The sequence below is a fragment of the Myotis daubentonii genome, chromosome 5 (genome assembly GCF_963259705.1).
Source record: "Myotis daubentonii chromosome 5, mMyoDau2.1, whole genome shotgun sequence".
Taxonomy (NCBI): domain Eukaryota; kingdom Metazoa; phylum Chordata; class Mammalia; order Chiroptera; family Vespertilionidae; genus Myotis; species Myotis daubentonii.
Genome location: NC_081844.1, coordinates 46,230,893 through 46,302,981, shown reverse-complemented (window position 1 = coordinate 46,302,981; position 72,089 = coordinate 46,230,893). Strand labels below are relative to the sequence as shown.

Here is a 72,089-nt window from a genome sequence, read left to right as displayed (position 1 = left end):
TTAAAGCTAGTAATAAATATTGTATGTAAAATTTCAATTCCTGTTTTACTCAATCTTTGTTTCAATATAGGAAACAATAATTTTTATTTTAAACATGCTTTAAAATGTTTGAGGATTTTATATATGCTTACCCATTCTGCACAGTTTTAATTTGTGTTCTATGATGAAAAAGCTTTGCATAAAGGAATGTCATTGTGTGGGTCTGGGAATGATAATTTTGAAATAACTGGGAGAGAAAATTCTGGCTGATTTCATTATCAAAGTTGGATTATAAATGAGTGTGCAACAGTTCCTAGTGATGGAGTCTCACCAAAGTGACACCATCACTTCCCTTCCTATTGATCCTCTGGAACTGTGAGAATGTAGGCCATCTGAAAGGCTTGGATGCACCTCTGCATTACAAGAGAAGAGCCCATGCTAATGTCAGCAGAAGATACACAGTTAGCCAAAGCCGGTTTGGCTCAGTGGATAGAGCGTCGGCCTGTGGACTGAGGGGTCCCGGGTTCGATTCCGGTCAGGGGCATGTACCTGGGTTGCGGGCACATCCCCAGTGGGAGATGTGCAGGAGGCACCTGATCGATGTTTCTCTCTCATCGATGTTTCTAACTCTCTATCTCTCTCCCTTCCTCTCTGTAAAAAATCAATAAAATATATTAAAAAAAAAAAAAAAAGATACACAGTTAGCAGTTCCTACAGAAGGAACCCAGGTTCCCCAATTGAAACCCTATTGGCTAAGAAAGAGAACATTTTAAAAATAGAAGAGAAAGCATGAGAGTTTTAATCATTCAGGCTATAAATAGAAATGTTCATTCTGGAGAATTTTAGTGCTTTAATTAAGATAAAGAATAATCCTATATAATAAAAGGCTAATACACAATCAACCAAACAGTGGAACGACCAGTCGCTATGATGTGCACTGACCACCAGGGAGCAGATGCTCAACACAGGAGCTGTCCCCTGGTGGTCAGTGCACTCCCACAGGGGGAGTGCTGCTTAGCCAGAAGCCGGGCTCTCAGCTGGCAAGCGCAGTGGCAGTGGTGGGAGCCTCTCCCACCTCCACTGCAGGCAGGCCCTTAGGAGTGAGGGGTCCTGGACTGTGAGAGGATGCAGGCCAGGCTCAGGGCTCCCCAACCCCCCAGTGCACGAATGTTGTGCACTGGACCTCTAGTATCACTATAATTAGTTATTCAGATTGAGGTAATATTATTTTTTGTGCAACAAAAATTTAAATCACTGACTCAGTAAGATCAATTACATGAATCAAAACATATATATATATATATATATATATATATATATATATATATATATATATATATATATATATACATACATACACTCTAGAGGACTGGTGCACGAATTTGTGCACAGGTGGGGGGGTCTCTCAGGGTGGCCTGTGGGATTTGGGCCCCCACTCATGCCCCCAGCCTTGCAGCCCCAGGTCACACCCCAGCTTCGTAGCCCTGCAGCCCTTCCTGGCACCCTGCCTTGGCCTGGTGCTGCCCCCACACCTGCTCCACCATTCTGCCTGCAGGGTGATCAAGCAGGGCCAGGCCCCCCTGTCTGGCTCCCTCAGCCCCTCGAGCCAGGAGGCGGCCCCCACCCCCCCACTGCCACTGCTGGTTGCCATCTGCAGGGCGATTGGCAGGGTGATTGGGCCCTTGCTCGCACCTGCCTTGGTCTGGCCATGCCCGCTCACCTGCTCCACCATCCAGCAGCAGTCCTGCTCTCTTTGGGCCCATCAGGGCCAGCAGTGCCTCCACTGCTGCCCGCTGTCAGTGCTGTGTCACCATCGCCCACCATGTTCTGTTTCGCCCCCTGGTGATCTGCACACGTCATAGCAAGTGGACGAACTCCCAGTGGAATGACTGCCCAAGGGGACAATTTGCATATTAGGCTTTTATTACATAGGATACTAGTATATAACTAAAATTGTCTATTTTGGTTTTTAGGGGTTTTGATTATATGAATTTTAATTAATTTTATCCCAAAAGATAGCAATCCTATACCAGAAATATTTATTGGAAAATATTTATTTATTTCACTTCATTAATTCAACAAACTATTAAGGATTACTATATTCTAAATAATGTACTTAATACAGTGAATAAAATGATGGACATAATGGAAGCTTTCCTCAGGAAGTTCACAGATTTCATTCAAGTAAACAAATGATTAAGACAATGTGAGAAAGCGATCAGATTTAAAACAGTCACATGAATAAGATAATAGGATGAGGCAAAGAAAAATCTATTATGCACAATATATCTTGGAGCTCAGGAAGGGACAGTCACCAGAGGATAATATCTGAAATTAGTCAAGTAGAGGTTACCTTGGTGAAGAGTTGGTATGTAGCTAGTGAGAAGGCTTCATTTTTTAAATTCTATTTTTCAGTTTTATTGAAGTATAATTGATAAGTAAAACAGTAAGCTATTGAAACTGTACAATGTGTTATTTACTATGTGCATACATTGTGCAAGGATTACCTCCTTCCATTTAACTAACACACCCACCACCTCACATATTTACCCTATTTTCTTTGCTTGTGAGAACATTTAATTTCCACCGTTAGCAAATTTTAATTACACAGCAGTGTTATCAACTATAGTCACCATGTTTTATACAGCAGATACTCAGACTTTATTCATCTTATAACTGAAAGTTTGTACCCCTGTGCCAACCTCCCTATTTCTCCCATTTTCCAGCCCCTGGCAACCACTTTCCCATTCTATTTCTATGAGTTTGATTTCTTCTTTTTCAAGATTCCACAGGTAAGTGATACTACGCAGCATTTGTCTTTCTCTGTCTGGCTTATTTCACTTAGCATAATGCCCTCCAGATTCATCCATATTGAGGCTGAATAATATTGAGGCTGAATAATATGTGGCATGTACATACTATATTTTTGTGATACATTCATGCATTGACAGACACTTAGGTTGTTTATATACAAACTAGCTTATAACAAATAGGTTCACTATTATGAATAATGCTGCAATGAAGATGAGAGTACAGACATCTCTTTGAGATCATGGTTTGATTTCCTTTGGACATATAGCCAGAGGCAGGATTGCTGGGTCATATGGTAATTCTATTTTTAATTTCTTGAGAAACCTCCATACTGTTCTTCATAGTGTCTGTACCAGTTTACATCCCTATGAACAATATACAATGGTTCCTTTTTTCCATATCCTCTCTAGCATTTGTAATCTCTTGCATTTTTTAATACTAGTCATTCTAAAAATTGAGAGGTGATATCTCATTATGGTTTTGATTTGCATTGCCCTGATAATTAGTGATATTGAGCACCTATTCATGTAGCAGCTGGAAAAATATCTTAAGGTTATTTGCCCATTCATTAGATTGATTATTTATTTATTTTTACTATTAAGATAAATGAATTTCTTTTATCTTTTGGATATTGACCCCTTATCAAATATAGTATTTGCAAATATTTTCTCCTATCCATAGGTTACCTTTTGATTTTGTTCATAGTTTTGAAAGGAGTTTTTAGGGGTAAAATAGGCAGGTTTAGGAAATTTTAGGGATTAGGGGGTCCTTGGGAAAACCACAGGGCTGCAAAGCTGGGAGCAGCAGAAGGTACACATTTCCATAGAATAAGGGGGCTGGGAGTAGCAGAAGGTATACATTCCCATAGAATAAGGGAGCTGGGAGCAGCAGAATGTATACATTTCCATAGAATAAGGGAGCTGGGAGCAGCAGAAGGTACACATTTCCATAGAATAAGGGGGCTGGGAGTAGCAGAAGGTATACATTTCCATAGAATAAGGGAGCTGGGAGCTGCAGAAGGTATACATTTCCATAGAATAAGGGAGCTGGGAGCTGCAGAATGTATACATTTCCATAGAATAAGGGAGCTGGGAGCAGCAGAAGGTATACATTTCCATAGAATAAGGGAGCTGGGAGCTGCAGAAGGCATACATTTACAGAATAAAGGGAAGGAAGCCCTTCATTCAGAGAGGGAAGAGGAAGACCAAAAGAAATATAAAAACAATAAGGGAGAAGAAGAGGGGTACCTCAGTGTGGGGTTTGAGCTCTGAAGCTGCTATAGTGACTAATCAGAGGGAATATCAAGACTCAAAGAACTGCAGCCTTTACAATCCTTAGAAAAAAGGACTTAGTGGGACTCTCTCCCCTTCCCACATGGGAGTCTGTGCTTGTTTCTCAATAAATTTCCCTCTTTTCCTATACCACCTTTAGTCCGTGATCTCATTCTTCGACTCCACCTGGACAAGGACCCGGGAATCATCCTGCCAGAAGGAACACCATGTGTTCCAATTCAATTCTCACATTTTAGTTTCCTTTGTGGTACAAAAGCGTTTTAATTTGATAGAGGCTTACTTGTTTGTTTTTTTCTTTTAGTGTCAAATCCAAAAAAAAAAAAAATTATTCTCAAGACCAATGTCAAGTAGCTTACCCTTTATGTTTTCTTCTAGGAATTTTATGGTTTCATGTCTTATACTCAAGTTTTTAATCTATTTTGAGTTGATTTCTGTGTAAGTTTGGGGTCATTTCATTCTTTTTGCATATGGTGATCCAGTTTTCTCAAAACCATTGTATATTCTAATATCATTTATTAAAAAATAATTAACTATATGTATATTAGTTTTTTTCTGGGCTTTTTATTCTGTTCTATAGACCTATGTGCTGGTTTTAATGCCAATACTATACTGTTTTGATTACTATAGCTTTGTAGTATATTTTATCTTCTTATGGCACCATCTTGATTGACCCCAGAACACTTCATTTAAAAGCAGGTATTTCAGGAAAGGCTCATGTGTAGTTCGGGGATTATAAGCAGCATATAAACTGAAATGGTTTTTCCATTTCAGTCTTTCTAGAATGATAAATGTGAGTTAAGGAGTAAAAGCAATAAGCCACATCATGGAAATAAATGTGTAGTTCATCCTATAGGAAAAGGGAACCATTTTGAGAGTTTTAAGTAAGTGGTGAGATCTTAAGATTTCCATTTTAGAGGGAGACCAGCTGTAGGATATATGTATGGGGACCCATACTGAATGTGGGGAGATCAGGCAAGAGGCTATATTTCCGGTGGGGTGATGAGAATCTGGATTAAGGAAATAATAGTACAGTAGGAAGAAAAGGTTGGTTTCAGGAAATATTTAGGGTGAAAATTTTGCAGAACTTGTTTTTGAACTTACACATGATGGCGATAAATGATATGAAGAAACAAAGCCTGCTCCCAGGGTACAAGGCAGAGTGTTCGGGACAAGGTTGCCTCCTCAGGATGAGATGTAGAGAGTAAGGAAAGCAGGTCTTAGGCAAGGTTACATCTTCACTTTGGGGCATGTTGAGTTCACAGGGTCTGTGGGCCACATACACTCCAGCTGTTGTGTTGGCCTTTGACACTGATTCTGATACTCAGAGAAGTAGCTTCATCTGAATGTTAATTTTGAGAATCAACAGCCTGTGGGGTTTTATAATAGTTACTATTTCTTGAAAAAGTCAGTTAAAGCAAAAAATGAAAAGAGAGAAGACACTTAAACATACTGATTTCACTTAGTACTGATAAAGATACAATCATTATCCACTCATTTGAAGTGAGCTGTTCCCTTGAGCATGTTTCTACTAAATGGTTTTTCCATTTCAACCTCTTTAGAGTAGAACAAGAACTTAAGAATATTTGGGGGAAAATCTAAACAATAAGTTTTTTTGAATTTTAAGATTTTTCTAGTACTTTATAGAAAAGCTCTTTGCTGAAACAGAACAAAACAAAGTTACCTACTTTTGTCTGATCCTTTCCAGAAACATTCAACATAGTTTTCAACAATACTCTTTTCACATGTTATCAATTTACAAAATATTTTAACTAAATTATATAGGAACAATATCAAATTCAATTGTCATAAAATGTTTTCTTCTTTGAAAATACACTTGACTCTCACTCAATGGGTGACAGCAGAAGTTAGAAGGGCAAGCTGTTAGTCAAAAGTATTCCTCCACTGTTGTTTTTCATATAAGAAAGGAAAAAAGGGAGAAAAAAGAAACAAATAGATAGCATAAAACATAGCTACACAGTTTCCAAATCTATAGATGATTAAAAGACTCAAATAGGTTATCATAGCCACTTTCTTCAAATACTCCTTCCATATCGACATTATTTTTGTCAGCACTTTAGTGAGAATTCTTTATTTGGTATATGTGACCCAAACCCTCATTCCTGCAAGATCTAAGTCCTGACCTTCTTGTCTTCTGAGTTTTTAGTTTCTTTTTGACTGGACAATAGACTACTAAGAGACACTGTAGTGAACAGTGAAACTCCTCACTCCTCTATTGTATTTCACCTTTCCCCTCCTCCCGGTCAGGATATCATTTCTATTTTATAATAGGTGCTGCTTTGCATGTACAATTTTATGTTTCAATGGATCAAATAATGGCATTTCTTTAGGATGGGAAGAGCAGGTTGTGGAATCCTGTGGTATCCTCTGGACAGAAGCGTAGTATATACCAGGTCCCCATGGCAAGTCAGAAGCTACTTCTGAATGGAAAACAGTTGCCAGAGAGAAGAGTGTGGCCTTACTTCAAACTCTTGGCATCTGGTCTGTGACTCCCTTACTGGAACCTGCCACAGTCTCCATATCAGCATCGCTGTCTTCCCAGGCACTTCTGATATCACTGCGTCGGCTGGGTCTCAAGACTCAAGTGTCAGTTTGCAATCCGGCCTGAACATGCCATTGTCAATTATTTCTATGGGTCAAACTGGCTGCCTTATAGGTTAATATTAGTAAAAGTGTCAGAACAGTATGCCCAAATGTGGTACACATATGGAGCTTGGAGCAAAATCCAAGCTCTACCAGGCATTGCTTTTTTTCTTTGCTTTAAAAGTGAAATAAATCTACTGATTCATAGGACTATAATTCCAGGCTTTTAGTAGGGTCTGGATGTTCCAATAGCTTTAATTTTCTTTTTATCAAGTTTAACCTAAGATTAAGATTATTTCTTATTATGTTTGCAGAAACTGGTGTTTTGTCCAGTTGGAAAGAAAGCACTTAGATTGCAGCATTCCAACAAGTTGTTCTAAAGTTTATCCTAATTGGCTTACCTAGGTCACATGGCCAGCTTTAATCCATGTGTATGTCCAGGGGAAAAGGAATGCAGTGGTTGGATTTGGGACCTACCATGAAAGCCAGGAGTTAATGGAATGTGTGGGTGCTTTTAACAGTGGGGAGGACGAAGGAAGTAATGCTGAGCAGAGAGACAAGCCTGTGCACTAGAGGAGCTGTGCATACAAATAAGGCTAATTGCAATAAAGAAAAAAATATGACTTTATGCAGAAACATGCCTACTCTAATCTAGAAACCTTTAAATTAATTTGATCTCTTAGATACAATTTGCTATGACTACAGCATTCTACTCATTTCAAAAGCTATTTTCTGAGCATTGTATAAATCCTGGTAACACTGTAAACTCTCCTGGAATAACATCATTTGCCTCTACATATACAACTTGAGAGAATTTCAAGGCCATGAAAGTAGTTTGAGGCCAAATAAAACCTGAACTGCGCTGAATACACCCTCTGTTTTCACCAGCTTTATAACATCATAAATATTTTTGTGTCTGATGCTGCTAATGAGTTCCATAAAAGAATCTTTAGCCCACAAACATCCTTGTTCAGCACTCTCCTTTTGGTAACAGTAATTAGGTATTTTTATGTGACTGTGCAAAAATATGTCACAACTGGATAGTATAAAAAAATTAAAAAAAAACCAAAATTTTATTACACCATAACAAAAAAGACAGATTTTTGTTGTTGTCGTTCAGTTGGTTTTTGTCTGTTGGCTTGCTTCCTTTCACCCCAACATTGAAACAGCAGCAGTGTCTAACTGATATACAATCAGTGACAGATTTTGGATGGATGAATGCATTAAAGTTGCAACCCAAAATCTGTTTCAGATGGTGACATTAAAGCAAAAATTCTCGTTAGGGTACATTTTATTCCGGTGCATTCACCGAAGGATCAAAGTTACTTACAGAAATAAATTTTTTAAAAAGCCTCAAATAAATCTTACCAACCACCTGAAGTTTTGAAAGTTAATTATAAATTTGCACAATCTTAGAATTCATTATTAATTTTAGAAAAATACTTCTGTCAGATTATACACGAAAGCCTAATTCAGATGGGCCATTAACATTCTTTTCCATTGAAATGCATTATAGAGCGTATCTTAATGTCAAGCAGTCCCAGTACCATTAGCAGCAAGATAATTTATAGAGATAAATAATTGATGCTTTGTTCCCTCTGTTATAAAATAATCTTAAAGAATGAGAACTATTTTCTTTCTTGTGCCAACCCCTTTTAACATGTTTTGTGGGGCTTTGAGTCCTGGCGGCAAAAGGATGCCCTTGCTCTAGGGTCAGATATAATGGGCTTCGGATTAAATTGTCACAGATTGAAGGGTGTGTTTCTGAAGTTAGAAAATTTAAGTCTGAAGGGCCTAATCTCCTAGACATCTTCTTTAAGGTAAAGGATAGAGATGGGTGTTTTGTTTAATTTTGATTATTTCTTATGAAAGTTGCAGAGAAGGGACTTCTTCACAAAACCTGGAAAAAATATGAAAGGATTTAAGAGCTGATAGAAGAAAAAATGGGTGGTATGTAGAGTCAGGGAGATAGAGAATCCTAAGAACCATGGCCTTGGTGTTTGGGCAAAGGATTCTGTGCCCACGCTCACGTATAAAAATCACAAGCCTCAGAAAATCACTGCATGCACTGGAGACTGTCTATAGCTCTTTCTCCCATTTTCCAGGCATCAGTAAGTTCTCCAGTTTGCCATGGGACCTAAGGAAAGGGCAGGGTTCCTCCAGAAAAGACAAAATTGAATTTCTCACCACCCTGGGGAAGTGAGGGCATAGAGTCAGATTTCATTGAATTTAGGAAAATAAGGGTACCGTGGCCTTCTTTACACCTTCCTTACACTCATGAATGGAAATCATATCCTCTACTTGTTATTATACCTTTGGTCAGTGCTGCTATCATCAGAATTCGTTTTAGTTGTCACATTTCCAAATACTAAAATAATCTCCATCCTCAGTTCTAATGAAGGGACAGGAAAAGCATGACTTAGCTAAAATGCTTGTGGAAATAGCAATCCCACCCCTCTATAATGTGGAAACAAAATAAGATGAAAACAGGATTTATTGTATTCAGATAAACACAATCACAGACTCAGGTAAGGGGTACCTTTAGCACACCTGGCTTCCTAGCAGCTTTTAGAGGGAATGAGGGAGCAAATAGATAGGAACAAAGTAGCCAGAGCACAGACACACCTGACCTTTCTCAAATATCGTTTTCTGCAAATGCAGACATACTAGTATACAAACACCAGTTCAACTACTTGCTTTCCAGTTATGGTGAAGACAGGCTAAGGTTAACTAGAATAAAATTCATACAGCTCAAGTTTCTCCACCGATTAGAGGAGAATTTAGCTCTAAATGAGTCACACACACCCATGCCAATCTCTAAATGGTGTTTGCATTTCCCATTTGGTATTTTTGGTGTCCAAGGAGCTTCGATGCTCACAAAATTGTTTATCTGAATAATAAAATCTTGTTTCTAAAACGAGATGTAAAAGACTGGAGATCACCCAGCCCATAATGCCACAAGATGATTTCAAGACTAATAATCAAGATTTGTTATTCCTGTTCCTCTGGCAACTTACAAAATAATGTAAAAACATTGCTGGATTTTAAAAGCTAATTGTATAATTGTATTATATATAGGAGTAATACTAATTTACTCTATCCTTCTAATATATTAAACAGAAAACATATGCTGAAAGTTCTGAAATAGCTGTTTTTGTTGAGTACTTACTATGTGCCAGGTACTGGATATTTAAATATTTTACCTCATTTTATCTTCATTGTAACCCTATGAGACATAATGTTAAAAAGGAACAAACTGGGCCATGACATTTAAGTAACCCTAAACTAGTAAGTAATAGACCAAGGACGTAAATGTAGCATCGAATCAAACCCCTAAAAGCCTGTGCGATCCACTGTTCTATCATGTAAATAAAACAGTAGTTGTAAGGAATAGGATGGGATTCTCAATTTCTGAATTACGTTTGCAATCTACCACCAGAGGAGCCCTCACACATGCTTCTCCCTACTCTTTCCTTTATCATGAACTTGGTCACCAATTATCTGTTGAGTTTCTTCTTCTGGGTCAGGCAGTGGACTTTTGGAAATACAATGGTAAACAGCTCAGCAGTGGTCCTGTTCTTATGATATTTCTATTTAATATTTTCTAATAATTAGGAAGGCAAGCAATAGCAAGTTAATACACCTGCTTACAAAAATGTTACAGATTGGTATAAGTAACAAGGAAAATAAACAAAGGCACTGTGATAAAGAGAGAACTGTCTTTTAAAGAATGGTCATCAAAGAAGCTGTTTTGAAGCTATTTTCTGAAGAAGTAGAAGGAAGAACCACATCTTTCAGCACACTTCCTTCCATATTAAATTTAAGTGCTCATGTAATTAAAAAAGGATAATTGTTCCAAGATATACCAATGATCAGCCATACAGCAGAATAACATGCTCTTTTTTTCTCTGACCACATACCTGAAGAACCCCTTGAACAATCCTTGATGGGAATAGAAAAGGAAATATCAGTGTACACTTACTTATAAGTAGACTGTGCAGCAGAGACTATAGCATGGATTGTATCTGATTTGCATAAAAAATTCTCTAGTTAATGCGGGTGGGGATTGAGTGTTTAAAAGGACAGGTCTGCTATTATTTATTGTTGTTGTATTATATTGAGGTTAAAACCTATACGGAATACCTGCAGCTTTCTGAACTGTGTTACAGAGAATTCTAAAGTCACGTCTGAGCAGCAGGAATGGTGCCATAATACCTGCAATGAAGGTAATAAGTGACAGCAATGAAAGTCAGAGGAGAGCCTGGTGACAAAATGCAAACCATCTCTCTTATAAGCCATAAAAGTTACCCAGAAGGATGACAAGAATTAGATATTATCTGTTAAGTGTCTTAAGTCAGATTTCCTAGAAACAGAACCGGAACCAAGGATTCAAATGCAAGTGATTTATGAAGTGATCCCAAGAGAAAGTAATAAGGGAGTGAGGGAAGCCAGATAGGGAAAGGGAACAGATCAAGAAGGTGTGACTTCCCGTGACATCCCAGATTCAATCTGATGCCTTGGACATATATTTTATCTGAGTGAGGGATCTGCCTTCTGTCCACTCGCTCAGTCAGTCACAGGCCTCAGCCGCCCTGCATTAGGAGGAGATGGAGCCTTCATTAATGGGATTAGTGCTCTTACAAGAAGAGGCCAGAGAACCAGCTACAGCGGGGCCTTGACTTACGAGTGTCCCGACTAACGAGTTTTTTGAGATACCAGCTGTCTCTGGGCAGATTTTTTACATTGAGTTGACAGGGTAATTTGAGTTAACGAGCTCCTTGAGTTAACTGAGCTCGGTCTCAGAATGAATTAAACTCGTAAGTCAAGGCCCCACTGTCGTTCTCTTTTCAGCATGTGAGGACACCACAAGAAGATGGCCCTCTGTAAACCAGGAAGAGGGCCCGTGTCAATAATCCTGGTCATACTGGCACCTGGTCTCAGACTAGCAGCCTGCAGAACTGTGAGAAATAAAGGTTCGTTGCTTAAGTCACCCAGTCTTTGATAGCTTGTTATAGCAGCTCAAACTGACCAATGTAGAGAAATAATCTTGGAGCATTATTAGGGAGCAAGAAAAATGCTAATTGCAGTCCCATACCTCATATATGGAGAAGAAAAATAAACATGGGCAACTTGAAATAGATACAGTTCATATCTATTTCACAGTTTGATCTCTGACTAAAAGAGTTCTCTGACAAGTTCTGATTGAGTACAGGTATGGCAGGCGAAGGAACGAAGTACATAAAGCTTAAGGGTGCAAAGTTTCATTTGTAAGGACAAGGGAATTTCAGAGGGCACCGAGGAAACAAATGGAAAGGAGGGAGCCAGGGGAGGGTTGCATCATGGGATTGGAAAAATGAAAAGACAAGAAGAGTTGGGATTTGGCTGTGATCAAGGATGATGGCTCATGGATAGACACTAAGATAGTATATTGTGCAGTTGCCAACACCCCCCGGAGGACAAGAGTGGCTTGGCCTATGTGGAAGGAGTTAGATTTAGTCTGTATTATGTGTAAATCCAAAAAGAACTAGATTAAATGAGTAAGAAGGTGACTGGGTGTGTTTTCTTTCAGAACCATTTGTTATGCAGAAAACAAGAGTTGTTCTTGATGTATAGACTGGTGGGGAGAGTCAGGGTGTAGTTCATTTTATGAGGTGGGGTCAGAATAAACATGGGTTATGTATAAGAATGAGGGTGTTTCTTAATGAATAGCATACAAATAAATAAATGGAACAATCTGTTGAGACTAAGTTTTTCTCTGGGGGCCATCTGGTTCATATCAATTAGCACACACATTTTATTTGATCTTTAAATAGGCATTTTCTCAAAGATCTCCTAATATAACCTTAATGTGAAACTGTTCCTTATATACATAAAATAGGTACCCTACAGGACTTCCAAAGTGCAAAAATATAGTGTGTCTTAATTGCAAATAAAGCACCGATTAATTTTATTACACTATATGCATGTGTATATATACGTACATATGAAAATACATACATATATATGTATATATGTATATATATTTTCACCTATTCACACACATATTGTATTTCATATATACACATTATTATTTATACAGAATCAGGTTATTTGGGTATTTTGATTCATTGAGAATAACCATTCTGTGCAGTAGCTGGATTATCTATCTTCACAGAATTAGAATATAACAAAATGCGTTAGCACTACAATTCTACTGAACATAATTTAACATTTCTTCATTTTCAGAAAGAATTTCAGAATCATGCAGCTTCTCAGGGTAATCATTATTAGCATTAATTATCTTTTATTAGTACTATGCATGCATGAGTTATAAGAGATTGAGCTCAATTTATACAGCATGTTTTACACATCTAGGAAATTGTTCTCCTTATTCTTTTTTTAAAATTTGAAATATTTTCATTTATTCATTTTTCTTTTTATAGAATAAATGTAAAATATGACCCTTAAATATGTGGATTCTGAATTGGGGCCTTAATATATTACATTACCCGCAACCAAATTTTTTAATTATGTAGCTCCCAGTAAATATTCCAAAGACTCCTTTATTCACTTGAAGAGTAGAAAATATGCAATTTATACTTCATGTTAATGCTCTTATCTTTAAATTACTTTATATTCTAAATCAATGTTAATGATGATGAATGCTGAGATACCTAAATGCAGCTGTTGTCAAAATGTCAGTGTGTTTTTTAGCCTAACACTGAAAATTAATTTTTTTTGAAAAACTTAAACATCATTAAAAGTAGTTTTAGTGCTAGAAATAGTGTAGTAGTGGTAGTAATAAGAGGTAAAATTAGATAATGATTATAATTTATTCTACACTTACTATGTGCTAGAAACTTTGCTAAGAACTTTACATTTAATAATACATTAAATCCTCACAGTAATGTTATGAGGTTGTCATTATTATTCATGTAATAATGAGGAATTTGAGATGTAAAATAATTTTTCAAGATTTACACTTGTAAGTGGACTCCAGCCTAGACTATCTTTCCAAGGCCTTGCTTGTAACCACTGTGAAAGACAGACTTACACATTGTAATGGTAATTCTTGTAGTATTTTTATTCCCTCTTTAAAAATATGGCAACAGAGCAAAGGATTGTTTCAGAAAGTTTGCAAGTTGTAAACAGCAAACCCAGAACCATAACCCAAGTACTACTATTCTGATCCAAGGATCTTTCTACTACCCTCCCCTGCCTTCCTATGTGTTTATATACAATATTGTCTTTTGCTTTATTTTAGAGCCTTAGATTATTTTAATTTAATATGTATACCACACATATTACTGAGGAATTTTCACATTTATATTTGGACATTTAAATTAATTCATCTAGAAATTTGAAAGCTTCTAAAATGCCAGTGGAATGATTGGAAACTAGTGGTTTTTGAATGAAAGAGCTTTTGACTATACAAATGAATGAACCAGAAAAGTGCAGCTGTGTTTAGAAAGAGGCTTTCTAATAGTCCAAGGCAGAATTTATTAGGTATTCCCTCGTAATGAGTTCCATATAATATTCTCTCAGCTAGTAAGTTAAAGATCATCTTTGTAGCCGACAAGCCTATAGATTCTGACTTATATATATTTTTTAAAGCTTACATTTGTTAGTAAAGCAAGCAGATAAGATGCTGCCATTGTGTGCCTAATTGGTGTCCTAAGGAAGAGATTTCTAAAATCTAGATGACGTGAGATTGAAGAGACGATGTTTACTATTGGTCAATGCCATTTTCTTCCTGCTACATTTCCAACTCTAATAAACATTTAAAAAAACATCCATGAGAATATACAATAAGCTGAGCTGAGCTTTTCAAAAGCTAAAATTATTTGCCTCTTTATCTTGTTTAGCATTTCACAGAATGCTGTTTCTGTTATGTGCCAACAATGGCATAGGGTGAGGCAATGCTAACTGAGTAATAAAATACCTGTTTGATGAGGTAATTGAGAAAGGACCTGTAGTTGGACTGCAATTCTTGCTACACCATGGAGAGCTCTGCCTCCTTTCTCTGCCTTGCTATGAATGATATTAGTTGAACTCCAATTGCCTCAGGCTGCAATTTGGGATTTACTAAAAATTGTTGTAAGTTATAGGATTACGATCAGATGGGAGTTTTTAGTTAAGAAACAAACATTAGGTAAAGGGCATTACATCATCAGCTAAGGAAAATTTGCTTTACTGCTCATTATTTCCATTAACTAGGGAAAAAATTCATATAGTGCTTTAACATTTTCTATTATAATATTTCTGCTCTTTACAATTCATTTTTTCATTTAATTAGCATCTAGATTCAAAATTGTATGACCTATAGTAAAATGACCTTTATTTACCTTTATTGAAGTATTTCTTATTCATTTTTCTTTAAGACGGGTGTTTTTCTTTTAGACAAATAATTTAGTTTGTTCTTTCTTATGCTTTTAAATATGAATTATATTCTTATTTATATTGTAGTGATTTGCATATTTAACATAAATATGCAAAATACTATATTGATTGTTATTTAAGAACGAGACATATATTTTATTCCTCTTTATAATTTTGGGTAACACAAAGCCTTTAACATATTAAATACCTAATAAGGATTTACTGATTTACAATTTTTTGTTTAGTAATAAACTCTGAGAAGGCTTAGAAACGACTGTCTTGGGTGTGATATGTGAAATTTGAGAAAGTTAAAAATACTTATGGCAATAAGAATGCATTTATTAGTTGGAGTATAGAAATTTCAACTGAAATGGGATTCATTAATTTTCTCATTGTTCTTACTGGTTAAGGGAAAAGTAAAATAACATGTATGCATATGTATAATTACACATGTGTATGTAGAGAGAATGCACAATGTATAAAAACATAAAATATCAAGTTTTTATGTACTTATACACACTAAGAGTATAACAAACCTTGAATATTACATCCATATTGTCCATTAATATTAGTAACAAGTAAGTCTGTAAAATATTTTTACTCCTTCTATCACCATTAATCCCAGCTTTACCCTCTTCTAACTCTGTCACCCCTATTTTGCCCTGGTAATCACCCTACTGTTGTCTGTGTCTGAGTTTTTTTCTTTGCTTAATCCCTTGACATTCTTCACCAAACTCCCGACCTGCTTTATCCTCTGAGACAGCTGTCAATCTGTTCTCTATATCCATGAGTCTGTTTCTATTTTGTTTGGTTGGTTATTTTGTTCATTCGGTTCTACATATTGAAATCATATGGTACTTGTCCTTCTCTGACTGGTGTATTTCACTTAGCATAATACTTTCCAGGCCCATCCAAGCTGTCACCAAAGATTAAGATTTCCTTCTTTGCCATGGCTGAGTAGTATCTCATTGTGTAAATATATCACAGCTTTTTTATCTACTCATCTACTGATGGGCACTTGGGCTGCTATCAAATCTTGGCTTTTGCAAGGCTATCTTATAAAATAGGAGAAATTAAGAGCTTCTAAGACAGGGAAAAACTAAAGGAGGTTTTTGGTGTTAGGTGTTTTTTTTTGTTTTGTTTTTTGTTTTTTGTTTGTTTTTTTTTGTTTTTTTTTGTTTTTTTTTTTTTACCATCAACCAGTAATGTTAAAGAAAAAACTAAAGGAGATTGTTACTACCAAAACAAAAAAGTTAAATGTTCTCCTTTAAGAAAAAGAAGAAAAAACAAACAAACAAGGAACATAGTTAAATGAGTAAAATGGCATTATTACATACCTAGCAATAATCACTTTAAATGTAAATGGCTTAAATGCTTCAATCAAAAGGCCTAGGGAGCTGAGTGGGTAAGAAAACACATATGCTGTCTACAAGAGACCCACCTCAGAATGAGAGCTACACACAGCCTAAAAGTAAATGGATGGAAAAAGGTATTTCATGCAAAAAGGAATAAAACAAAAGCTGGAATAGCAATACTTATATCTGACAAATAGACTTTAAAACAAAGACTATAGTAAGAGACAGAGAAGAACACTATGTAATGATAAAGGGAACAATCCAATAAGACGATATGACTCTTGAGAACATTTAAGCACCCAATATAAGAGCACATAAATATGTAAAGCAAACCTTGGTAGACATAAAGGGAGGGACCAACAGTTCCATAGACATAGTAGGGGATTTTACCACTCCATTGACTGACATCAATGGATAGATCTTCCAGACAGAAAAGCAACAAAGAAACAGCAGCTTTAAATGACACACTAAATCACATGGATTTAATTGATATTTTTCAGAGCATCTCACCCCAAAACACTATGATAGACATTCTTTTCAAGTGCACATGGAACATTTTCTAGGATAGACTACATGTAAGGCCACAAAAAAAGTTTCAATACATTTAAGAAGAGTGAAGTCAGATCAAGCATCTTTTCTGACCACAATTGTATGAAACTAGAAATCAATCACAGGGGAAAACAACTGAAAAAAAGACACAGAGGATAAATAACATGTTACTAAGGGAGAAATCAAAAGTTACCTTGAAAGAAATGAAAATGAGAACACAACAACCCCAAATGTATGGGACATAGTGAAAGTAGCCTAACAGGGAAATTCATAGCACCACAGGCCTATCTCAAGAAACAAGAAAAATCTCAACCAATCAAACTTTACACTAAAAGGAACTAGAAAAAGAACAACAAACAAAGCCCAAAGTGAGTAGAAGAAAGGAAATAATAAAGTTCAGAGAAGAAATACATGAAATAGACTCTAAAAAAATACAAATGATCAATGAAACCAAGAGCTGGTTTTAGGAAAAGATGTTGAACAAAACTTTGAAGCAGACTCATTAAGAAAAAAAGAGAGAGGACCCAAATAAATGCAATCAGAAATGAAAGAGAAGTAACAACTGACACCAAAGAAATACACAGGTTTGTAAGAAAAACATTACAAACAACTATTAAAGTCTTCAATAGAATAGCATTAAATTATATATCACAATTTATATAAACAATACTTAAACACATTTTATTATAGAATTGATGATACAAACAAAACTCTCCAAATAAATATATTTATTTGGTCGTATATTTATGTTATGTGAATTACTGATAGTTCTAATTTCAGCTTTAGAGACATTAAAATGTACTGTGATGTTACTAGGAAATGGGAGTCTTAGAAACTACAAAGTGCCTATTTTCAGGTTGGAACAAGATGAACTTTCAGTAAAAAAGGACATACAAAGAAGTCAGGCCTAACATAAACAAAGATATTTACCTAATCTTTAATTTTTTTGTGACAAATTTAAAAATCATATTTAAATAAATGCGAAAAAATAAATGAATTAAGAAAAAATTTAAATTTTACTTAAAAATATGTAAGCATTTTAATAAAATAAAAGTCTTAAATGATTATGGGCTCCCCTTATCCCAGCCACCTCAACTCAAGTTACTTCTAGTAATAGGGTATTTTCCTCTTGGTTTCTTAAATATGATGTAAAATCACATATCCTTTGCTATATTCCAATTTAAAATAGATGTCACTCTTTGTAAGGCACAATTATTGTGTATACTCTGTATCAGCAAAATGAAGTCCATGAAAATATATTTAGGTTTTAATGTGGGTTAAATACCATTTCTTTTATCAGAAATACTTAGTCAATGTATCTAGCCTTTATTTTTATCTTATCAGAAGCCAGAATTCAGTATATTTACATAAATCCAGATATCCCTTCAATTACTTCAAAAATGATTAATGTGTTTTATTATCTGGCCTTTTGACAACACAGACACACTTTAAAATGAGCTGGTTTTACAAATTAGTAAATTTCTAAACTTTATTTCTCCACAGAGCCCACATAATTATAGCTGATATACCTCTACTTACAAAGTTTAAATAATATGTAATATAACTTTGCTTAATCTGTGATAAAACCATCAAAAATTATACAAGAATAAGATGGCTTTCTCTGAGAGTACAAGGAAGGAAATTTGAAATTCTACATATCTTAGAATGGTGATCATAACAGGATTCAGCGTGCATGTCATTTTATCAGAATTATCTGAAGTATTTGCAATTTACACTAACTGCAGAGAATGATTTGAATTTTATTTTATGTAGTATGCTTACCCTTCATTTATTCCTAAAGCAGTATGTTTGCTAAACATATATACATCATTTTTAGGGCACAGATGTAACAAGACCATGCTGCCATTCAAAATTAAGGTGCCACATTTTTTTTTTTACAATCAAATGGCATCCAAAATGCAATATATCTTCACAGATTGGCATTGATGAGTGAGGTTGGTCACAATGAAATGGGACTTTTTTAATAGAAATGGGAAACAATGTATCATAAATATACAGACCAATATATAACATTGAAGAACAAGAAGCAGAAAGGAAACAGTGCTCTTGCATAAAGGTCGATTCTCTTTGCTGCTGTTGGAATGACGGGTTTGGCGGGGGGAGGCTTCTTGTTGCTCTTTGCCTGCGATTTCCCAAGTCCATTGTTGACTTCGATAGGTTTCCCGTAGCAGTCATAATTGGATAATTCAAAATCTCTTGGCAAGCTCCCCACAATGCTGAAGTCATTAGATCTCAGGTCAGACTTGGAAGTACAAACTTTTTTGCATCTGTTCTCACCAACCTGAAAATCAAAAATTAAACACAGAGTGTATTTAGAATTTTCTGTTTATAAAACACATCTCTTCAAAAGAATATTTTAAAAATCAGATGTAAAAGACAACTGGTTAAACCGTCAGATTGCCTGAACATTTAACTCTAAAATGTGGCCTCTTTCAAGGTTTAGGTCATGGAATGAACTTTGATGGGTTATTTTAATGTTAAGGGATCAAAATGCAAATAAACATTTATCTTGGGTGCTCCCAGGCTTGTGAGTTCTCAACTGAAAGACCAATGAATAAAAATCCAATATTTAATCACAACACAGACCATATTACTACAATATATGGATTACAGAAATCTTCCGGTACTTATAAGCTTTGACTTGTGGACACTATTTCCAAATAAGGTGGTTTATAAATGATAAAGGTATTTACCACCCCAATGAGACAGATTGTTGTCTCTAAACCACACTCACAAATAAGAACTAAAAGATGGTCACAACCATCATGAATCAAAGCTTTGCTAGTGAAAGGAATTCCTAACTTGTTGGCTAAAGTTGAATTAGCAAACCACACTCAGAGAACCTGAAGAAATGGTGCATATTTTAGCCAGAGTGCATGCTACAGAGATTATTCTGTTCCGGACAGAAGACTGCATTTAAAGTTCTAGGTTTCCAGGGCTGCCTGAGGAATGCGTAGGTCTCAGCATGTATCAGTGAGTTTTTGTAAAGAGTACATAATTACCTTGATTGGAAGACAAATTGAGAACAGACTCTACATACCAAATGTTTGCATTATCCTTAAACCATCAAAGCAGTTTTCAAAATCTGACACACGGTGGATATCCCACACTTTCCCCCTTTAGAATTTTCCACTCTAAAAGCTTTAGATGCACTCACTTTACTTTAGATCCATTCATCAAAACAAAGAACTCTAGCTTTAGACTTAGAAAGTATGACTTCTTATCAGTTATTTTTATTTTTCTCAAAAAAGCCACATGTATTTACTATAGAAATGCATTTACTGTAAATGATATTTTATATGTGGCTTTTGTATCTGTAAATAACTAAACAAGAAGCCAAATTTATGTGATGTTAGGACTTGTCACACAAAAATACTTCCAATTGTTTTTATTTACATAAATTTTAATTCTTTTTATTTACATAAAAATATTTACATAAGCATATTTTTATATTCTAGCAATGTTAATGATGTTAGAATTTTATCTATATAGTTTATTCAAATGTAGGTATAGAATATTTATTCATAAATATTATTTAAATATAGTAAACATGTCAGTAAGGGAAGAATGATTTCTTCGAAGTTAACATATAGCATAGAAAAGCACTCCAAAAAGTTTCAATTTGGTTATACTAAATATTTAACTATTTATTTTGTTAAAACCTTTTCCAGAGATGTATTTGAAATCAGTGTGTGTGTGTGTGTGTGTGTGTGTGTGTGTGTGTGTTGATGGAAAGAACCTCTATCTATTACAGAAGTAATTTTTAATGATAGACACAACTCAATAAGGTAAGTAGCTCATGATTCATTAACAAATTGGCTGATCTCATCTTGTCCCTTTCATCAGAAATTTTAAACAGACAACTTCGTTTTTTTAATTACTCTCTACACATATGTATCATTTATATGTACATAAAAGTATAAAATAGTTTATAATATAAACACTATTTTAAACAATTATCACATGAAGAGGGACTCAATAAAGTGCTTATAAAAGAAATAGTAACCCTAGTTATTAACACATTCTCAAAAGTGATCTTGATTATATTAATCTCCAATTTATAATTTCTCATTATTATCTCATATGGGTCTCACTTTCATATAAACTTGTCACTTCTCAAAATTACTGGTAGCAAAAATGAGGTACTATAATAATGAAACTGTAAAAAATAATGCAGATTTAAAACCACCTAATGCTTCAAATTTTAACCTCTGAGGTTTTCCTTCTGATTCTTTTCAGTCTGTGTCTATACACATTTAATAACAAATCACCTTTTATGATGTTTCTTGAGCAGAAGACTTAGGCATGATTTCAATGTGTTAATGGTATTTCCACAGAAGATAAAAATATTCTCAAAATGAATAAACTCTATATGTTACACAAAATTTAAATCAACATTTAACTTTAAAAACACATTATTCCTATAAAGAAACAACTATTTTATTCATGCATGAACAACAACTTTTATATATGAATTTATCCAAATCCATAGACATGAATACTATTTTGTCTTTTTTTTCAAAATACCTTTGTTGTAAATAGCACATACTAGGTATTAAGAACAGGATGATATTGACAACAGTAGGTCCTTAACTGTACTTATTAAATAAAAAAGAAATACATGAGTGAACAAATTAGTAACCAAATTTGGTAACAGCTGAGGAAGTGCAAAATTTAAGGAGGGAAAACTTAGACAATTATAAATGAATAATGGTATATTTCTGTATGTAGTCAAAATTATGAAGTTATGAAAACTTCTTACTAAAAGCTAGGTTAAATTATCATTGATCTTTCTTAATTTTTTTTATCATTATGTGTCATAAGTGTTTCCCTCCACGCCCCGCGTGGTTCAGGGTTCGGGTCTGGAAGAGGAGCCGCACACAAATGAGAGAGAAAAGACACGAGATAATTTGGGAATATTGGGGGGCCAGGCAGCAAGTCCAACTCAAGAGGAAGGACTTCCACTGTGCTCAGGCCTCACCAAGCTTTTATAGTCAGAGGTAAACAAGGTAGTGGTTACCATAGTTACACAGTTCTTGTGAGTTTCACTTGTTTACACCATGGTTATACTTCCTGCACTTCCTCAGCCCATTAGATTCCCAGATAAGATCTAGGGAGTGTTATAAGGTCAAGCCTAATTATGCTAAGAGGACTGTGCCCTCTAAGCTAGGACTTGCTTGTGACTTTGCCAGCAGGTCAGTCTGAGGCTTAACCCTATATCAGTTTCCCACAATTATGTTTCTTAGCAAGAACATTATTAAAAAATCAGCATTAGCCCAGCTGGTGTGCCACAGTGGTGGAGCATCAAACTATGAACCAGAAGGTCACAGTTCGATTCCTGCTCAGAGCACATGCCCAGGTTGCAGGCTTGGTCTCCAGTGGGGCGTGTGCAGGAGGCAGCCCATCATTGATTCTCTCTCATCATTGATGTTTCTATCTCTCTCTCCCTCTCCCTTCCTTTCTGAGATCAATTTTTAAAAATCATCCTTAAATGTTTTCTATAACCCAAATTTTATTATGCTCCCATTAATATTGTTATTCTGTCGAAAAATAAATGACATATCTGGTTGAAATTACTCAGCAAAAGCAAAATGTTCTGAAAGCAAAATACACTAGAGCAAATACATTTTGAAACCAAAAGCACTAAATTAAAAAGGCAAAAATTGTTTAATTTCTTTTTTTATACTTTTTTTCATGTGTCAATGTGTAACAATCTTACAAATTTCTCACACACATTTACTGTAAGTTTGATGCTTACATCAAAGCTAAATTATTTTTGGACACATTCTCTCATTTTGAAGCCTGTCTGATGATACAAACATTACATAGTTACAATATTAATTTTGGAAATTGCATTTTGGCCTGTAAGAAATAAGAATAATTTACATTTACATCTGGATATTAGAATTTCTGGTCAATGTTTAAACTCTCTAAGCATCACTCTGCCACTTTTGTAGTAGTAAAATGTCATAGCAATTTCAGAATCCAGACAGGTCTGTGTCTATTAGCAACTGAAAACATAGAGGATTAAAATACAGAAGTTATTATATTCTGAACTTTTATTCATTAGGTAACTATTTCAATGCTTAAAAGCTGAATTTAAAATAATATAACTCAGTCTAATACTCTGGATCCTATTTATTCTTCATATTTATGTTCATAAATAATCTTGATATGTTCTACAGTGCTCTGAAAATCTGGTTCTCATGTGTCTCCTTCCCTCAATACCCCACTTCATGGAATGCATTAAGATTCCAAGCTCATCTGCACATTGGTGTCCTGTGTGACTAGAGAATTTCTGCAGTTACAGAGGCCCCACCACACACTAGAGAATGGAGCTGATTGTGGGACTCCTGAAATCAAGCACCTGCTCTACAGAACATCTTTGCTTCCTATCTCCAGATCTCTTCACCGGGATCCAAGTTAGAGGGTGGGCAGATTAGCTGGTTGGAAATATGAGGAAGTAGTAAGATTGGAAGCTGTAAGTGGGCAGGTAAGACATGTCAAAGACGTGACTTCTTTTTTAAAAATATGTTTTTATTGATTTTAAAGAGAGAGGAAGGGGGAGGGGTAGAGAGATAGAAACATCGATGAGAGAGATATATCAGTCTGTTGCCACGTGTCCACAACCTGGGCATGTGCCCTGAACGGGAATCGAACCCGTAACCTCTGGGTTCATGAATTGACACTCAACCACTGAGCCACACTAGCTGGGCAAAGACATTACTTCTTTAAGGCCATGATAGCTCTCCATTAATGAAAATGTTATTCCTTATGAAAATGATTAAGGTACTAAAGAGTTATAAGGTCTGAAGAAATGTCCTGCAAAGTAGCAACTAATAATTTGCAGAAGTCTTAGTTGTAGTCTCAGAAAGTGAGTTCAATTACTTAGCAAAAAAGGAAAAATCTACAGACAGCATCACATAAGAATTGTTTGCTTGCTTTTGTACATAACAATACGTATGTAGCATACTTATCTCATTTAGGGGAGTGGTCAACAAACTGAGTCGCATGGGGCCAGAAAATAGACAGAGCAAGCAAAAGTTTCAAGGTTCTAGAATGCAATATACCAATAGTCTCTTGAGGAATTTTCCATGCTAAGCTCAGTGGAAATCATCTATTGGTTTATTAGTCTTCCCAACCAGAGGACATCAATTAGAGACACTTTGGGGACACTATCCTAATCCATGAAGTAGCCTGTTGCCTCAGGATTTATCAAACATCAACCACTATTCCTAGACCTATGATCAAGGACAAGACAACGTGAAAGAGTGAAACCTGTCCAATTCTCCAGGTACTCACCCCTAAGCTGGGCAGATCTCAAACTATGTGTTAATTTCCCTGTTAGCCAGGCACCCGATAAGTAAGTAGCCTGCCTGTCCTGTTCTGGGTGAAACTCTCTAAATTGATGGGAAACATGTAGGGGGATTTAATCCGGAGCATAGCTCCCCTAAGTCTTCACTGTAAGTAGAAGGTTGGTGCTTCTTCAACAGTCCTCTGGCCTTTCACTAAAGCTTACAAATGAGAAACATTTGTAAGGTGGTCTGTAGTTCTGGCAAGACCTCCACATGGGATGGTGACCATCAACGCAGAGATACATCATTAAACTCAGTGGAAAGTCCACCAAAAACGTGATAGGGTCTTGGACATTTTTCTTAATGAGTATGTGACCTACATGGTTTCTGTTTGTTTTCCGAAAAGTATGTAGTGCTTAGTTTCTTTTCATCAATGAGAAAAAATGAGTGAATGCCAATTCGATCAAACATTTACGCCCACAGAACAGTATCTCTCTCCTGGCACTAGAGAGCCATGATGCAGGAAATCATTTGGTTGGATCATTTCATTCTTACCTGCAAAGTGCTAATGTGAACCGGAGTCCCTGTACCATTCACAGTATTCTTTTTAGCCGCATTTCCACCTTTTCCATCTGCTTGCTCAGCCTTAGCAATTCTGGCTTTTTCTGCTTCAACTCGTTTGGGGTTATTTAGCATCACCTGGACAACAGCATACTCCACAAGGGAGGCAAACCCGAAGAGAAGACAAGCAATGAGCCATACATCGAGAGCCTTCACGTAGGAGACTTTGGGAAGTTCAGCAGCAAGGGTTGTGCACTCAGAGGCCAAGCTGAGTACTGAAAAGATACCTACAGGAACAGAAGTGGGAATTAAAGTTGCTATTTAGCCCTGTGAAAAAACGTCCTGCAACCATTACTCTTTAAGTAACTCCCTCTCCAATACGCTCCAGAGACCCATGAACAATTCATCAGGTCCCTTGAAAGCACAAAGAGTAGAAGAAATAATACACACAGACTTTCTATGTCAGCATTATTAAATGTGGTTGGGGATGTTTGTAAATACTCAGTAAACTAAGAAATAGAAATTTAAACTGAGACATAAAAACACCTTTTGGAGCGGGCTTAAATATTAAAGCTCTCTAAAACTCTTCTCTAGTATCTCTGAGGCAGCTACAAAGCTTATTTCGTTTCTTTAGCATTCTTTCAGACAGTTATAGAGTTGAATTTGATCCCACGAACAACTGAATCTGAACAAAAATAGAACATATAAAGCAATTTACTGATAAGGGTCACAATTTTTTTAAATGTAATAGGAAAGACAAAGTAGAGAACATTCCTGGTTATTTTAGAGAAAGCAAATGATTCCGGTTTTAAAGGAAAGAAGGAAATTCTGCTATATGTAATATTAACGGTACATGGAGAGCTAACTCCAAAGTACCCCTGGGAGCCAGACATTTCTTTATATTTTATTTTTTCATTAATTTTATTGGGGTGAGACTGGGAAACAAGATCACATATGTTTCAAGTGTATATTTCTAGGATACATCATCTGTAGGTTGCTTTGTGTGCTCACCACCCAAAGTCAAATCATCTTCTGCCATCATATATTTGGTTCTCTTTACCCTTTACTTCCCCTCCCAGGCCCTTCCCTCTGGTAACCACCATACTGTTGTCTGTGCCTGTAAGTTTCAGTTTTATATCCCACATGAGAGTGAAATCATAGGGTTCTAGCTTTTTCTGACTGACTTATTTTGTTGCCACAAATGGCAGTATTTCATCTTCTCTTATGGCTGAGTAGTATTCCATAGTATATATGTACTGACATTTCAATTTATACAGAGCAGGGCAAAAGTAAGTTGTTCACATGGAAAAAGACATGCAAGTTATGATTGTTACAGGAGCTTTGTTAACTCAAAAGAATGCCACAATGGCACACACACAAAAAACCTACTTTTGCTCACCCCTGTGTTACTACATGAGAGTAAAATATTTCTAGTAAACCAAATAATATTGACTATTTGCGGGGGGTGGGGGGGGATGCATAATGTTTTTGACAAGTCTAGTAATTTAAGCCTAGTTTTGGGTGTTTTATTGCCAGAAAATTATACTGCATAGTTAATTCTTATCCTCTACAATAATTAATGTATCAACTGTCATTGTCTTCAATACTGATACGTGACCCTTAGAATAAAATTTCCTACACGTTTGGTTGTTAAGACATAGATTTGGTCTCTGTGGTTTTTATTAGATGTAAACCTCCAAGTTTCTTATTCAGACAATGTCGTCATTTTCATTGCTTCTTTCCTGGTTTCCTTCTCTTCAAAATCTATAATTCATTTAATTATCCCTCTAAGTTGGAACAGGGAGATTTGCACCAGGCTTTTCTGATGGAAGAAAAAAATGAAATTCTGCAACCAGTCAGTCACTGAGAAGTCAGATATATCACATTTTTACCTATGTGAGTTCTAGGTGATATTCAGAACATACACACATGCATGCACATACACATACACACAGTCATGAAAAGACTTAAAACACTCCTAACAAACACTCCAAACAATATGTCCTTACTTTGAAATTCATTCACTTTACCCATTAGTAAGGCTCTTGATGATCTCCCTGAGCACAGACCTTTTAGTCCCTGTACCGACATGATTTTCAACTCTGGCTAATGGTGCCTCCATGTCACAGAACATTAAAAAAAACGATTGGAGAGTATGGATAACCAGCCCTTACTCTTTCTAGCCACTGCTGATGATATAGCACAGTGATGGCGAACCTTTTGAGCTCTGCGTGTCAGCATTTTGAAAAACCCTAACTTAACTCTGGTGCCGTGTCACATATAGAAATTTTTTGATCTTTGCAACCATAGTAAAACAAAGACTTATATTTTTGATATTTATTTTACATATTTAAATGCCATTTAACAAAGAAAAATCAATCAAAAAAGAGTTCGCGTGTCACCTCTGACACGCGTGTCATAGGTTCGCCATCACTGATATAACACATAATAACTGATGTTTAGGAAAGTGATGCTTAGTCATTTTTTAAAAAAGAAGTAGGATTTTATATCCCTGACAGAGAGTATAAGATAGTATAAATTATTTATTGGAAAGATTTTCATAAAAGTTATTAAGTTTGTCACTATTTGGGAATTTAGACTTTAGTTATCAGTGAATATCACGTATTAATAATTATTTTATGAAAGTCAAAGTAGGATAGATTTACTGTTGAAAATGCCCCAAGGACACACACACACACACACACACACACACAGAGAAAAAAAAAACTTAGCTTAATTAGAGTGCCTAAATATTGAGAAAATCTAACTTAATGGCACGTTTTAAGGAGGTTAAAAAAAAGGAAGAAAAAGCTTGCCATCAACTCCCAATATTTGACTGTATAGTTAGTTCACTAAAGACATCACACATTCCTAACACAAGAGGGAAGTATGGAGCACTTTACCCAGAGGCACTCTGGCAGCACTGGCGTCTGGGTTGATCCAGAAGGAAAGCCAGGAGAGAACCACGATCAGCAGGGTCGGGGCGTAGACGCCCATCATGTAAAACCCAACCTGTCTCCGCAGGGTGAAGATGACTTCCACACAGGTGTAGTACCCTTCCGAAACAAACGTATTAAAGCATGAGGTTCTCACCCACATCCAACTTCAGAAATGAATAAGGTACCTATAAGTTATGTTACTTCTATTTGAGACAGTTTCACAAAGTCAACTAGAGTGTGTGTGTGTGTGTGTGTGTGTGTGTGTGTGTGTGTGTGTGTGTGAATGGTGTGGTCTATAAGGATGACACTATAGGGCCAGTTTCAACTGACCTTTCACAACTTCACTATGACATTGAGAAACAGATACCAATGTGTGGCTCCACTTTCATCCCTGCCTTGGCTAGAAGCCTTTGTTCAGAGAATTTGCAATGGACTTAAACTTCTCATTTACTCTCTGAGCAAATTATCTCAAGGAATCATACAGGGAGCAATAAACCAAATCCGGACAAGTCCAGAAAGAAACACCCCTGAACTACATGTGGTCAGTATAATTTTTCACCCGCGTGTATCACTTCTTATCTATAAAGCAGGGCAGTCTCCTACACTTATATGCATATTGAAGCCTTAAAAACTAAGAATGTATTGGAAGTAAACATTAGCGAGAATAAGTGTTCTCATTTTATTTAGATAGAATATTATAAAGTACAAGCATCTGAGATTCCTCTCAATTCTCCCTTCCTCCACTCCAGGCCCTCAAACATTCTCTGACTGAGGGAAAGGACTTCATTTTCATAACCTGAGACAAATGCAGACATTTCTTTACAACATAATTTTGGAGCTGCCATGACATCAACTAGTTCCCCCAAATTAATCACAAATTATGAGCAGCCTCATAATAACTATTGATGACTTGAGACAGAAAATAAGTGACGTAAATAGTCTCCTAACACTGGAATATTTCCAGATGTTTGTATTTAATTTTTAAATGCTTTAGTACTTTCAGTCAGCAATTTAAGTGTGATATTTAATGCCTAAAGCACTAAATTTAAATTAAAATGTCATTTACCATTCAACCAAAGTAAGGTTATGTACAAATACCAAGAAGTTAAAATATCTTCAGTTGTGTTCAGCCTAAACTGTACATTGTTATTTATAAATGTTGAAATAAATAAATTAACAATGAATAAATAAAATAATTATAGGAAAAGGACAATATTACTTTTTACAATTTTACACTTAAAAAGTAATATTTATCTATTTTTCCCGGTTATAAAGAATGTATACACTTCTGACACTAGAACAATCTTCATATTTATTCATTAATGGTGCTTATAACAAAATTTGCCATCATTAGAGCTAACATGTAAGAACAATAAATAGCTGATTTGGGCTGAAGCAAATTCTAATTATGCCACATGCTTCCATATTATCAAAAAACAATAAATGCAGAATATTTATTCTTTTTCTTTTAAAATTTTAATTTCATGAAAACTAGACACAGGTTTTAAAAGATACAAAAGGCAATAAACTAAAACAAAAATGTCCCTCCCTTTTCTGTTTCCAGCCACTCATCTTAACTTCCTGCCCAGACAAACAAGAACACATGTTTCTAACTAACAATCACGTGCAAATTTTCCAAAATATAATCTTTCATAAATCCAATATGCTACGGTTAAGAAGCTCACAGTATTTCCCACAAGTGGTTCTGAAGTACCTGGCTTTGTAATGTATCACTTAAGTTAATTTTATATTCATCTAGTATGTGAGAAATAGGGAATGACACAATGTGCTTATGTATTTTTAGGTAGCCCAAGTAGTCAGAAATATGACAATTTACTATAGAGTTGTTCGCTTTCAGACAAATTTTTGCATTCTATCCAACCATGTTTAAATGACAGCCTAAATAACACAAGTCCTGTATTCTAAAGCAAGTTTCCACCACGCTCCCTGAGGAAGGCACCTCTGGGGGAGCTTCCCAAGATCTGGACGCATTTGGCAGTAAAATACAGGCTTGGATATTATCGCGATTTGCTCCATAAACTTTTATGAGAAACATTTCTTGACCTTTTTTGATCTCTTCCTGGTACTGTTACATTTATGAGAGGCAGGTGGGCAGCTAATTGATATAAATGTTCATTGGCAAATTCAATTTATTTTCTATTTCCTGTGGGATTTCATTTCATTATTATTCACTCAGGCTTCCAATTTAAGTATTTTTGTATACTTGCTTTCCCACATATTTCTCCACCTTTGCAATTTCTACAATTATTAAAACAATTTTTAATCAAGTTAAAGCCAATTCATTATTTCTGATATTTCTGTACACATTAAGGAATATGTAGGCCATTATTTTATATATGTTGTTCTCTATATCTTTTTCACTACTTGATTAAGCATTCCATATGTTTTGAATGTTCTATTTTTCTAAATACATTTCTCAATGTTATGCAAAGATGAATTTATGATTTACTTATATTCATATGATTCATGTAAATGCTGATAAAGCATGTTTACTGAAACACAATGCCAAATATTTTTATATTAACCTTAAGTTTTTTGATATCATTTTTTCTGTAACTAATGAGATAGCAGGGACTTATTTATGATAACAAAAAATTCTACAAAGGCTTTACTTTTCATAAATCTTGAGTAATTCTTCAAGTACTCTCTACCACAGCACACCTTTTCATTTTTTTCTCAGAACTAAAATTAACTATATCTGTTTATTTGTTTACCATATTAGAGTATGAATCTATAAAAGGACATCGTTCTCTCTTTTATTCACTGTTGAATCCATTTGGGGACTTTTAAATGAAGGAATTAAAGGTGTAAAAAAAAATTAAAAGCCCCATAATTTTCAATGCTGGTCCTTAATTTTATGCTATTACTTAAAATTAGAAATAAGATTACTAGTTTTATTTTCATCTCTAGATGAATTTTAAAACTTCAATAAACGTATTACATTTTTTTTTAAAACAATAGACTGTTAATGTTAAGCATATAATCTGAATGTGGGTATTGTTAAAGTCCAATAGGACTGACTCTACAGGTTGTGTAGTGATGTCAGACTCACTATCCTAAGACATCATTTAGTAACAGTAGACTTTGGGCAGTTTCTTTGCTTCATTATCCTAATGTGTAAACAGGGAGAATACGGTAAAAGTAATGAACTCAGAACATTGTTGTGAGGACTAAGTCATAGAATTCCTACAAAGCAGTTGAAACAAAGCCTAAAATAGAGCCAGAACTCAAAAAGCCATCTGCTAAATATGTGTTTTCACAACCATCTCAAATGATTTTTATGACTTTCAAGTTTTTTTTTTATTATAATTACTAAGTGAATTGTAAAAATCCCTAAAACTGTAGTCAGTCTCCTTAATTTGAATGGGGAGTATAGAGAGAAGGAATACTATACTATATGCCTAGGCTATGGCTGGCCCTGATTTGCCTGGTGACATTCAGTCACCCTGCATCTCAGTTATTTTATTTCAGTATCAATCTGGTCCCTTCTATATTTAAAATTCTATGTGTCTATGATTTGTTCATTGAGTACTTACATGACCACTTTTTTAGTTTTGCCTTTCAAAAAACTTTTAGTTTTTTTTTCAGTTTTGCCTTTCAAAAAACTTGGTAATTATTTTTTATTATCAAAGTATAGTTGAGAGTCAATATTGTATTAGTTTCAGGTGTACAACATAATGATTCCACATTTATAAACTTTACGAAGTGATCACCATGATAAGTCTAGTAACCATCTGTCACAGCACAAAGTTATTATAATCTTATTGAATTACATTCACTACCAGTGGTCAGCAAACTCATTAGTCAAGAGAGCCAAATATCAACAGTACAACGATTGAAATTTCTTTTGAGAGCCAAATTTTTTAAACTTAAACCATATAGTTAGGTACATTGTTATTAACTTAATTAGGCTACTCCTAAGGCTTAGGAAGAGTCACACTCAAGTGGCCAAAGAGCCGCATGTGGCTCGAGAGCCACAGTTTGCCGACTACGGCCCTAGGCTATACATTACATCCCCCTGACCTGCTGACTTTAAAGTTATAATAAGAAGTTTGCACCTCTTATTCCCCTTTACCTTTTCACCCCCCCATCACTCCCCTCCCCTCTGGCAGTGTTTAAATGCAACACTAACCAATTTGTAGACAAAGTTAGTTTAAGCATCTGTTGTTATTGACCTTTAAATAAAGTAACAGGCTATATAACATTTCTATGTAAATAAATAATGTAAAATATATGTAAATAGCCCCCCAGACTATTTAATAATCTGTTATTAAATTAACAAATTATATAACATTTATATAAAAATTAACTATATACCATTTATATGTAAGTAGTTCCTAAGGACTATTCATTTATTTGAAGATCAACAACAACAGATGTTTAAACTAACTTTATCTCTGAGTTGCCTAGTGTTGCATTTATTATAACACTCAATATGCAAATGTCACTCCACCTTTTATTTTAATATCAACAGAAATATTTTAAATTATATTTTGTTCTTGATGATGTCATGATGGCAACACTTTAGCTCAAAAATTTGATATTGCTGAATTCTATATATTACACTATACATTGTTATTTTTGAACAGTCAACATAGATGTTGCCATAAATGTAAACTTTATATCTATCCCTGAATATCTTTGTCTTGATTTACTTCCTGAAATGTAATTAGAATTGTATGGTATTTACAAGTCAAACTGATTATTAGTATTAATGTAATAATCAAAAATCAATCACTTTTTATTTATATTGCTAATCAAAATAACACTATATTTAATATGTAAAATCACTCAGTAACATATAACTATCAGTAAAGACTCAAAGGTTAAGACTAATCATATTATAAAAGTATTGAGTAGTGATTACTGTATTTTTATTTCTGTAAAAGCTTGAGGTAATTAATGAATGAGGTTAATTTGTTGTGCTTTTCATATTTGGCTGTTCCATAACCTAGGCCAATAATATTAAACGTACAAAAATATTGACTTATGTCCAATTACTTCACACACTCATTGCTTCTTGCACAGCATGAAGATTAATGCTTTTTACAACTAATAATATTGGTCAACCACTACCTAAAAATTGCTCACAGACAACAGATGAGTATAAATGAATTATGTCGCTCATATCCACAGTATTTGGTCCCAAATTGAATCTTGCCGAAAGTAGAATTTCTTCATAACATCTGGAAAACCACTACCTGGCTAAGTTCATATTACTAAAATAAAAAATTGAAAACCTCTTTCTACCCAGAACTACATTAAAAAAGGCAAAATTCTCCAGTAATAAAAATGTTCTTAAAAACTTTAGTGAATGCAATTTTATGAGAAATTTAAATATAATATTGTAAAGATATACTAATAAATATTGAACTTATTTTTAACTAGTTTTCTTCTATTTTGCCCTTAGCATATATTAATATTAAAACAGATCTTTGAAATAGGATTTAGTTTTGTTTAACTTAAAGATCATTACTTACCAGTGCCTTTATAGTATTTTGTACAGTTACCATATTCAATATCCTCCTTTTTAATATCAAATTGAGGCAAGGCAATTTTTTCTAACTGAACAGGATCCCCTGACTGCCAGATAAATCGTAAATCATCAGTTGTGTAACCAACTATAAACAAAAATAAATAGAAATATTAGTTTGAAATGCAATTATTAATGTTTTCTTAGCATTTTAATAATTCAAATATTCAACACCAAAATGATAAGAAAAGAGACATGAAATTGTTATTAAAATTAGGTAATATCTATAGCCACTGATGAAAATATTAACACAAAAGTTAAAGATAGTTGTCTTAAAGAAAGAACATGTTAAAATAATCAGCATATTATATATAAAATCCTAGGGTCATATACATTATGTGAGAATTCTGCAATGTCATCAATAAGAAAAAGTAATAAGTGATACTAGCTTTCAAATCATGCAATATACTACCTGGAAAATTTAAAATAAATATAAGCACCAAACCATTTTTAAGAAGTAACTATAAACTTCCCTAAAGGGGTTGCATTGCCACAGGAGAGCAATAAAACAATCCCATCCTCCCCCGACCCCTCTCCCGCGCCAGTGGCCATCATTATGGCATACTGAAGCACAGATTCTGGCTTAAGTGATGTGGCCACGACTCGGGTCATATGGGCTTTTACAGCATATAGTAACCTACCGTTCAACTCTAAAGTGCATATATTTTTAAAGCAATATTTTAGTTCTTCTGATAATAGAATGGATTATAATACATAGTTGAGTTTTTAAATGAAAATACACAAGCACACATATGTGTGATACATACACCAACATGGACATATATACACTAACATCTGCAAAATCTTATTTTATAGTTAGAAAGCCATAAATATTCAAATTTAAGATCCAGATTTAGTAACTTAAATAAAAAACAGCTAATAATCATTAATTTTAAAACATATCATCCAACAAGCATATGCTTGCCTACAAGGTTATTATTGTTTATTCTCCACATAAATAGGTTATGGTAAACAACTAATCAGGTTAAAGATTCCTTATATTAGTGTTAATATTTTTTTTAAATGCATGGGTGAGTTCTTTTTTTAAAATATATATTTCATTGATTTTTTTACAGAGAGGAAGGGAGAGGGATAGTCAGAAACATTGATGAGAGAGAAACATTGATCAGCTGCCTCCTGCACACAACCCACTGGGTATGTGCCCACAACCAAGGTGCATGCCCTTGACCAGAATCGAATCTGGGACCTTTCAGTCCACAGGCCAACGCTCTATCCACTGAGCCAAACCGGCTAGGGCTTAGTGTTAATATTTTGAATTTTATTTTTAAAAGTCAAGTATTTTAGCAAATTAATATTTTTAGAGGTACCCATTTCAATTAGTGCACCTATTTCATGTTTTATGATATGAAATATATCTGATCATAGAAACATAGAGAATCCAATTTTGTAAAAAATAATAATAATAATAATGTTTATACACAGATATAAAAATGAATGCTTGGGAGGACTTAAATAATATTTTTGCATGTTTTTCAAATTTTCTGCTCTAAAAATGTGGTTTTAATATCAGAAAATTATTAGGAAAGCATTTTCTCCTTTATCTTGCCGACATTACTATTTCAAATGAAGATGGCAATTGGAATAAGTTAGAAGTGAACACCTACATCAATTTAACTGTAATACAAAATTAGTATAGTACCAAGAGGATTTGTTTTATTACAAATTAATATAGTAAAAGACTAACGATAATTTCCTTAAATAAATTATTCTAATGACTATTTGTAATCAAAAGCCTTCGTTTTTACCATTGCTATCTAAGATATTAGTAGAATGCACTGCCTAGAAATTTTAAATATTTTTATTCCTATAGTCATTTAGAGTTTTGTTTTACATACAGCTCTCAAGTTGCATTTTGCAGCGTTGTGTATCCATGGGAAACAAGGTCAAGTCCAATGGGCATGAAAGAGTAATAGATAACCTGAAAGTAGAAATAGAGGTCGTAGAAGTCATTTAACATACTTCCCCCGACATGCTGATTTTAAAAGGAAAATACAGATGTACGAATATTAAAGATCAAAGCACCTCATGCTGACAAGGACGTCTCCATCCCGAAAAATAAAGAGGAGGATATTCTCCTGGGTTACATCATGAAAATTGGCGCTTTTTTCATTTGCAAAAAACAAATCAGGTTTCCACAGACACTTGTACATTGTGGGGTCCACTGTCAGGGCATCTGAGCCCCGAAAATCGCTGGGGAGCTTCAGCCTGGGATCGTTCCATTTTTGTCTCAGGAAGATATTAACTCTGTAGTCCTAGGGAAAGAAAAGAAATGTGTGCAGGAGTGTGTTTATTGCCAATTTTAAGAACATATTCAGTGGCGGATTTAAAAAGGCTTCAATGATTAGCAGCAGAAATATTCTTTCTCTTCTAACATTAACCAGGATCAAAACAGCTCAGTCACTAAGCACAAAGAGCTCCATCCGCAGTACAAAAAGACCCTTGTGTCTATTTAATTACGCTCTACAGACATTTCCGCAGCACTTGCTAGCTCAAACATCAGAATATAACTTTACCAATAATTGCTTTACCTTTATATAAATACAAATTACTAGTTGGTTAGGAATTGTTATCATAAAAGCATGGGAACTGCTAAACATTATTATTATGCTTCCCAAAAACCATAATAAACTTTAGTTAATAATAGACAAGAAGCCAAAGGAAAATATTTCTACTTGTCTTTTACTAAGTAGCAAACTATAAAAATAATATATGTATATAACTATGTATATTATATAACACATTATATAATATGTTCCTCAGAAGGAAAAAGAAAAACTATCAGACATGTAAATGATTACACAGAGAAAATGAGATAATCAAATAAAATCTGGATTATGCAAAACAGATAAAAGCACATACAAAATATTATGTTATATTCAACTATGGTACAAAAATGTTTTCAAACCTACTAAGCAATAGCTAATTATATTTCAGGGGCGGGGGGAGGTTTGGCCCATCTCCAAATGTTTTAATTTTAAAACTTTGTAAAAATTGAATTCTATAAAAAATTTTGAATTATATCAAGAGACATAGATTTTAAGAATATGTAAACTTAGGAACGTATTTAATAACTTAATACATTATATATTTGTTATTGAAATAAGGTTTTGGCACAAATTGGGTTGTTAGTATATACAGTCAAACTCAGCATTGAGGCATCAAGGTCAGGTCTTTTGATTTTAATTTTTATAAATTTTTTAAAAATAAATTTTATTTTATTTTAGAGGGAGAAAGAAACTTGGATGTGAGAGAGAAACATTGACTGGTTGCCTCATGCACACACCCCGACCAGGGAACAACCAGGAAACCTGGTTATGTGCTCTGACCAGGAATCCATTCGGCAACCCTTCAGTGCATGGGACAACACTCAACCCACTGAGCCACACCGGCCAGGGCATGATTTTAATTTTAGATAGTGAACTCAGATATGTACAAAAATGTACTAGGTATAGATTGTATTGGGCTTCAGCTTCCTTATTTTAAATCATTCAAAATACATAAAATACTATTCTATCTATATATAGCCTTTAGCATAATCAAAATGAATTAGGTCATAAACTTCAAATCCAAATCCGAATAATTAAATAAAAAGAGATGATAGTTCATCTTATATTAAATAAGACCTAATATATTTCCATATATGGAAAGGTAGACACACACTTTATAAATGTATAACATAAAATTAAGCATAAGCAATAAGCAATGACTCTAGAGAAGCTTGGGGAATTTACTTTCTCTTTCATATGATCTTCAGACAATGTATAGTAATTAGAGAAAATAAGGCACTTAATAACAGCAAACATTTACCAAATTATAGACAGTGAAGTAAAATTTAATTTACCTACCTTTAACAGCTACTCTAAACTTGATGTTTATAAAAACTTCAACATATGCATTGATTCTTAAAAATCATAAGCAGATGGTTTTCGAATGCCAGAGTCAAATACATTAAGGATTATATAAGCTAACACTGAACATATCTGCACCATTGGAAAAAAAAGGTAATATTTTCCCAATCAAGTGAACATGGAATCAAAGAGAGAGTAAAAAAAATCCCTAAAACTCTAGAAAATGGAGACCTCCCATGCACAGTTACATGACATTTTTTTTTCAAAATATACACATATCTTAATATTCATAATGGAACTTAAGTGATTACTTCATATCTGAATTTGATTGTGACAACTTACAGAAATTAACTCAAATATGTCCAAGACAAAGGCTTATCTCCCCCACATGGTGAGCCTTCCAGTAGATACGATGGTGCTTCCTGATAAATGTTTCTATCCATGTCGTGTAAACATGCATGGCCCTCCACTTACGAAGACTCATTAGGTTCAATCACCTATACCAGTGGTCGGCAAACTCATTAGTCAAAAGAGCCAAATATCAACAGTACAACGATTGAAATTTCTCTTGAAAGCCAAGTTTTTTAAACTTAAACTATATAGGTAGGTACATTGTTATTAACTTCATTAGGGTCCTCCTAAGCTGGCCTTTGCTAAAAAAAGTCCTCAATCTGATTGAGGCACATTCACTGAGGTCCACCCCTTCCAACTCTCCCATCCACACACTCGTCTTGTATACTTGTTTTGTCTATCTCCTTTCCGAAAACCGACTTCTGCGCACAGGCCACAAAGTTTCAATCGCACTGTACGCGCACGCCCGCACATGGTATTTTGTGGAAGAGCCACACATGTGGCTTGCAAGCCATGGTTTGCCGACCACTGATCTATACTAATAAAAGTCTAGGTGGTCCTCACGCCCTCACGCACAATGTTGTCACAAGATGGCTGCCATAAGATGGCCGCTTGCACAGAAGAGGCAGAACACAGCGGCCACTCCGCGCAGTGAGGCCTGGGGTCATGCGACTCCGCGCAGTGCGGAGGAGGCCAGTCCCGGTGCAGAGGAGGCGGGTCATGATGAAGGAGGCAGGTCACGGCAGGGGAGGGCAGTTGGGGGCAATGGGGCCAGCAGGGGAGGACAGTTGGGGGTGATCAGGCTGGCAGGGGAGTGGTTAGGCGTCAATCAGGCCAGCAGGGGAGGACAGTTGGGGGTGATCAGGCTGGCAGGGGAGTGGTTAGGCGTCAATCAGGCCAGCAGGGGAGGGCAGTTGGGGGTGATCAGGCTGGCAGGGGAGTGGTTAGGCGTCAATCAGGCCAGCAGGGGAGGGCAGTTGGGAGTGATCAGGCTGGCAGGCAGAAGCAGTTAGGGACAGTCAGGTGGGCAGGCAGGCAAGCGGTTAGGAGCGAGCAGTCCTGGATTTTGATGTGGGGGAGACTGTGCATGGTTAGTAGCAGGGTATATATGAGAATTCCATGCTTTCTGCTCAATTTTTTCTGCTGTATACCTAAAACTCCTCTAAAAATTAGGTCTACTGTTAAAAAGTGAATGTAAAATATGCTATAAACAAAGTGAAAGGAAACACAAAGTTAAGAAAAAATTATTTAAAAATTGTAGATAAGGTCAGAAGATCACTGTTTGCCCTTCCAGTGTCCTACTAAAATATTTCCCAACAAGCCCACCTAAGAGTTAAATGGTTTTCCAGGAAAATGTAACATTCTTTGAATTGTCATTTTTTTTTTTATTAGGGCCCCTAGACTCTGTAAAGTTATATAACTTATAGAAGATTGATAAATCAAAAAATTATGCAAATGATTTCTGTCAGGTCTAAGGATAATCCCCAAAAATTATGCCTTTATTGCCTAGTGGAACAGTAAGTCTGCATCAAATTTAGGAATCTAATTCCAGCACTCTTTCTTTCAAAGCAGTCTCCTGAATCTTCCATTAAATCAACTTTAGTGTTCTGCCGGTTCCCTCATTAATGAGTTATATAAATCAATGACATGCCCTACTATATTTGTTTTTAACTTTTAAAAGAATTATATTTTACCCTCAAAAAGTTGAACATAAAATAACCATATGATCCAGCATTTCCACTCCTAGGTATATACCCAAATGAATTGAAAGCAGAGACTCCACATGTAAATCCTATATAATAAAGAGGTAATATGCAAATTTACCATCACACCCTCACACAAGATGGCCACCCCCATGTGGGCACAAGATGGCCACCACAAGATGGCTGGCAGGGGAGGGCAGTTGTGGGTAACCAGGCCAGCAGGGGTGGGCAGTTGGGAGTGACCAGGCCAGTAGGGGAGGGCAGTTGGGGCGACCAGGCTGGCAGGGGAGGGCAGTTGGGGGTGATTGGGCCGGCAGGGGAGCAGTTAGGCGTCGATCAGGCTGGCAGGGGTGTGGTTAGGGGGTGATAAGGCTGGCAGGCAGAAGCAGTTAGGGGCAATCAGGCAGGCAGGCAGGTGAGCGGTTGGGAGCTGGTAGTCCCAGATTGTGAGAGGGATGTCCGATTGCTGGTTTAGGCCCAACCCCTGTGGGGTCCCAGATTGGAGAGGGTAGAGGCTGGGCTGAGGGACACCCCCCACCCCCAGTGCACAAATTTTGTGCACTGGGCCTCTAGTTTATATTCATAGCCATAATATTGTAAAATAGGTGGAAACAACCTAAGTCTCCATCAACAGATAAGTGAATAAACAAGACACAGTATATACATACAATGAAGTATTATCTATATCCTAAAGGCCCAGTGCACTAAATTCGTGCAGGGGTAAGGTCCCTATGGGCTGCCAGCTGCCGGCCTGGGCCTTCCTTCATTCCACGCTGCCCCCTGATGGTCAGCACACATCATAGGAAGCAATCAAATTCCTAGTCAGTCAAACTCCCGAGGGGACACTTTGCATATTATGTTTATATATATATATATAAAGCCAAATATGCAAATAGACAGAACGGCGGAACAACCGAACAACCAAACAACTGAACAACCGGTTGCTATGATGTGCGCTGACCACCAGGGGACACACACAGAACATGGTGAATGTCAGCAGCAGGAGGCAGAGTGTGGAAGATGGCAGGCATTGGCTGCGGTGGAATGGTGGAGCAGGTGAGCAGGGGCGCCATACTAAGTTGGGCAACAGTTGCTGTCATTGGGGCGAGCCTCTGGTGGTTACTGAAAGTTCTTTGTTCCCGCACGTCGCAGTCCTGCTGAGTGCTTACACCTGTTGCCGGCGCTGGCCCCACTCATACCTACTGTTGGCACTAAAGCTGCACCTCCTACATGCTGCCGGTGCTGACCCCACTTGCATCTGCTGCTGGCGCCAGCCCCAATTGCTCTGTGCTATCAGCACGTGCGAGTGGAGCTGGCACTGTCAGCACGTGGGAGAGGTGGTGGCAGGAGCGGGGCTGCCGGCAGACAGGGGACTGGAGGCCGCAGTGGGAGGGGCTGGATGGAGGCATGGTGGATGGGCCAAGACCCAACCCAGTGCCCACTGCAGCCTCGCAGCCCACAGTTCCTTTCACAGTGCATGAATTCATGTACTGGACCCCTAGTCCTATCTAACAATAGCCAAACATGGTAATTGACCGTACCTTCACTACGCCTCCCATTGGCTAATCAGCAAGATATGCAAATTAACCACCAACAAAGATGATGGATAATTTGCATACTGCAGGCAGGGCGGGACAGCGCGAGCCGCCAGTGTGAGCCCCCATCGAGGCCCCCGTGGGCAATGCCAGAAGCTGCTTGCCTGCTGCCCGGGACTGGATCCGGTCCCGGACTGCAGGCACATCAGCCCCACAAGCCCCAGGAGCAGCCTGCCTGCCTGCCTGCTGCCCATACACAATCCATTCCGGGCTGCAGGCATGCTGGCCCCGCAAGCCCCAGGAGCCACCTGCCCACTGCCCAGGACCTGAAGTGAATTTAACACATTGTATGCGGGAAACATATTTATACGTTTTACGTTGACTGGTAGTAGAGCACGGGACACGTATTTTATAGACGCGGGATACGTTTTTTATAGACTAGCGGTAGAATGCGGGTAACGTATAAATACATAAACTAAAGTTATCGTAATTTTACTGAACGTTGCCATTTGTGCAAAAAATTAGCAAAAATGGCCCGCGCCACCTGTTAGTGCGCGATAAAAACTACCTGCAAACAATGTGTTAAAGAAGGGATTAGCCAAAGAAAATATACGCACAACCCCTGGACACAGACAACAGTATGGTGATAGCCAGAGAGAAGTGGGGGGCAAGAGCTGGGTAGAGGGGAAAAAGGAGGGGAATAGGGACATCCTATATAATAATAATAAAAGGCTAATATGCAAATTGACTGAACGGCAGAATGACCAGTTGCAATGATGCACACTGGCCACCAGGGGGCAGATACTCGATGCAGGAGCTGCCCCCTGGTGGTCAGTGCACTTCCATATGGGGAGTGCCACTCAGCCAGAAGCTGGCTTATGGCTGGCCAGTGCAAAGGTGGTGGCAGGAGCCTCTCGGACCTCCATGGCAGCACTAAGAATGTCCAACTAATGGTTTAGGCCCGATCCCCTGGGGGCCTAAGTCTTTAGTTGGACATCCCCCAAGGGATCCCTGGCTGCCAGAAGGATGTCTGACTGCAAGCTTAGGCCTGATCCTCCAGGGAGTGGGCCTAAGTCAAAAGGTGGACATCCCCCAAGGGGTCCTGGACTGCAAATGGGCACAGGCCGGGCTGAGGGACCCTCCCCCCCCCCCCCCCCCCGCGAGTGCACAAATTTTTGTGCACTGGGCCTTTAGTCCTATTCAATAATAGACAAAGATTGAAATTGACCATACATTCGCTACACCTCCCATTGGATAATCAGCGAGATATGCAAATTAACCACCAACAAAGATGGTGGTTAATTTGCATACATAGGCGCAAAGTGGCAGAGTGAAGACTGAAGGCGCCTCTGGCCGCTGGAGCAGCGAGAGGCTTGAAGGCGCTTCCAGCCGGAGCAAAGGCCTGGGTCGTAGGTGCTGGAGGAAAACCGGTGCGGCAGCTAGGGGAAGGGAAGGCCTGTTGCACGAATCTTTTCGTGCAATAGGCCTCTAGTCCTATCTAATAAAAGAGAAACATGGTAATTAGCCGTACATCCGCTACCCTTCCCATTGGCTAATCAGGGTGATATGCCAATTTTTCGGAGATGCTCACATAAGCTCTGAGTCTTATATTTCAGTGAGCATCTCTGAAAAATTGGTAATTGCTTACTTTTCTGTGTCATTCTTGATCATTGTGTCTCACTGTCTATGTATATATATAAAAAGCCAGCATCCAGAATGCCATAATGACCGGAAAGACCAGTTGCTATGACATCCACTGTGGCCAGCGAACTGGCCAGATCTGGGGCGGGGCCGGCCTTCCAACCTCCTGCAGTCCTTCCCTCCAGCCGGCCCATTGCCCATAGCCCCTCCCCATGGCCATCCCCACCCCTGATCAGCCCCTCACACCAAATTGGGGGTGGGGCCCACCGGCCAATTACCCTCAGCCCTTCCCACAGCCAGCCTGGCCCTGATCAGGCCCCAATCAGGGCAGGCCAGCCGGACCCCACCTGTGCACAAATTCGTGCACTGGGCCTCTAGTTGCATTATAAAAGTGCCTCAAAGATGCTTTTCTATTAGGTATGTAGGTATAGATATGTAGGTATATACTATTATGATTCAATACAAGTTGCAGCATGCTTATATATCTTTTAACAATGTTTTAAAATTTTACAATTAATTTAAAGTAATAGTTTGAGTTAAACACTCATTAAAATACAAAAGCTCATTAGTTAGCATGCTTTGGTTAATGTTTTATGAGCATTTCTAAATGACTGGTAGTTATTTGCATTTCAAATGGCTCTATATTAAGATAACTATCTTTGAAACCTATTTATTTTCATTTTCAATTACTCAATCACAATAATTATAGCTCTATCATTTATTTTGCAATGAACAAACTCCCATCAGAAAGAGACTTCTTTTATCAATGCGAAATTGTTTTCAGAGAACTTGGTGACAAATACTCCTCATTGTTGACTCCAAACTACACCCTATTAGTCATTATCTGAAAAATGGATGGTCTCCAAGACGTTCAGTATCAATTAACAGCCAAATTAAGCTATTTCTTCAAGGCAATAAAACATTTCACAACAAGACATTAAAACTGATTTAGTTTCATTAATACTTTAACATTAAAAACAGCTTATCTGTATTTTATATTGTTGTTAGGATAGTTCTTCTGCCTACTTGTAATTTTTACCTAACTCTCACATAGGCAGCCTTTAACTCATTTGTTTCCTTTACATTCTGATTAAAAAAAAAATCATTCAACGAAATAAAGGAGATCAATTCTCCCAGCATCTGGCAGCATTATAATTATAGTTCTGTCAACAGAATTGTAATAAGCCTGGTTTCAAAAGGATATAAATGTAGTTGTTAGTGAGGTTAGAAGTTTCACATAAGAACTGCATAATAACAAATTATCAGTAAAAATTCCTAGGTTATATTTTTAGCAATTTTCTTAATATGTCATTTTAACATTTGTAGTCAAATATTATTTAATAACACCTTATGAATATTTAAATGTTATAGACCTCTGCCAATAGTCCAGTTTTGTTAGGAGTGCCTGCTAGGGGATGAAACATTAAACTATACACTGCATGAGAGTAGCAGTCTGCTTAATTGTCTATATAGAAAGTGTCCAACATACTTCTATTAAATGCAGGAATAAAGAGATGACTTTTGTGGTATTTTGACGGTTAGGATATTTCTCTAGTATCAGTTACACCATCAATTTAATTTTTCCTATATCAACTGGTAATAGTGACAAATTACTGGAAGGAGAAAATAAAACTTGGACATTTCTCATCTTTCCTTATTGCCTAATACAATACTCTTATGATATTTAATTACCAAATAATAAAGCTTGGAGAAAAAAATTGGTTAGAAAGGAAGGTATGAATAACAAATTATGTTATTCTTTGTTTTAAGGCAGACACACTAAAAAAGTAACTTTGACAAAGAACAGAGACAGACATATAGTATATTTTTAACTATTAAAAACACAGATTCTCTCAAATTGTCCTTACTATGATTTACTTTAAAGAGTGAGACTTTTCAGTAATCACTGAATAAAAAAAAAAAAGCCACTGGTTATGTTGTCATTTCCATATATTGAAAAAGTTATATATATATTTTCAGATAACCCTCTAGCCGCATTTGGGAGGAAGTTATATGTAATCAGATAATCCTCCAACAGTATTTGGGAGAAAAAAATTAACAAGTGTTCATCAGCATGCATATTAATTTCCTACTGCTTCTGTAACCAAGTTACCAAAAACCGAGTGGCTTCAAAAAAACCCACCAAATTATGACCTTATAGTTCAGAACATCTAAATCAGTTTTACTGGGCTGAAGGCAAGGCATCCTCAGGCCGGTTCCCTCTGGAGGCTCTGAGGGGAGTCCAGTTCCTGGCTTTTCTCGGCTTCTCCAGGCTGCCTGCATTCTTAGACTGGTGGCCGCTAACTCCTATCATGCAAATTCATGCTGTCGGCATTGCAGCCACTAATTCTGTCTCCCACCCTCCTGCCTCCCCAGCATAAGGACCCTTGTGATTATACTAGGCCCCATCTCAAGATCCTTAATGATATCACACACAAAAGTACTTCTTACTGTATAAAACGACAGCACAGGTTCCAAAAATTGGAGCACAGACATCTTTGGGAGACCATTACTTAGCCTACCACAGGGCATAAACCCTAAAGATGAATGACATGAGAAAAAATAAATATAAAAACATGTTAAGGCTTGTGTATTTATGATCCAAAACAGAAAATAAAACACAATTGGAACAAATACGATGGAGCAAAAGTAGTTTTACAATTGTTTCTATGAAAAATAATACAATAATTAATAAATAATAAAAGAATAAACCCTGTTTCATGTGCTCACAGCTATAAACCAAATTTTGCTCTACCCTGTATATATAATATTATTCTATAATAAATGAAATAATGCTGGAAAGTTAAAAAACAAAAACAACAAAATATAAGGAATAATAAAGCTAAGACAAGTTTTAAGGAAATAAATTTAAATCTCTATATAGAAGGAAATATAGAAAATAAAATTGTTTTAAAAACCCCAAAGATGAGTAATAACCAAGGACTACAATAAAGCTTTTTTAGCTGATCCCAAATATGATCATTCTTTCTTGACAGTCACAACTGTGTTGCTCAGAAAGAATTGAGGTCCATTATTAAAACAAGCAAAAAAGTAATGTGGCAGAAAGGCACAAAAAGTCTGACAGGACCATGAATTGTAGTGCAATAATTGAATATAATTACAAAGCATGCCTAGACCAAAGAAAGGAAATGGATTATATAAACAAACTTTTACTTCCATGAAAAGAGCTCTTATTATGCCTGGTGAGGTAAAGGGCCTATGTATAGATTATTACAATGAACCGTAATACCCAATTTCTCCCCAAGTGCAATAGTTCACATTTTCAATTATGAAAAATCCTGCTGATTTAAGCCAAACATCAGAATTGAATGAAAAGACCAACAGAAATTATAAACATTACTGGAGAGCAGATGCCACCTAGCTTCTAACAAACCATTCTTCTTACTTTTTAATTGAATTTACTAGAGGCCTGGTGCACGAATTTGTGCATGGGTGGGGTCCCTCGGGGTGGCCTGCAGGGATCGGGCCCCAGCTCGCACCCCTAGCCTCGCAGCCCCACAGCCCTGCCTGGCACCCTGCCTTGGCCTGGCGCCGCCCCCTCACCTGCTCCACCATCCCACCTGTGGGGTGATTGATCGGGGCCAGGCCCCCGCCCAGCTTCCTCAGCACCTCAGAGCTGGGTGACGGCCCTGCCCCTGCTGCCAACGCTGGTTGCCATTTGCAGGATGATCGGGCTCCCACTCATACCTGCCTTGGTCTGGTGCCGCACGTTCACCTGTTTCACCATCCTTTTGCGGTACCGCTCTCATTGGGGCCTATTGGGGCCAGCAGCACCTCCACTGCCTCCAGCTGCCAGTGCTGCATCGCTGACGCCCACCATGTTCCACTCTGCCCCCTGGTGGTCAGTGCATGTCATAGCGAGCAGTCGAACTCCCAGTCTCCTGGTCGAACCCTCAGTATCCAGGTCGAACAACCACCCGAGGGGACAATTTGCATATTAGGCTTTTATTATATAGGATTGGGGTGACATTGGCTAATAAAACCATACAGGTTTCAAGTGCTCCACTCTATAATACATCATCTGCATCCTGCATCATGTGCTCACCACCCAAAGTCAAATCTCTTTCTGCCACCATTTATCCCCCCTTTGTGCTCTTCCACCTCCCCCACCCCACTTTCCCTCTGGCAATCACCATACTGCTGTGTTTGTTTTGTCTTTCTTAAAATATATTTTTATTGATTTCAGCGAGGAAGGGAGAAGGAGAGAGAGATAGAAACATCAACGATGAGAGAGTATCATTGGTCAGCTTCCTTCTGCACACCCCCACTGGGGATTGAGCCCACAACCCGGGCATGTGCCCTGACCGGGAATTGAACCATGACATCTTGGTTCATAGATAGACACTTGACCACTGAGCCACACCGTCTGTGCCTGGATTGTTTGTTTGTTTGTTTGCTTAATCACTTCACCTTTTACACCCTGGTCCACAGCTGTCAGTCTGTATTACGTATCTATATGTCTGTTTCTATTTTGCTTGTTAGTTTATTTTCTTCATTAGATGCCACATATAAGTGAAACCATATAGTATTTGTCTTTCTCTGACTGGCTTATTTCACTTAATATAATACTCTCTAGGTCCATCCATGCTATTGCAAAGGGTCTTTGAGATGTGGGAAATATGGAGAGCTTGATAAAATGTATAAACTTTATTTTAGTTATAAAATAAATAATATCTGAATATAACATGGCAACTACAGTTTATAACACTGTATTGTATAATTAAAATCTGCTGAGAGAGTTAAAATTTGCTGAGAGAGTAGAACTTAAATGGTCTCACATATATGATGGATGTGTTGATTTGATGAGAGGAGGAATCATTTCACAATGTAGATGTACATCAAATCATCATGTACACTTTAAATATCTTACAATTTTATTTGTTAACTATACATCAAGGACTAAAAAAAAAAAAAAAAAAAAAAAAGTAAGCTCATCCTAGGTGATTGGAAGAAAAAAGACTATCCTCTCATAATATAACTCTCATCCATTCAATTATAACTTTTTAGTTACTCTCCTAAGCCATTTCTATTGACAAGTGTTTATAATAGGTAATGAAGAAGTTTTATCTTAAATTCATTTTTTCTCCTTAGAAGATATCTTAATGTTAACTATCCTATATAATAAAAGCCCAGTGACCATAATGGCATAACAACCACAACAACCGCTCAACCAGTCACTATGAGGTGCACTGACCACCTCTCGATCCCTTTCCCCTGACCCACAGGCTCCAATTGCCGGATGGCGAACGGGGAACCACGGTGGGTGGTGGCGGAGTGGGACTGGGGACTGGTGAACTGGCGGAAGATGGCCCTGATCGCAGGCTAGGCCTAGGGATCCTACCCGTGCACTGAGCCTCTAGTCCTATATAATAAAAGGGTAATATGCAAATCAACTGAACGGCGGAACAACTGGTCGCTATGACGTGTACTGACCACCAGGGGGCAGATGCTCAATGCAGGTGGTCAGTGCACTCCCACAGGGGGAATGCCGCTCAGCCTCAAGCTGGGCTGACCGCTGGCGAGTGCAGTGGCACTAAAGATGTCCGACTGCGGCTTAGGCCCAGAGGGAGCAGGCATAAACTGCAGTCGGACATCCCCTTAGGGCTCCGGGACAGTGAAAGGGTCTCTAGCCTCTATATAATAGCTTGTGCCTATCCTAACTATTAAGCAACAAATCTCAGACCATTTGTTTTTTAAAAGATTGAGCAAATCTATAAAATATGACAGCCTCAAAAACATCTCTATAGCCTGGCTGGTGTGGCTCAGTGATTAAGTGTGGACCTATGAACCAGAAGGTCACGGTTCAATTCAGGTCAGGGCACATGTTCAGGTTTTGGGTTCTATCCCCAGTGCGTGGTGTGCAGGAGGCAGCCAATCAATTATTCTATGTGCTCATTGATGTTTCTCTCTCTCTCTCTCTTTCTCTCTCTCTCCCTCTCCCTTCCTTTCTGAAATTGATAAAAATATGCTTTCAAAAAAGACATCTCTATATAATATTGTTTTTTTGTAGGGATGTCTGAAATAAGCATTGCTAAAAGCAAAAAATAATTATGGTAAAATAAGTCTACTTGATGAGGATGGTTCTTATTCTGAACCTTTAGACTGTCTACACAACATAAATTGAAAGGCAGTTTGGTTTTCATCTAGATTATTTTAGCAAAAGTAATAACAAATAAAAATAATTTTATTCTCTAAATAAAGGCCTCTAAAATTTCCAAAATGAACACTATAAAATAGTAACATTATTTAGTCTGTTATTTAACCAAACAAATGTTCTACATGGATCTATTGTTTAAAATTTTTCTGTCAAGTGTTTTATTGCTACATGAATTCACTTGGTGCTAGGAAAATAGCAGAATTTATTTATCCAACTACTCAAGCAACATTAACTAGTACAAGATATTTTATTTATGTGTTCACTATTTATTGAGTGACTATTGTCATCTGTATCTTATGGAAAATGAAGTAGACTGCATTATTTCTGACTTTAAGAGCTTTGTAGTCCATTAGAGAATAAAAAGAATACACACACAAAAAGAAGCTATCAGCTTACATTAACAAATAAATGCTAGAAATGAAAGACTTGGATTGAAAAGAGGGCACAAAGTGAGTCAGAGTAGCCATAAAAGACTCTAATTAGGAGATAGATGGAGATCAGGGATAAATAGTAGGAACAAAGACTCCATAGGAGAATTGCTTGAATCTGGTCCCAGCAATAAATATTTTGGGCTAGCTACTGTGATGCGTCTATGCAAAGGACAAAATGGTTGACACTTCTATTATAGAGAAAGGGCGAATAGCAATATTAAAATATTTCTTCTAACTAATTTCCTTTCAATGTGCACAAATCGTGCACCAAGACACTAGTGAAAAATAAAACTGTACAGAGTAGAGTGTGGAGACCAAATAGCTCCCCTTAAAGTTTCCCTGTGAGAAAAATGACAGCTATTGCTCTTGAAGAGTGAAGTGCTTTGACAGACTAATCGTATATTGAATTAATGAGTGCTATACTTATCTCTGTAGTGATATGTGGTACTGCACATTATATTTCAGAGCTGTCATCTATTGATCTATACTGTATGTCTATATCATTTAGGTGAACTAATACGTCACTGAAAGTCAATTTTGGACTTGATTCCAAAGTTGTCTTTTAAGCCAAAACCGGTTTGGCTCAGTGGATAGAGCGGACTGAAGGGTCCCAGGTTCGATTCCGGTCAAGGGCATGTACCTCGGTTGCGGGCACATTCCCCAGTAGGAGATGTGCAGGAGGCAGCTGATCGATGTTTCTCTCTTATCAATGTTTCTAACTCTCTATCTCTCTCCCTTCCTCTCTGCAAAAAATCAATAAAATATATTTTTTTAAAAAAAGAAAAAAAAAAGAATGATCCTTTCTTTAAAAAAAACTGTCTTTTAAATACTTCTCTAAAAATATTTACACATTGTCTAAGAAAATCAATTATTCAGAGGCTAAACACATGCTTTTACTAGTATAAAAATAAATACATGGCATTTTCATCACAATTAGAGATAAAAATAGGCATTATAATGTAAATGCAATATACAATTCCTTTTGTAACACACCAAGCTGCTACTAGGAATAAAGGAATAGTTTCAATTATTCGTTCTCTAGTCTGAGATATTCCCTGAATAAGTATACTGTGCTGTAACCATTATTATTAGGCTTTAAATCCACACCTTATGACTTAATAAAAATATAAGTATCTCAAAACACACACACACACACACACACACACACACACACACACACCTGCGCCTTCTTTCTCCCACCTGAAGTATAATTTTAGCATGTAGTTGTTGTTTTTTTTTAAAAAAAGAGCACAAATGTAGATTCTAAAACATCAAAAAGCATGTCAATTTTATTGAATATGTTTAGAGAAGCTGAGGGGTAATCACATCATAGATCACTCAGGAAATTTAATCTCACTGGATAGCTGTCTTTGACTCTAAAGTTTAATTCATCAGGAATAGTAGTTATTCCCTGATATCTTTCTTTTTTGTTCCTTCAAGACAGGGTCCTCCCCTCCCTCCTTCCCACTCATCTCCCTCTTCCCTAGGTGACAATCTTTTCAGGGAGCTCCATGCCATATTTTATCAAAATCAATTTTGCTTTTTATAATTCTCTGCTCCACACATCACAAAATTAGCACAACAGAGAAAACAAAGATTCTCCCCAAGAAACTGGAAGAAAGAACCTGTCAACAATAAAATATTTTTGAATGCTCACACATCTTCGCATATCGGGGAGGAAATGTTGTCTCAGGGTATTAATTGCATAAATCCTTTTTTTCCCATGTGGCATCCAATTAATTGTTCAGAGTGAGTATGGTCATTTTTCCAATGCAGTATTAAGGCTAAATTTGAATTGCAAAATATCATAGGCACTGAAATCACTAACTTAACAAAACCTTGGAACTGGATTATTTTATACCAAGAGTGAGCATGCATTTTTCCTTAGAGTTACACAATATTTTTCAGTTTTAATATTACTTTCACTATGCTCTAGTTTAAATTTTGATAATTAAAATATTAAATTAACTGTAATATTACCATTGTTGTCTCTTGAATGGATCCAAAACTGTTGATAAAAATGTTTACTACTACATCAACAGGAATGCCTGTGAATAAAAATTAAAGATATATTTAGTAGCTGTAAAAAAGCTTGGTCAGAATCTACATATTTCATTGTTTATGTATTTGTTTTTTATCTTTTTCCCAACCCACATGTGATGTAAAATTGTAAATCAGTGGTCTCAGTATACCATGTTCACAATTACTATTAACTTATTTTTCTAAATAGGGATCATAACACAAATATAAAATGAGTTAAGTTGTATTTTATAATGTTATTTTCTCAGAAATATTTATCTATTAAATTGTAGAGACTGAGAAAATACATTTACCTTTAAAAAATGTTTAAATTGGGTTGATGCATTTACTTTAAGAAAATGTAAATTATTATTTACAAAACATCATTTAAAAATATGGTATACTTTTTTAAATTTGTATAACCATCTGAAGTTCTTACTTGCATTGGTAAGCAATATTCAATAGATTTCGCTTACATTTATTATACTTTTCTTTCTAATTCATGCAATTGCAAAATTAATCAGACATATAAGAGTCATTATAAAGATTTTTGCCTGACCTTTTAGAAAATAATTTGAAAGTTCATGGAGTGAGAACTAAGGTATAATGTTGCAAATTTCTTTCTTGCTTTCTTTTTTCTTTACTCGTTGTGGGCTGCTGGTTGGGCTAACAAAGGGAAAATGTGAATTTAGCCTTTCAGCCACATAACCACTGACTGATGAAAAACAGGTGGTGAATCAATATATGCTAGACATGTGACAATCCAGGCCATGGCTGTTGTTGAAAGTAACTGAATAGGTTCTGGTAATGAACAAAAAACCCTGTTTTTACAACATAGTTGTATAACTTCAGTTGACTAGAAGCAGCTGCAGACATTTTTTCTATGAAGGAAAAAAAAATCAAGCTTTATACTGTTAATCTGATCTACATTAATACCTGTCCTTAGGATTACAGTTTTCCAGAGGAGATTTTTTTCACATTTCTTTTTCTAACTCATCAACAGGACAAACAAGTAAAAATTAAAGCAAGAAAAAGAAAAAAAAAAGTTTGCTTCCCTATACAATCTTCTCATGACTTTCATAGCAAGTAGGAATTTTCTTCTTGGAAGGTGTGATAAAGAGTAGTATTTTGTTGGAATAAAATCAATCTCTGTTGTAGAAAACAGTCTTTTAAATACTTCAGAGGCTAAATACATGCTTCACTATTATTCACACAAGTTACTGTGTTTTTAAAACCCATATGACCATCTTCCATCTTTTTTTTTCAGCAAAAGAGCAGAGGAAAAAAATGTTTTATCAGTGTGAAAGGCTAGAAAACATAAAAAGATAACCTAAATACAAATCAGAACATTTCTCTATTCCTATATAAGTATATGGCCACTTTCCTACAAACTATAACTTTGATGTCTGTGAATGAAAGCCAGCTCTGTAGCCAGAGCCTAAATTTTGAATCATAAGGTTAAGAATACTAAGTACTCAGAAAATCCATTACAGAGGTTAGCCTGTTAATTCACAATATACCTTTTTATACAAACTGGGTAGCATATAAAACTATTAGAATTATTATTTTGCCTATTTTTGAACATGTGTGGCATTATTCTGAATCTAAGTTCATTACGGGACATATCAATTTGCAATCTTGTTTTTAACATCATAACTAAATGATTTCATATATAAAATTAATTTTTAAGTTACAAAGAAGAAGATATTTGAGGGGGGGAAAAACAAACCTTTGAAATTTGGTCTTATCCTGGGATCATAACTAACCAGTAGCCTATTCAAGATATTGCTAGTGGAGTTGGCAGGGACTCGGGCAAGGTCCTCTGGTGACTGCTGGCTATAAGAGAAAAAAACAAAACAAAATCCTGATAAGTATTTAGAAGTGGCAATCAATAGGAATGGGTCATTTTCAATGAAGAAAAGACTTGGCTTCTGGAGACAAATCTACAATTACAGCACGGAGTTTCCAAATACAAGTAAATGAAAAGTAGTAGACATTGTCAGTAGGCTGAAATATGTGTGCCATGAGAAATAAAACCAATAAAAAAGTACTTTAGCACTTATTTTTACCAAATGAATAAAACACTGTCCTAAATACTCCAACTTTCTTTTAAATAAAATTAAGCAGACATCTTACTTGTCATTAAGCAAGCTTCAATCAAAATCTAGATGAGCACCAAACCATGAGAGTGCACAATGAGATAACAGCAAAAGGTATGTCATTTTTAATAATGTAGTATAATATGAACATTCTGCATAAGGGAGTATGTGGATACCGTAAGATGGCCACAAAGATAGTCTAAGAATTTTTTAAAATCATGCTGATATTTATAAAATTATATTGTCCAAGAAATACATAATGAATGTTCTCATCGAGTTAAATATGTTGGAAGGGGGTGTGAAAATAAATATACTGCTAAAGGAAACCTCCTTTAAAATGGAGTTGAAAAGCCCTGTAGGGGGAGCTCTCATGCAAGTACCACTTCTTGCAACCGACAAAACCAGCAAGAAGGGAGGACATTTTTCACTTAGGATTCTAGCTCCTGCTTTTATAAAAAGGAAGATCTCCTTGCCCCAGCAGCAACACATTAACCACCCCTTGCAGATCTATGAAAAACCACCTCAACCTTGAACTCTTGTTCTCCAATGAACAACCCTCCCCAATTTCCTCCTAAAACCTAACAAAAGCTAACCTTCCCTTTGTCTCTTTGGACTTGCCTATGGCTCACCTGAGCTTGCTTGTCCCAAATTGCAACTCTCTGCTATTCCCAAATAAACTCAATTTCCAATAAAATAACTCGCTGTTTTTATTTTTGAGGATGACAGTTCAAATTGGTCAGAGAAGGTCTCTGTTATCAGACCAGTTAAACAGGGAAAATACAGAGCTACAAGATACAGCTATCTCTTTCTATTATATGTGTTTGCTGTCAATGACTAAAAAGAGGAAAAAAACTGCCATATTTTTCTATTCCAATTAACTTTGAACAATGAATCGATTAAATTGGTAGTTGCTTGGCAATACTTTAAACACACACACACACATTTCCTTGGAAACCAATGGAAAATGTTTGGTTATTATTTGTTTGGGTTTGTTTTAACACCCATGAACTCTGGTCATATAATCATTATCCCAATACAAAAAAAAATCCATGAGAACCACAAGGAAGATTAAAACTATATTTGGAGCATCTAGCACTGTCCATTCATTATTGATATGGTAAAATGTCATTTTCATAAATGATATTCATTTATATGAATCAAACTTGGATGTATTGGCCGGGGTTTTGTTTTGAAAACCCAGCTCTTATCTATCAGGCAATTCTGTTCTGAGTTAATTATCATACAGTCTGCTGCAAAGATTCAACCACTAGAGGTAAGATGGGATCAATATTAAGAAATTCATGAAAAATCTAACAATAATATGAATTGATAAACCTTTTCCAAGTAGCTATCAGAGTCCAAAACATTTTTTTAAAAAGTGAAAATCAAATTAATTAAAACTCCCCAAATTGCAGGAGATACAGTACTTTAAAATTGTTTCTCATGGTCTTATTAGACCAAAGTTGCAGAGAGTTGGAACTGGTAATAAGGTTTCACTTCATTGCAGGTGAAATTGTAACCTCTTTAAAGCCAACTGTCACCCTTATCAAAGAAAAAATCCTAAAGAGAATGAAGGCATGTGGGATATTAGGATGCAAATTAGTGTTCAAACTCACAAGATTTCTCATTCATAAGAAAATAATTGATCAATTACAAAATACTCATATTGGTTCAATTAAAGAGTGCTATTATTGTGCCTCTTGATATAAAATCTTTCATAAGTATCTTCCTTCTAAACAATGAAATGACCAGACAGCATAAAGACAGTTAACACTAGTTTTTGTAGTAGAGAGCTTTCCAGCCTGATTTTTTTCCTTAGCTGTGAAGAGTGGCAGAATATGCCACCCTACAATAAATCCCTTTGTCATAAGGATTATTTTGAGCTAAAGACACTTGGAAAATAGCAAATGAAGGGAGAGGCCTTCTTTGAACTCTCCTTATCTGCCTATAAACAGATCCTCCAAAATGAATTCAATGATCATAGAACCCCTCCCCAGAAATTTCAACTAGGAAAGACTAACTTTTATCACAGGAGAGGAGAGGAGAAGTGGACAGCACACCAGACAAACTTTGTAATAAAGTATCATATTTTTCTATATTTTAAATGGCCAATTCATCTTTCCTATAAATCATTTATTCTCCCTTAGTGGCCTACATCCCCCATGCTTCCCCTCCCCCCCTCCCCCCGTTAAGATGATATATAAGCCCAGTCGGCGTGGCTCAGTAGTTGAGCACTGACCAATGAACCTGCAGGTCATGGTTCGATTCCCATTCAGGGCATATGCCCGGGTTGTGGGCTCGATCCCCAGTGTGGGGTGTGCAGGAGGCAGCTGGTCAATGATATTCTCTCATCATTGATGTTTCTATCTCTCCCTCTTCCTACTTCTCTGAAATCAGTAAAAATATATTTAAAAAATAAAAATATATTTTTTAAAAAGATGATATGTAAGCTCTCAAATCTCACTATTTTTGGGGTATTCACTTTTTTTATTGTAATGTCCCTGTGCATATAATATTGAAAATTAAGTTTGAATACCTTTTCTCTTCTTAATCTGCCTATTTCCAGTTTACTTAATAGACCCAATTATAAGCTATAAGCTGTGTCAATCAAACTCATTTTCTAGCTATTCTAATTCACTAGCAAATTTTGTCCTTCCTTCATTCAAAGGCTCAGAATAAAGCCCCCTTCCTGGAATATTGTAATTTCCACTTCTTATTGTATTAATCGAAACCCAAACCATCTTTCAAGATTGACTTTATAAAATCTTGTCTTAATCATCCCACCTTACTCTAATGATGACAAACTGATAAATATACATTGCCAATTATTTTGTAGTTATTGATTTTAGCGAGAGGAATGGAGAGGGATAGAGATATAGAAACATCCATCAGCTGCCTCCCTTACACCCACTACTGGGGATCTAGCCCACAACCCATGCATGTTCCCCGACCAGGAAGCTAACCAGGAGCCTCTTGGTTCATGGGTTGGTGCTCAACCACTATAGCCAGGCTGTAGTTTTTCTTATCTACATGTATATTACCAATAAGACCAGATGCAGACAGTATAATACTTGAGGAAATAATGGCTTCTGCATTTTTGTAATAACCCCTATACAGCTTATATAGTATCAAATACACATTGGGTCCAAGTCTTTTCATCTGCCAGGTCTTTAGGTAGGCTTTAGTCTCAAGATAGCTGCATGTGCTGTAGCAGTAGCAGTTACACTCATCATTTCCAGATGAGGAAGAGCATTTATTCCTGTGGTGTCCTCTTAGGAGAAAGGACTTTTTTTTCTCTCAGAAGCTTTCTAGCATTGGACACTGCTGAACCGATTACTGGCCAGGAGGAAGAAACAATCATGATTAGCTCAGATTATAGTCTGGTATGAAATAGATATTGGAGAATTAACCATGTTGTCCATTACACTCTTGTATTTGATAATACTTGCTTAAATAAGAGAGATATTAGCCACACAGAGAACCATTTATTCAGTGAAGTGAAAGAGAAAAGCCAGATTGGTAGGAAAGTGAGTGGTAGGTAAGTAAATGAAGCAATAGAGTATATGGTATATGTGGAAATGAAGACACAGTAAAATTAAGACAGTTTTCTAAAGTGGTAGAGTCAAGAATGAAACCTGCTAATCCAGATTTCTAGTTATCACTTGACAATAAGCCTGCCATCATGGAAAAGAAATACTATCTATCTTCTTATGATCATCCAACCATATATTGTTTTATATTGCTTTATTTAGGACAATAATCTATATTATATCACACTGTAAGTTCAATTAGTTTTACTAGCTTTTAAAATTATTAGTTCTAGAAAATCTGAATTTGACCTTTTCCAATTAACCAGTATCACTCTTCTATCTAGTTATCTCCAAATGCTTTTATTTTGCTCCAAAGCCAACAACAACAACAAAATCTTGCCTGGCTGATGTGGACCACTGGTTGAGTGTCGGCCTATGGACCAGTAGGTCAATGTTTGATTCCTGGTGAGGGCATATGTCTGGGTTGTGGGCCCAATCCCTAGTATGGGGTGTGCAGGAGGCCGCCAGTCAATGATTCTCTCTCATCATTGATGTTTCTATCTCTCTTTCCCTCTCCGTTCCTCTCTGAAATCAATAAAAATATATATCTTTAAAATAGTATGTGTTAAAATAAAAAAATGTTGTCTGACAAAAACAACCTCTTGAATTGAAAAAGGGAACACATCACATATACTATAGCCCATTCTATTCTTATTTCATCACTATGTGTTCTCATGGCTCTGATGCAGGTGCCTTGATACAAATATTTAGTCAATAGTTCACCCTTCTTTATATTAATATTTCAGAGGCATTTCAAAATTTAAGAGAAATCTCATGTAGTTTATATTCACATGCATAAATTTAGGGATTTTCATACCCTAAAAATCAATAGTCAATACTAAAATAACTTTAAAGTCATCTCTAAACATTAAAAAAAAAAACATTTTAAGTGCCTAGATACCTATGCCACTTTCTTCCAAAAAGCTAAAACAATTTGCATGTAGCATATTTTCCTATGTCTGTACTTGCCTATATATAACCTTATAATCTGGAAATGGAACAGTACTATTTATACAAAATAAGCACAAATAAGAAGAGTTAAATGATGTTAACAAGGTCACACACTTAATGCCTTTCACTATTAGTCTCCATATTCTGAATCTCAATCTAATGTTTTATCCATCTGACTATGCTATTTTGTTTTATTTCAAGAAATCTATCAACAATTATGATATTATTGCAAAACAGGGTTGATTTCATGAAAATGTGATATTAATTTAAGAAAATAACTTACTCTATTCAGGCAACATGATCAAATGACAAGAAAAAATAATATTTTATATCAAAAGCTTTTTTTACAACCAGTCTTCTTTTGTTCGCTTGCCTAAACTTCAACCAATGTCGTTACTAAGATGCAAAGTTATGCCAGGAATGTATCAGGCTATATAGCTGTATGATGTAATGTTTTCCAGCGCTAAAGGAAAAATCCAGAAATTCTTTGCAAAGGGGAAAAGCTCAGCTTTCCATTAACTGTAGGACATTCATATTTGTACGTGACCCTTTAGTGACCACACTGCACAGCGCCATTTCAGAAATGGTGTGTATGAGTATATTGTCTTAATCTCATCCCTCAAACCAGGAATTTGAGCCCAACGGGATTGCTCTGTTTTTCCAAGAGTTATAAATACCACAGCAATGGGCAAAGATCTCAGGCCTGGATTCGGTATGGCCTATGTCAGCATGTGTAAACTGGGCCTGAGGTCCTGTAAAGCTTTTGGCTGTACATGAACTAAATAAAAGAAGCATAAAGCAGCAAGGAAGAGCAAGGTTGGCAAATGTGTGGGTTGTATTATTCCTCCTCTTTACTCCAGGGCAGGGGTTCTTTACCTCCTTTTTAGGTTACAGACAAAGCTATGAATCTGATAAAAGCTATGTCCTTCCCTGAAAAATACATGCAAAGTTTGCAATGCTGAGGGTTACCGGACCTGTGGACCATAAGCTGAGAAACAACTCCTTCATGGAAACAAATGCTGGTGTCCTCATCTAGGAGGTGATTTAAAAAATAAAATCAGGTATCTTGTAGTGACAGAAGTAAGATAAGGGGGGGAAAAACAGATGAGAATATGCAGAAGCCAACTGAAAGAGCTCCCAATGGCTAAATCTATAATGATTTGAGCAATAAAATAAAGTAGTATTGGGTTATATTCTAAACTATAAAATAAAATCCAAGAATACATATGGACATATGCTTCCCCAAAAGACATACCCCTGTGCTAATTATAAAAAAAACATCAGACAAATCCCAATTGAGTGGCATTTTACAAAACACCTGACTAGTACACCTCAACGCTGTCATGGTCATGAAAAACAAGAAAGTCAGAGAAACTTCACAGCTGAGAGGAGACTAAGGAGGCGTGAAGACCAATATAATGTAATATCCTGAATGGGAATTTGTAACAGAAAAAGGACATTCGGTAAAAACTAAGGAAATCTCAATAAGATACGAATTTTAGTTAATAATAATGTGTCAATATTGGTTCTTCAACTGTAAAAATGTACCACACTAATATAAAATATTAATAATAGGGAAAACTAAATGCAGGGTTATTTGTGAATTCTGTAGTCTTTGGGCAATTTTTCTATAAATCTAAAACTGTTCTAAAATAAAAAATGTATTTAGGGAGGGGGGGAGAGCCAACAGCCAAGGCCTTAACAGACCCCTCAGCAAAGAAGATGCACAGATGGAAAAATAAACATATGAAAAATGTTCCGGGTTATAGGTCACCAGGCTAAGCAAATTAAATAACAATGATATACTACCCCACACCTATTAGAATGACCAAAATCCAGAACATTAACACTAAATACAAGCGAGAATCTGGACCAATAGGAACTCTCAATCATTGCTGATGGGAATGCAAAATGGTACAGCCGCTCTGGAAGACCATGTGGTGATTTCATACAAAACTACACATACTCTTCACCATCGCATCCAGCAATCTTGCTCCATAGAGATGAAAACAATGTTCACACAAAAGGCCTGTACACAAATATTTACAACAGATTTATTGGTATTTGTCAAAACCTGGAAGAAACCAAGAAATCCTTAAATAGATGAATGGCTAAACAAACTGTGGTGCATCCAGACAATGGAATATTATTCAGCACAAAAAAGGAATGCGCGAACAAGCCATGAAAAGACATGCTGAAACAGAAACGCATATTACTAAGTGAAAGAAGCCAATCTGGAAAGACTATATACTATATGATTCCAACCATATGATATTCTGGAAAATGCAAAACTGCAGACAGTGAAAAGATCAGTAGTTGCCAGGGGTTGGTTGGAGGAGGGGAAGAGAGATGACTAGGCAGAGCACAGAGATTTTTAGGGCAGTGAAACTACCCTTCTAGATAATCAGACAGATAGACATATAGAGCTAAACATTTTATATGCTCAGGTAAGAGACTAAGTCGATAGTTATTTTTGAATCCAGATAATTAAGGGGTTATTTGTTTTGTATTTTCCTAACATATTACTACCTCTCTTGACAGCTTCTGTATTTTTCCATTCTGTTTTCACACATTAAATTGTGAACAGAGGTTTATGACTATAGCGAGTGATACCTTTTACATGATTAGTTGAGTTTAATTAGTTTATAATTTATTTGAAAAGAATGTGCTTACGAATAAATGTGGATGTGTGTGGCAAAGTCTGGCATGTTATTATAGGCCAAGAATCATAATTAAGAACAGTTTTCCACAACATTTATTTCATTTCTCTCCCCAGTGGGCTTCAGGAACTTTTGGATCCTGTAGAAACATTTTCAAATCTTGTCTAACTTCAATTATGCACTTACATCATCCATGGCTCAAAAAAAAATGTTTTTCACAAAGTAGAAACATCTATTTGGAGAAATGCTGGGTTTTAGAGACTAGCAATTTCCAAATCCCATCAAAGGCTATGGTCTTATTAACTTCATATCACATGTGAGATTACTTGTCCTGTGAATACTATAAGTATTTTCTATTTATATGGTATGATTCTCAAACAGTGTAAAACACTATACACTCTCACTACTCATTGGTTTGTTAATTTGATACAAAACTCATGTCATAAATAATTAAGTGCAAACCTCAATCCAAACCAAATGTTTACTGTGCAATTGCTTTCTGTGCTTTGCAGAAATAGTATTATATCCTGACCCAGCAAATAAAAATCCGCAGTAACACCTCTAACTCTGCTCTAACTGCAGCTGGAAAAGTACTTATCTTTTCTCAATTTTCCATGCGTAGCACAGATATAAAATGTTTCTCTTCTGGCTTAATAGAACTGGTAATAAGATAAACCCACACTAATGCACATAATAAAGTTAAGTGTGGGAATAATTGAAGAAACACCTGTCTAACAGTCTACAGACTGGTTGGTGTTCTATCCCAGACAGACTGTAAGATTCCCACGTGGTACTGGGCAATTCACTTGCCCTCTCTGAGCCTCAGTATCCTCACCTTGACATCAAAGGTTTAAATGAGGGGATCTCTATGACCCCATTCAATAATCTGGATCTACCTGTTGTGGATGCTGTGGTGCTGCAACCCCAATGGTCCCTTCAAACCTAAGACTGTTGCCAGGAATGCTGGCTGCTTAGGAGTTGGAGCTGCGTCTCTTCTGGAGTAACCTTCAGCGGAAGAGAGGTGTCTTACCCATATCCAAAAACTTTGTCATGGGGATGCCAGGGAACCCTTTCTACTAATAGAGACAACTTGAGAGGGTGTCCCAGCTTCAGAGTGCCCTAGGGCAGTGGTCGGCAAACTGCGGCTCGGCAAACCACAGCTCGTGAGCCACATGCGGCTCTTTGGCCCCTTGAGAGTGGTGGTATTTTGTGGAAGACCCACACTCAGGGGGCCAAAGAGCTGCATGTGGCTTTCGAGCCACGGTCTGCCAACCATGGCCCTAGGGCATTGACTGATGCTTAGGTGCAGCTGTATTGTTCCTGGGTTTGAATCCCCTTTCTTCACCCACATAGGTGTTGTTCCAAAAGCAATTGCTCTCTGCCTGTAGATCTTCATCTCAGAATCAATCGACAACATCAGCTAAATAATGTGTCCTTAAAAAACAATATCTTATACAACTATCAATATGTAGCATTTCTCTTTTACTTTAGTCATTCCTGAATTCACTTAACAAAGTTCTTGAGCTTTTATATATGCCATACGAGGTACCAGATGCTGGTTATGCATTTAAAAATCTAACATAAATGTTGATTATCCTATCTCATAAAGAGAGGATATGCAAATTGACTGTCACTCCATCACAAAGGTGGCGGTGCCCAGTCCCCTCAGCCCTGCAGGAGTCACCCAGTCCTTTCAGCCCTGCTGGGGTCGGGGGTGGTGGTGGCAGGCATTCAGTGCGGCTGGACCCACCCTCAGCCCCCCAGGGCCACCTGAGTTTCAGGTAACCAGGGCTGGCCGAGGCTTGTGCTGCTGGCAGTGGCAGCAGCAGAGGTGTGATGGAGGCGTCGCCTTCCCCTGATCGCCAGGTCGCCTCCTGCCCCTGAGGGCTCCCGGACTGTGAGAGGGGGCAGGTCGGGCTGAGGGACGCTCCCTCCAGTGCATGAATTTTCATGCACCAGGCCTCTAGTTCTGATATAAAAGTGGTCTTCAAAACTGTGGGTTCAGATTAATCTGTCTAGTGATTCTTGGCTTTGGCTGGCCTTGAATTCACCTAAGAAGCTCTGCAAACTTCTGATGCCAAGCCCTCACCCTGCCCTCCAGATTTAATTAGTTTAAGTTGTTTAGCTCAGGCATCCGAATATTAAAAGCTCCTCAGATTATTCCAGTGATCAGATAGTCACTTGCTAGAAGAGAGAATTTACAGTGATACAAGAACATGGAATTAAAACATGAGCAGATGGAGGAAAAAATAAGCTGACAATTATGACAAAGAATAAACTGCCTAAGAGGAAGGAGGAAATCCATATGTGAGTGTCAACAGAACTCCAGGAAAAAGGATATTCTATGGGAGGGTTGGTTAACAGGACAAAATGTCATAGTGAGGTTGCGATAAGGACTGAAAACTCTCTGTGTGGGGTTTAGCAAAAAGGAGAGCTGTTTTCAGCTGAGAAAGAGATTGAACCCAGAGAGATGGGTGTGGACAGAACAGAGAGCAGTAGGAAAGGAAATTGAATGAGAGAGCACACCTATTGAAAAGTTTGACTGGGAGCGACTTTAACAAGATGGAATAGGAAGCCTGGACCCTCCTTTCCCCCATGGACACAGCATTCCCTTTGTCAGAAGTCCAGGAAGAGGCTTCTACACCCAACCAGCTGCAATGAAACTAGGAGGGAAAGTGGGGACACACTCTTACCATAAACCGCACCCCAGAGCAGCATACCCTGATAACATCCAGAGCTCCCAGCTTCTCCCTGAGCAGGAAAAGGTCTTACCCCACATGTAACATCCCAGCTTTCCTAGATGCTACCCTAGATACTGGGTTCTATTTCCCCTGTCCCAGAGCAACAATGGGGCCCAGTATATGCCAGTCCTCTGGGGACTACAGAGAACCAAGCTGTTATTGGAATAAGCAGAGTTCACCATAGCTCCACCCCGCCCCCTCAGTGCATAATAATTGGACTGTAAAACCCAGTTCTCCCTGTATCTGCACCGGCCATGGTCATAAGATTAATAATAGCCACTCACATGTGGAAACAGCCTACAAGTCCATTGACAGATAACTGGCTTTAAAAAAAACCACATGGTATATGCATACAATGGAGTTGTATTTACCCTTAAAAAAGGAAATCTTGCCATATGCAACATAATGGATAAACCCTGAGGGCCTTATGCTAAGTAAAATAAATCAGTCACAGAAGCACACATATTGCATATCCTACTTATATGAAGAGCCTAAAATAGTCAAACTCAGAGAAGCAGAGAATACAATGGAGGTTGATGGAGTAAGGAGGCTATGGGGAATTGCTAATTAACAAGTAAAATCTCACTGATGCAAAGATGAATAAGTTCTAGAGAGTCTCTGTATAATATTGTACCTACAGAAAACACTGTAATATCTAATAAAAAAATCTGTGAAGAGGGCAGATCTCATGTCAAGTATTCATACCACAATAAAATGTTTAAATTTAAAAAACAACATGCAGTGACAACACTCAAAAAAGAAAAGTCATACTGTATGTATACATACAGTGAGTTTTAAGTGAAGTTATAGCTCAATTTCATTTAGAAAAAAAACACAGTTAAATTAGTTTGCTGCTTTTTTTTGCGGGGGGCGGGGGGGGCAGGGGGTGGCGGGGAGGGATGTTTCCTTGAACTATTTACAAAGCTATTGTTTGGAAACAAAACTTAATTTCTTGGCTTTCTCCTAAGGAGAATCTGGCACACGAAGAGATAAGTAAACACCAGCAGGACAAATTGGCATTGGATACAGCTCCGAAATACTTAAACTTTAAATATTAATAAAATAAAATTTTACCCCCTTAACATGAAAACTCTAGCAAGGAAAAAGAATGGCTACAGACAGGTGGGTTTCAGAGACATATTGCATTTTTCTGTACTGTAGTCCATAATGTAAAACTTGAGTGGATTATAAAAGATGCAGTTGAGTGAGAAAAAGTTAATCCCAATTTCAGATTCTCCCCTCCCCCAAAATAGGAGTCAATGAGATCTAAATGATGGGTGAAAAAAAACCCGCCTTAGAAGCAGGAGGGCTCGCTCATTCACTCTAGGGAGGAAATGGGCTAGAGGGAGACGGCACTATAGGCAGGATCATATGCCCCCATGGAAAATTGAGTCAGACAGTTTCCCTGTCCTCCTTAAAAGTGTCAAGCTAACAATCCAGAACAAGTTTCTTGTATAGCTGCCAAAATGTAAGAGTTCTTACATGAACACCTAGAAAATAAAATATACTGCACCATATTTTAAAACCGAACCTTAAAGGCACCCATAAACAAATGTGAATAATTTTAAAATCTATTTGCAAAGGTATGATGATATCATATCCAGTACTTACCAAATGATTGACATGACTGATAACTTCTATCACCTGTATTTTGTTGGCATTCTTTTTCAGGGGGAAAAAGAGGTTCCTTGAATGTGAATTTTCAAGAGTTGAAACTATTTCCCCCTCACAAAATTCATACTTAACTAGAACTACAAATTTTGAATATACTACACATGTAGTATTCCATAAATATTCAATGAGTCATTCAGCAAATATTTATTTAACAAGTGCCTGCCACCGCCAGGCTTTTTTTTTTTTTTTTTAAGGTCCTGGGAAAATACCAGCAAATAAAACACAAAAACACTTACATCCGATGGAGCTCAACCTCCGGTTCATGGAGTAATTGGCCACAGGATAAGAATAAAAAATAAAAAAAAAAAATCCCTAGTTCCCATTCCTTAAAGAATTCTACTCAGTGCAATGGTTTGTATTTGATATGGTGTGTTTTTTAAAAAAAAAAAACAACAAAAAAACACACACACACAAAACTATTATCCCAGGGCTAGCCACATTTATGAAAATGTGGTTATTCCAATGTCATGGTAAATATCTTCATTCCTAATGAGTTTGTTTGCTTTGCCTGTTTTCCCATATGTAGTTGTTTTTCTTGTTTACTGTTTCACTTAATGTTTGAATACAAATTAGAAACAAAATTGAGTCTATTTTATGAAAAGTTGACCTAAGTGAAGCCATTTTAAAATAGACCTAGAATAGCCATTCCAGAGGAAGTTCTTACAAGTCTTGCTCCATGAACCTTTGGAACGGTTGAACTAGGTGAAGTGACCTTTGCACTGGGCCAAGGCAACACTGTCATATAAAGAATTATTTGTAAAACTATTAGGAAAGCAGGCATCCCAACCACAAGAACTGTTGATTATGGACATTCTCTCTGAAGATAGAATCAGTAACCAGTCACATATAGCTAAAAAGTAACTCAGTGTGTGAACACCAATGGAAATTCCTTTCCTCTACTCATGCAATTGTTTCTTTTCATTTTCTCACAAAAGTCCTTTCCTCTGTAATCAGAACACAATTTTGGTTTCTGCTTAAATCTATGCCCCCGAGTTGCACTTTTGTGACCTCAAATAAACAATGGTGCCTCTCAATTTGGATTCTTATTTTAGCTTAACAAAACAATGTCAATAAAAATCCCAGCATTTTGTGTCTATACATATGCAGGTAGAATAGCTGATTCTAAAATTCATAAGGAAACACAAAGGACCTAAAATGGCCACAGTACATCTAGAGAACAAAGCTAGAGGAATGCAGGCATTCTGCTATAGTAATTAGAAAGTGTGTTACTGACACAAGGTGCATAGTAATAAACCAGTGGGACAGGATGGAGAAACAAGCAACTGGTTTACAACAAAGATACAACTGCATTGAAAGACACAATGGCCTTTCAATCAATGTGCTGCTTTTAAAAATGAGTCCTGACCCTATCCCACATCATACACACACAAAAAAATTGAAATGGATTACAGCACTGAATGTGAAACTAAAGACAATAAAGCATCTAAGGGGGAAAAAAGCAGATTATCTTCATGACCCTGGAGTAGGGAGCTATTTCTTAAATAAAACCCAAAAGCATTAAAAAAGATTAATAAATCAAATCAGACTCAGACTTCATTAAAAATAAGTACTTTAGTTCATCAAAAGACACTATTAAGTAAGTTAAAACGCATACCAAAAATTGGAAAGAGAGCTGTAGTATATATATATCTGACAAAGAACTCTCTCATGAATGTATAAATAACTTCTACATATCAATAATAAAAATGGACAGATTTTTTAAAAGGTGGGAAAACAACTTTAAAAAGTGAGCATTTTGCAAAAAGATTTATAACTAAAAGTCCCATATACTTAAGAAAAGGTGCTCAGAAACATTAATCATCAGGCAAATGCAAATTAAAATCACAATGTGATATCTTATACCCATATCAGATAGCTAAAATTCAAATGATTGCTGATAATATCAAGTTTTGACAAGGATGTGAAGCAACTGGAACTCTCTCTCACACATGAATGATGGGGGAGTAGAACTGGAAAACTACCCATATCTCCTAGAGTTTAATATACTTGTACCCTATGATTCAGAAAATTCATTTCTGAATATATGGGTATGCATTCTATCTTCAGTCTGGATGAGTGTTTCCTATGTATGGTCTTATTTTAGTCATTGATAAAATGTTGAACACAATAAGGCCAAAATGTCACCAGGAAACATCAACCAGGTTGAAGATGTTCTACTCATTACCCAGTTGTTAACTCATCTAGTTTTAATATTGGGACCATATTTCTAAATATTGTCCATAGGGATCATATAAATTATTTTCAAGTGCCTTCACCAATCCATATTTAATGACTTATAAAAGCCAATGATCTTTAGGTTGTTATTCACTCTTTAAACAAATTTTTATTTTGTGTGTGTATGTGTGTTATGCTGCTCTTTAGTGATTGAGTCAATAAGACCCTGCTCTCAAAGAGCTTTCAATCTAGAGGGGAAACTGTATTTATAATACAGTATTATAAATATGATAGGCAGTTAGGGTACTATAGAGGCACAGATTGTGTTTATCTCAATCAGACTAGCAGAATTAGGAAAAGATTCCCAAAGGAGATAACAGGGTTTGAGTTGAGTTTGAGGTCATTAAGAGACAGTCAGATTCAAATGTTAAATGTATGGGTGTGATGCTCTTCAGAAAGTCTGGGCCAGACATAGGTTTAGGAGTCAACAGTAAATAAATGATATTTACAGTCATAGATTTGGACAAGACCACTAAGGTGGGAGTTAACAAAAGACAGGGGACATCGGCAAATTAGTGCATATTCTGATATGAAAGGTTCTGCTGATATGTGTTTCAATAAGCAACCTTACTTGGATAAAAAAAAAAAATGCAATAACATCTCTCCATATGAGAATATAAGGCATGAAGAACATACGATGGGCATAGATACTGCTTCTTTTTCCCCTTCCCCTTCTTTGAAGACTTCTCTTTAGAATAGGCTTCTTCAACCCACAAGGAAATTAAAATAAAAAAGGCAATCGCCGGTAAAAACTTCATCGTGAAACGTTAAATTTCAGGAGGTGGATCTACAAGAAAGAACAAGAAAACATTTGCATGTATGAAGCAAATGATTAACTATATGCCTATTTAAGGAGTAAAATCATTACTAACCAATAGACATTTGTACATCAAAACCTCATTGCTCATTCCTAGGTGGTTATAGGTCACTATATATATTGTGCTGATTTAGCAGTAAAAGTTAATTTAAATAACGGTAGGTAATAATACAGTACTGAGGAATAAAAGATAAGCATGTAATATTTCTGATTCTATAATTACACAAAATTGTAAAATGATATTGACTTGCGCAGTAGATCAATCTATGCTTAGTAAGATATCTGGAAGGAAGTTTAACACGGTGTTAAAAAAATGGTTTCTGATGCTATTAAATTTGAATTAATTTTTGTTTTCTTTTTTCATTTTTAGATTGTTTTAAATTTGCGTGCATATTTCCCATAAACAATAAGACTAATTAAAGGGAAGATAATTTTAAGTATTAAAAATTGACAGAGATAAAAGAAAAAATTATCATCAAAGAGTTTCACCCTCTAAATGCACTGTGTTTTTAGTTATACACACTAATTTGCAAGCTTTTACCCCCCAAAAGGATGTATATGGATTTAAATTTGCTTTCTGTCTTTCCTCCTTGCTTAATACTAATGTTTATGACCCAAAGATGATTTCTGACTGCAGATATTCTAGGTAACATTCTATAAAATGAAGTAGCAAGTATAGTTAGACTCTTCCAACTAATCTTCCTAGCCATATTTTAATAACATTTTCCGTGCTGAAATGAGAATTATATTCTTGCCAGTGTCTGATGCATCACCCCCCCCCAAAAAAAAAACACCCTTCACCTTCTGCTAACACTGGAATATGTAAACCTCTTCTGCATTCTTCATTTCCAAACCATAAATTGTTTCACCTTCATTGCAGAAGGGGAGACCTATCAGATGCCTCAACATTAACTTAATTCCCACCAGACCCGACAAATGTGCTTCTCCCATGTCATGTTTTTCACCTCCCTTTCTTTCCCCCAATATTATTTCCCCACGTTTATCCGTTGCACCCCCTTACAGCAAGCCAGGTCCCTTCTAATGAAGACAAGAGAGGGTGCTTGTCAGGCCAACAGCAAGAGCAGAAGGCTCTCTGCCAACTTACAGCATTGGACGCTCCCTGCCCCCAACCTCCCATGGCACCCACTTCCAGACGCCTTTGCCCACAGCAGCAGGTACTTCGCCCCCCACCTTCACGTCCTTCCCCCAGAAAAACCAAGGGCCGTCCTAGCGGTTTGAATGGGCAGAGAGGAATTCAACTCCATGTTCTCCGCCTTCCCCTCCAACCTTGCAAAGGGGACAGCTGCAGTGACTGAAGGATCTTCAGCAGCACCACGCCAGGGGCCCCCCCACCAGCGCGCGTTCTCTAATGACCCCGGCCCTCGGCATCCCTCCATCCTCGCCGGTACCCGCGCCCCCGTCCCTTGGCAGCGCTGGCAGCGCTCGCCTCCCCCCGGCACGCCGCAGTGCTCCCGTGCCCCCGCCGCCCCAGCCGCGACCCTGGCTTTCCGCAGAGACGCTAATCCCCGTCCCGAGGCCCCCGCCGCCCCCCACCCCCGCCCCCCCAGCCCTTCCTTCCTCAGTGGAACCCGGGACACGTACCCTAGGCGCCCCCGCCTCCAGCCGCCAGGCCAGGACCCGGCGGCACGGGGCCCAGACGGCGCTGGCTGCTGGGGTGCAGCGGGCGCAGAGCGGGCAGCCGCGTCCCGCCGCCCGCGCCACCGCCGAGCTCAGCTGACGCGCCTGCTCCGCGCGGAGCCTGCGCCGTGGCGCGCGCGGCCGGAGACCGCAGCCGCCCTCGGGCCGCCGCAGGGACCGCGGGCCGGGGAGCCTGGGACGGCGGGACGACGGAAGCGGGGAGGTGGGGCGGGGAGAGGCATCCCGAGCCAGCGCGCAGGGACGTCAGGACACCCTCTCCTCCAGGCATCCAGGCATCGAAAGGGTTTGGGGCAGAAATACATAATCCCCCCCCCCCCACACACACACCCTTGCTTTAGGGACTCAAGATGTTGAGGGCGGGGGTCGGGTAAGGACAGTGTTGGTACCAAAGGAAAAACAACCACCTCTCCAGGAGCTGGAGTCATTTAGAGTCATCTTTTGACTGCTGGTAACAAAAAGCAATAGAACAGCAAATGACCTTCTGGAAAAGAAACGGATAACCTGCAGTTGCTGTGATTTCCTCACTTGCCTAGACTCCCGGCATCTAACCTAATCTCTGAGTTTTATTTCTAATCTCTAGGAGCCTGATCTTTCTAAGCAACCTTAAGTTGATCAACATGACGAAAGCCATATATATATCTTGCAGGTACTGTTGCAACATTTGTTACCTAATTAACATGGGCACAGAACTTCATGGTTTCCAAAACAGTTCACTGTGGTATCTCATTCGGCCCTCACAGCATTCATTCTTGGGCAAGTTTTATGTCTTCGTTCCCATTTTGCAGATGAAGAAAATGAAGCTCAGCTGTCTTAAGGGATAGACTTGAATGGAATGTACCAGAGACTCAAAGTCTGATTTTCACACTTCTGAGCCAGATCTGACTTTGGCTTTCTCTAGCAAAGTGTTCCTTGTCCTTACTGTTTACAAAGTGGCCCTTCATTTGGCTATGTATGCAGCTCTTAGATAACAAACAGCTTTCCTATTATCTCTTGACTGTATGCCTAATGGTTGTTTTGTTTGTTTGTTTTGTTTTGTTTTTCATTAAGAAAGCATGGGTCAGGTGAGCATCATTCAGCACTGTGTTCTAGACCTACCGATGTACCCACTAATACATTTTCAAACCATATCATCCGAGGAGAAGGGAGCACTGCTTGCATACAGTAATTGCCTGCCTCTTCTCATCAGAAGCAGGAGACATAGATGAATGTTTTGTAGACATGATAGGATAGGGGGAAAACACACAAAACAAAACATGTAACCAACACTGGTAACACAGTACACAGTTGAGCACTGGATGTTTATCCTCCCGATTTCGTGGCTGACTGAGAGCTGGGGCTCGTTGCCACTGCCCAGCATCATAAGTAATATCATACGGCATATCGCTAGCCCAGAAAAGCTCAAAGCTCAAAATTCGAAGTACAGTTGCTGCTGAATGCTTATTGCTTTTGCATCATTGTAACGACGAAAAATCATAAGTCAAACCATCATAAATGGGAGACTGTCTGTGTAATCATGTTCTACAAGCTTTACAAGATACTCTGCTCCCTAATGTTAGTAACTCAGATTCTAAACCCAAGTGCTCAGGATGAGCGACCTGGTCCCGATTGTTATGCTCCCCTCCCAATAACTCTGCCTGTTCCCCCCTTCATTCTGCCTCTTGCTCCCTCTGCTCCAGCCAAATTGCCGCTTCTCTAACATGCCCATGTAGGCAGGAGCCCACCTGTTCATTCCAGCTGTTTCCCTCTGCCTCAAATGCCCTCTCTGAGAGCCACATGTTAACTCCCTAACTTCATTTTTTTTTTCTCAGATGTCACCCTCTCAAGGAGATTTAGCAAATATTGTTTAAAAGTTTAAAACTCCCACCACCCAAGGATTTCTGATCCCCTCTTACTTGCATTTTCTTTTTTTTCCATAGCACTCATTATGTTCTAAAATATTAGACAATTTATTCATGTAGTTGTCTTTTTCCTGGCTAAAATGTAAGCTGAATAAAAAGATGTTTTTGTCCATTGATGTTGTTCACTCACCTGGAATAGTGTTGAATAAAGGAGTAAAGTATGGCCTCGTTACTTAATTTCTCTATATTTCATGTTCATGTGTTAGTAAAATGAAAATGACAATACATAATTTACAGGATTGTTCTAAGAACTAAACAGGTTAATTCATGTTAAATATCTGTTACATAGACTAGGGACCATAAATAATTACCTTTCCTCTTTTTATTGTTTCCTATTTGCTTAATGAAATTATAGATTTTTAATTAATAGGATCCTGGTGTACATTTCTGCTTTTTTTGTTTTGTTCCTTTATTTACATCTGCAACTGGAAACATTTTATAGGCCCATCTCAAGACATTCAATTGGAACCCTATTTTCTATGCACTTCAGCTTCACATGGTCTATAATATATTAATTTTATTTTATTTGTTCATGGAACTTAAATATTGTCCTAAATATCCTGTTAGATTAAGAAATCAAACATTATAAGAAGGGAGGTTAGTCTCACCAAATCATTTACTCATATGATATAAGTACTTACCACTCTTGGTGCTTACTGTGTATATTCCTATAAAACATTAGTTCTAACTATATAAATTTACTTCTTTCTATTTTCTCTCTAT

At 37.0% G+C, this 72,089-nt stretch overlaps 1 protein-coding gene across 1 annotated transcript; it reads right to left on the bottom strand.

The window, feature by feature from the left end:
* Positions 1-17,656: 17,656 nt before the first annotated feature.
* Positions 17,657-69,665, bottom strand: GLRB (glycine receptor beta). Its single transcript, XM_059697702.1, has 10 exons — positions 69,412-69,665; positions 67,629-67,779; positions 52,772-52,878; positions 51,004-51,071; positions 35,359-35,588; positions 35,172-35,254; positions 33,263-33,403; positions 27,726-27,878; positions 24,817-25,109; positions 17,657-19,247 (listed from the first exon to the last, which is right to left on the bottom strand). Exons 2-10 carry the CDS (start codon positions 67,748-67,750, stop codon positions 18,951-18,953), a joined length of 1,494 nt encoding a protein of 497 aa, XP_059553685.1. The 5' UTR covers positions 67,751-67,779; positions 69,412-69,665; the 3' UTR covers positions 17,657-18,950.
* Between the last annotated feature and the right edge of the window lie 2,424 nt (positions 69,666-72,089).

Bases quoted from the DNA above. Each gene is read 5' to 3' on its own strand.
- GLRB (XM_059697702.1), bottom strand. From the start codon at position 67,750: ATGAAGTTTTTACCGGCGATTGCCTTTTTTATTTTAATTTCCTTGTGG. The intron at 35,255-35,358 runs GTGCTTTGATCT...TTCTACTTTCAG, and splicing joins GACGTCCTTGTCAGCATGAG to GTTATCTATTACTCTTTCAT. The intron at 25,110-27,725 runs GTAAAGTGCTCC...CTGTTCCTGTAG, and splicing joins TGCTGCCAGAGTGCCTCTGG to GTATCTTTTCAGTACTCAGC.